The 72,089-nt window shown below is 48.6% G+C and overlaps 1 protein-coding gene across 1 annotated transcript; it reads right to left on the bottom strand.

The window, feature by feature from the left end:
- Nucleotides 1-21,878: 21,878 nt before the first annotated feature.
- On the bottom strand, nucleotides 21,879-36,753 carry LOC142503982 (pancreatic alpha-amylase-like). The gene is made up of 10 exons (XM_075617021.1): nucleotides 36,509-36,753; nucleotides 32,972-33,118; nucleotides 32,386-32,583; nucleotides 26,908-27,138; nucleotides 25,770-25,903; nucleotides 24,707-24,829; nucleotides 23,300-23,399; nucleotides 23,042-23,145; nucleotides 22,704-22,829; nucleotides 21,879-22,320 (listed from the first exon to the last, which is right to left on the bottom strand). Exons 1-10 carry the CDS (start codon nucleotides 36,674-36,676, stop codon nucleotides 22,131-22,133), a joined length of 1,521 nt encoding a protein of 506 aa, XP_075473136.1. The 5' UTR covers nucleotides 36,677-36,753; the 3' UTR covers nucleotides 21,879-22,130.
- Between the last annotated feature and the right edge of the window lie 35,336 nt (nucleotides 36,754-72,089).

Raw genomic sequence — 72,089 nt, 5'->3', positions numbered from 1 at the left:
CGTACGCATATATACATACATACCCCGCATTAACGTACGCATATATACATACATACCCCGCATTAACGTACACATATATACATACATACCCCGCATTAACGTAAGCATATATACATACCCCGCATTAACGTACGCATATATACATACATACCCCGCATTAACGTACGCATATATACATACATACCCCGCATTAACGTACGCATATATACATACATACCCCGCATTAACGTACGCATATATACATACATACCCCGCATTAACGTACGCATATATACATACATACCCCGCATTAACGTACGCATATATACATACATACCCCGCATTAACGTACGCATATATACATACATACCCCGCATTAACGTACGCATATATACATACATACCCCGCATTAACGTACGCATATATACATACATACCCCGCATTAACGTACGCATATATACATACATACCCCGCATTAACGTACGCATATATACATACATACCCCGCATTAACGTACGCATATATACATACATACCCCGCATTAACGTACGCATATATACATACATACCCCGCATTAACGTACACATATATACATACATACCCCGCATTAACGTACGCATATATACAGGCATACCCCGCATTAACATACGCATATATACATACATACCCCGCATTAACGTACGCATATATACATACATACCCCGCATTAACGTACGCATATATACATACATACCCCGCATTAACGTACACATATATACATACATACCCCGCATTAACATACGCATATATACATACATACCCCGCATTAACGTACGCATATATACATACATACCCCGCATTAACGTACACATATATACATACATACCCCGCATTAACGTAAGCATATATACATACATACCCCGCATTAACGTACGCATATATACATACATACCCTGCATTAACGTATGCATATATACATACTGTACATACCCCGCATTAACATACGCATATATACATACATACCCCGCATTAACGTACGCATATATACATACATACCCCGCATTAACGTACACATATATACATACATACCCCGCATTAACGTAAGCATATATACATACATACCCCGCATTAACGTACGCATATATACATACATACCCTGCATTAACGTATGCATATATACATACTGTACATACCCCGCATTAACGTACGCATATATACATACATACCCCGCATTAACGTACGCATATATACATACATACCCCGCATTAACGTACACATATATACATACATACCCCGCATTAACATACGCATATATACATACATACCCCGCATTAACGTACGCATATATACATACATACCCCGCATTAATGTACACATATATACATACATACCCCGCATTAACGTAAGCATATATACATACATACCCCGCATTAACGTACGCATATATACATACATACCCCGCATTAACGTACGCATATATACATACATACCCCGCATTAACGTACGCATATATATACATACATACCCCGCATTAACGTACGCATATATACATACATACCCCGCATTAACGTACGCATATATACATACCCCGCATTAACATACGCATATATACATACATACCCCGCATTAACGTACGCATATATACATACATACCCCGCATTAACGTACGCATATATACATACATACCCCGCATTAACGTACGCATATATACATACATACCCCGCATTAACGTACGCATATATACATACATACCCCGCATTAACGTACGCATATATACATACATACCCCGCATTAACGTACGCGATGGGTACAGAGCATGTATGTAAAGTGAAAATGTACTTAAAGTGAAGCACTACCTTCTCCCCACTTATCGATGCTTGGGTACAGGTAGGGAGTCGGTATTGCTGTTCAGGACGTGCTGACAGGCGCATGCGTGAGCTGCCGTTTGCCTATTGGGCGAGGGGAATCAGCACGTCGTTACTACTTTGGTCTGTAGGGCAGAATAAGTTTACGTACTCGCGAAGCGAGCGTACGGACACAGCGGTATGGGGCTACTAAAAATATGTCCTTACTCGCGAGTGTACTTACAGTGAGCGTCCTTAAACCGGGGTATGCCTGTATCATTATTTGTAAATCATGTGCAAAGGCTAAGGCTGAGGCCCCGCTGCGGTCAGCGGCGTGTGCGGCCACGGCCACCAGCTCCTTTCCTCCACTCTGGAGGTCCCCGCTTGCTCCTTCAGATGTGGCTGACTGCGTGCTGTGACGCGTCAGCCGGCCGATGCTGCAAGCGTCTGGTGATCAGAAGCGCTGACGCGTCACGTGGTGCAGCAGTCAGCCAATGAGGTGGGAAGGGAGGCGGCTACAGGGAGGGAAGGGAGGCGGCTACAGGGAGGGAAGGGAGGCGGCTACAGGGAGGGAAGGGAGGCGGCTACGGGGAGGGAGGCGGCTACGGGGAGGGAGGCAGCTACGGGGATGGAGGGAGGCAGCTACATGGATGGAGGGAGGCAGCTACATGGATGGAGGGAGGCAGCTACATGGATGGAGGGAGGCAGCTACATGGATGGAGGGAGGCAGCTACCCTCTCCCCGTGTTTGCTGAGGGAATGACGGGGCACAGATCCGCTCTCTGTCTCTCCCTGAGATGGAGGGGGGGCTGTGACATCCGCGGGGAACACACACTCTGGAGAGTGACATTAGCCCCTGTCATGGCTGCGTCCCCCCCCCCGCCCCCCCGACCATCTTGGCCACGCCCCCCCTCCAGCTCCCGCTCCCTACAGACCGCAGATAGCGGTCAAGTGCCTCTCCACGCGCCTGCAGGCGCCTGCAGTGCGGGCTGAGGCAGCGGGGCCTTAGCCTAGGATGAGAGACAAAGAGATATAATGCAGGTAAGGGCAGCAAAAATAACCCCAATGATTTTAGAATACAGTACCTATACCCATCAGTCACCTTTTTAACCAAATATATACTGTATCATCATCTTCATCCTCTCCAGCCCGTGTCTCCCCACTGCTGGATGAAGCCTCCCCAATGATCTCCCAGGTGCTGCGGTTACAGCCTCTTCTCCACGTCGCTCCCTCACATCTTCTGATGTCATCCACATACTATACACACACACAAACAGACACACAAACAGACACACATACATACACACAGAAACACACACATACATACACACAAACACACACACAGAAACACACACAGAAACACACACATACATACACACAAACACACACACACAGAAACACACACATACATACACACAAACACACACACACACACACACAGAAACACACACATACATACACACAAACACACACACAGAAACACACACATACATACACACAAACACACACACCGAAACACACACATACATACACACAAACACACACACAGAAACACACACATTTACCAAAAATGGGAATGTGTGTATGACCAAAGAAGGTCCATGTTGATAGAACTCAACAAACTCTAAATTGTATTCTTGATCCAAAAAAGTATTTATTCTACATAGCAAAGATCAACGCTTCGGCCTCAAAATGCCTTCCTCAGTGGTCTAGTACACTTGGTTACGGCCGTTTTGCCGCAATCAAATGAACGATGGCACTCTGCCCCGCCAGAAGCGTACGCCGCTGGCCACTTCACCGCTAAGGTAAGTGCCTAAACACCCTACCCTATGCCCTTACCCTAAACCCCCTACCCTAAAACCTTTAATTTAACCCCTTTCCCTAAACAGTAATAAAATGTCCCCATGTCCCATCCCACTGCGCAGATCCCGGGAAGGACTTTGCGTCTCTGGACAGTTTGAATGCGAATTCTTTGACCATTTCCCGGTGGCATTTTGACGCCGTTTCAGCCGTTCTGAAAAAAAATTTGAACATCTTGTATCGCGCATTTTGATTTCAGTTCTTTAATATTAACCCCTCGCTGCCAGGTGGGGCAACTCGAGGTTTCCCAGGAGCGGATTTAAATGCTAAGTTTAGCTGTGGACGTCATAGCGCAAACTTTCCAGAACGCATTCGCGAACTTTTTCGTTTTTTTTTTAAACCAAAATGGATCCCTGGCGATTCCAGATCGCAGAACGTCGCAGAGCAAAAAGTTTCTCGGAAATCGCGCCTTTTCCCCATTTCGGCACCGAATAGCGGCTCAGTGACCATTCGCGAGCCATTTCCTCGTCTCCAGCAAAGCCGAGACTTCCGGGTGGAAGTTTGTATTATCAACCGCACAGTATATAAGTTATGGTGGGTAAAAAAAGTGACACAAACTCTCCCCCGTACAGTGTACAGCAAATAACAACCCCACGTTGTGAGCACAGTCACACGTCTCAGCCAGGTCTGCCACCCTGCCCTTCCCCATTATCTCTTAGCATACACTGCTTCCACTGCAGCCAGGGATTCTGGGTAATGACATGCAGATGAGCACTCACATTCTGCTTCTTATCCATTGCAACACGGATGTCCTATAAGATTACGCCTGCCGCAATGAAATGTTTGGCGGATTTTCGCCCCGCTGGGACTTCAACTCTCACCGTTGCGCACCTTTTGTTTGGCGCCGAAGCAATAGGCCAATTGCGCACACGGTCGGCGAAGGCGGGCGGACGTTTCTCACAGCCCTGGTTGTGGCCGGATCCATACTTGCTCGTGACGGACACCAAGTTCTATTAAGGAAGGAGCCCAGACTTTGCCAGGCGGGGAGAATTCTCGTTAATGACTCTAGCGCGGAATGTCGGCCACTGAGCACGGCGTCCAATTACGGGAAATCTGGAACGCGGCATCCCGGTAAAAACTCTCCCAGTACAAACCTTTAATGGTATCTGTGATTAAAGTGACCGCAAATCTGGAAGGATCAATTAGAGCTGGCGATTGAAGTTGCGGGTGATTTAAAGATGGAGTTTTTAATAAGCAGCGCCGGAACATGCTTGAATGGGCAGATATTTCTCAGACGGGCTGGAAGATAAATAATTGAGTAACAGTGCTTAGTAACAGGGGCAGTAATCATTCCTTGTATTTCAATGTCTGTTTTTGTTGCGTTTTCACGTGCGATATTTTTTATTTTAAAGCGACGTTTTGGTGAGTTTAACAGTGATTTGTATGCTGTCTACAGTTAGTCTTAACCTGTTTGTGCATATTTCTATATATATATATTCTTTCATCTTATTTTGCCCCGTGTGCGTCAGCTGGGGATTTGGGGGGTCAATAGGAGGTAATAGGAGAAGATATAGGGAGAGGTTATATGGGGTAATAGGAGGAGTTATAAGGAGTAATAGGAGGAGTTATAGGGAGCGGTTATATGGGGTAATAGGAGTTATAGGGAGGGGTTATAGGGAGTAATAGGAGGAGTTATAAGGAGTAATAGGAGGAGTTATAGGGAGCGGTTATATTGGGTAATAGGAGAAGATATAGGGAGACGTTTGTGACGATAGCTTTGTAACAGGCTATTAATAATACACACCAAATATAACTGGGTTGAACTGAACGAGACTTAGATATGATAAAATGTAATTTATTCCTTGAAAAAGGTGAACACACGAGATTATACAAATAACAAACAAAATATATATAAAAATATATATTACTTAAGATGGAAATGATGAAACAGTCATAATTCTGGACTGGCAGTCCATACAGCAATCTTCAAAAATCACCAAGACACGAAAGACAATAGCCATAGGCTGTGCCTGGTTCTTGTACAATTATTTCCCATTGAACACAACCTAAACCCAGCCCCTCTCATAAATCAGTGGTGAGGTTGACAGTTTTCCACAGAGTAAAACTCCTCCCACCCAAGGACGTTTAAAAACTGCTTTTCCTATCTAAATAACTTCATAACGTCCGTTCAGTAGTACTTACTGGCACGCAAGACATATTATACATTCCGGCACGCATGACGCTCCCAATAAGGCAAAATATTACCGTGTAATATTAAAATTAAGAGAGATATTAATATCTGTCTCTTAGTACCTGCTAGACATCATGGGTCTGTAATCCTTATGTGCGAATCAGTCCCACGAATACACATATGTAGCTTTTAGCACGTTCAGCCGAGGACATCTCATAGTATTCTTATATTTAATAAGGTCACTCATTCTGATATCTCCTTGGGTAACTGCACCCCTGGCCCCCATAACCCCTGGTCAATAAATGTGTGTAGAGAACATTTGTCACAGGTGCTAGATTTCACACCCAATGCCCCAGACAAGGGCCTAGCTGTCTCTACCAGCAAGATGTGTTAACATACACCAAACCCCCTCTGTACTTTTCACATCCAACTTCAATCAAGCCTTTTGAAGCCCAGATATTTCTGAAAAGACACCACGCATCCTAATGTGTTTTCCTAAACTGCAGCTCATTAACCCTTTAAGCCCCAGTGTGTGTGTGGTGCAGACACTGGCCCATTATCAATACATTTATACAGGGGAATAAACAGTTGGATGGCTGAAGCAAGGCAAAAACACCTTACTGGACCCCAGTCCAGTTAACCCCTTGCTTCCCAGGTGAGATTAGAGGGTGGCCAAATGGGGTGTAACCCCTTTAATCCCTGGCCAAACCCTCTCAGTCATGACAAGGTTATATGGGGTAATAGGAAGAGTTATAGAGAGTTGTCATATGGGATAATAGGAGGAGTTACAGCGAGTGGTTATATGGGGTAATAGGAGCAAGCATGGATGTGATTGTATGTACATTTTATAATTGGCTGTACAAATGTATTTATTTATATATATATATATATATATATATATATATATATATATATATATATATATATACACACATACATACACACATACATATACACATACATGTAGAAGTATTATACAAGGGCTTGCAGTGTAAACCTCTCTGTTCCTTCACTGCCTCGATGCGCACTTTTGTTCCCAGGCGCGCTCATTGAATTCATTTGCGGTTTCTTCCAGTTTCCCTCATTTAACATTACTAGAATATTTATTATTTCAGGTGCACCACACAACATTACATAAATAGCCTAACAAGCCCTGACCGTCTCATCCTGTCAGTGCGAGGTGTCCTGGGTTTTTTTTTAGAGATATAAATCACCTTGTTATTTCGAGGCGATGGGGTGAAAAAAAACAAAATCCAAATGAAGACACATCTTCAGATGGGGATCTCCCTGGGAGGGGGCTGAAAGGATATTTAAATTCAGCGAGTCTGTTTGCCAGAGGTCTTTTTGAGCATTCAGATAGCGCTTCCCTTAGGACATTTAGGAGAGAGGGAGGGAAATGAGAGGGAGGCAAAGGAGAGAGGGAGAAAGGGGTAGAGGGGAGGGACGGGGAGGGGTGGAGAGAGGGAGAAAGGGGGGAGAAAGGGGAGGCAGGGAGAGGGGGGAGAGAGAGAGGGAGAAATGGGAGCTAGAGGGGAAGGGGAGAGGGATGGAGAAGTGGGATAGGGAGAGGAGAGGGAGGGAGAAAGGGGTAGAGAGGAGGGACGGAGGGAGAAAGGGGTAGAGGGGAGGTACAGAGGGGGGAAGAGGGGAGGGACGGAGGGGGAAGAGGGGAGGGACGGAGGGGGTAGAGGGGAGGGGGTAGAGGGGAAGGGGGTAGAGGGGAGGGAGGAGAGAGAGAAGGGTAGAGGGGAGGGAAGGAGAGAGGGGTAGAGGGGGGAGAGGGAGGGAGAAGTGGGATAGGGAGGGAGGGAGGGGGAGAGAGCGCTATAGGGGAGAGAGAGGGAGAAAGGGGAGAGGGGGAGAGAGAGCTGCCACGCTGTGACACTGCGCAGTGTCTCTCTGCCGCTGTCCTCTGCAGATGTCTAAAGAGTCTAAAAAGAATTTCAACCCCGCCTGGCAGAGTATATATATATATATATATATATATATATATATATATATATATACACACACACACACACACACACACATCTCCATAGGGGTCATTTGTGGAGGGGGGGGGGAGTGTGAGTAACACTCTGCTATGACTTTATAAAGTCTGGAAAAAGTGCGCTGGTACGCGATACTCTGACGCTAAGCGGGTTCATTCCGAACCCATAACCTGCGGATTTGAAGAGATGCGGAGAAGAAATACTGTCTTGGATGGATTCTCGTCTGCGTCATTATTTTGTACACACCCCGCCCTACTAAAGGGATTTGTATGGGTTTAGAAATGCGTCCTGCTCCATAACGAAGCATTTGATTTCACCCCATACAAAGGGCTGTAACCTGCATACTGATTGTGGCTGCCGTGTATTGGCGTGAAAGCCCCGGGTATTTCTGGAAGTCGGAGAATTTCTGAACATTATTGCTTTTCGTGAGAACTTTTCTCTGTCACACCATCTTTTGCACTTTCGCGCGTGTGTGTGAAGTAGTCCTGGAAGTGAGATCACTCGATTAAAATAGTCACCCTGCAGGTGACAAGTGTTCGCCAAAGCTACAGTTTTTTTTCTGCCAGCAGGCCCCAAATCCCCCTCAATTGTACTTTCTAATATAAGAAAGCAATCCTGGTTTCCTTATTTTTGTCATTCTTTTAGTGTTATAGGATTGAAGCAGGGGGTCTCCGGAGCTGAATCGTTTTATTCTGAGCTCCGGGACCCCCTGCTTCCGGAGATACTTACCCCCATAGGGGGTGCCGGTGGCAGCTCTGGGTGGGCTGTGTAACGTAGCCAAACGTACAAATTTTTTGTAATAAAACTGTGTCCGTCACCAACTTTAAAACCCTATTAAACATTCCTCTGTCATGATTACCCCGCTCATATTCGTTGCAGATATATTTTTAGGGGAACCGCCCCGTCTGTATACTGCCCCCATCCTCTCGGGCATTTTTAGTACCCCGGCTTTACAAGGCCACACTTTCGTCTCGCTCTCCGGGTCGGGAGGAATCTTCACATCAGATTCATAGCATGGACACGACTGGAAATCCCGCTGGGATCCCGTTTTATCCTAGTAATCCGGTCACGGCTGCTTTTTCTGTTCTCTCGGAGGGCCAGTGTGTGCGATAATTTAATCAACGCTGCCACCCTGTGGTAATAATTGGTGTTGTATCAACTATAAAATTCTACATTATATAGCGAGTGAAAAAAGCGATGAAGACGATCAACGGAACAGATAAGAAAAACACATGTGTGCACATTCATGTCTCAGACAGGCCTGCGACCCTGCCCTTCCCCATTATCTCTTAGCATACACTGCTTCCACTGCAGCAAGATATTCTGGGTAATGACATGGAAATGAGCACACAGTGTCACCTTTTGCTTCTTGTCCATTTTAACATGGGACCCCCATCAGCTTACGCCTGCCGCATTACACAACTTTTACAGAATAATGCACCAACTAACACCTACAGTATCTACAGAGAAGAGGAAAACTCTCCCAGGGTCGCCAGCCAGGCAAAATGTGCCCTTTATTTAAGCAGCGACCTTGGGCGTGTTCACAACTGATTCACCAAGAATTCTATATATGTGTATTTATATCATCTTCATCATCATCATCATCATCATCATCATCATCATCATCATCATCTTCAGCCCGTGTCTCCCCACTGCTGGATGAAGTCTCCCCAAATGATCTCCCAGGTGCTGCGGTTACAGCCTCTCTTCTCCACGTCGCTCCCACACATTGTCTCATCCAATCCTCCCATCTTATATTTGGGCGTCCTGGTCTTTTAATCTCTTGGAATCCAGTTGAGTTCCATCTTTGTCCAACGATGGTCATTTCTTCTTGCGATATGTCTGGCCCACCGCCATTTTAATTCTTCCCCCTTCTGATGATGTCACAGACTTTGGTTTGTGTTTGTGTGTGTGTGTGTGTATATATATATACCAGCACAGATAACATTCCAATAGACACTGTTTATAGTATACCTTTTGCTTGCTTCATTCATTGTAACATCGCCGGAAGAAGAGATCAGTGTATCTCGAAAGCTCGCACAAATAAAAGCATTTCGTTAGCCACAGAACGGTATCATCTATTTATTTTTTGATTTTATATATATATATCTTGATATGTTATTATTATGATATATTTATATATTTTCCTGTCGTGAGTGGTGCCTGTGAATTTTGGATGGGAGAGCTGCTCTAACCAATTAAATTAAGAGATATACATATATATATATAAAAACTGCTTTCCAATTATGAGCGTCATCATATTCCTTCATTGAAGAGTCCCAGTTCCACTTACCTACACACCCTGAAATCTGCATTAAAGGGAACGCCTGAGCTGCCTATCACGCTGAAAGCTTTTTCCTTGGTCCCAGATACACGGGCTGTGCTGTACGTGCCGTGTGAACCCAGGCGGAAATAACCTGCCAGTCTGAGCTTTGTAACTCTCCCTGTCTGCATGCACTGAATTTCCACTGCTCATGCACTAACCCAGGGGGCTCGACGCCCATCTCCGAGACCCCCAAACAGGTCAGGTGTTCAGGATATACCTGCTTCAGCACAGGTGGCTCAATCAGTCCCTGCTTCAGCACAGGTGTCTCAATCAGCCCCTGCTTCAGCGCAGCTGGCTCAATCCGAGGATCAGTCTTCGGCTGATTGAGCCACCTGTGCTGAAGCTGGGCCTGATTGAGCCACCTATGCTGAAGCAGGGATATCCTGAACACTTGACCTGTCGGTGGGGGGAGAGGGGAGCTTGAGGACTGGAGTTGAGCACCTCCAGCCAGCCTATCCAGCAACGAAGGGGTTACACTGAGACGCAGCCACGCCAAAGCAGTTATGTGAGGACAGGCCGGGCGTCCGTTTCCCAGCGCAGCGCTTCACAGCGCCTTGGGAAATCCGGCCTTGCGTGTCTGGCCTGCTCCCCACATCAATATTTAACCGGCGTGTAAACTCGTGTTATGATCATGCGTATGAATAAATGAGCGCACGCAGATGTGAGCTTGTATGAAAGAGCCTGCGTTCCGCAAAGCCCAGCGCCGATAAATCACGCGTCCGTGCTTTAAGCGGAGAGGCGCGCCGCTGTCCTTAGCCTGCACGAAGAGAGCCGGGTCCTGCTGTGGGACGTCCTGTAGCGTTAAGAACGTGCCCCCAGACTTTACTTTGTCACCCTGCCTGCCGGGGATCACCGCTTCTCCTGAATGGAGATGTGTGAACCTGTCCTGTTTTGCAGGTGCCTGAGCTATTGGTTGTGTTATTAAAAGAAGGATTCTCAGTTTATTTCAGTGATTTTACACGTTTCAGAAAGGGACCTGTAAAATGTCAACTGCTGGGCCTCGTAAAGATGGCGCCCTCTTCGTGTCGGGCCTTTCTTTGGAGGTTTGGGGCTTTTCCTATTAAATGGAACATTTTAATATTAAATAAGGTTGAATAAAATGTCTTGTGCCTGAGACACACTGAGAACAAAGATTTCAAATGTTCCGACACAATATGAAATCTACATACACTGTAATAGTTCTTCATAGATTAATTTATAGTGTACAGAGCATTTGAAACCTCACAGGTCTCTTCTTCATGTGTACAGAGCTTTCCAAAAATCACAGGTCTCTTCTCCACATTTACAGAGCTTTCCAAACCTCACAGGTATCTGTTTCACGTGTACAAAGCTTTGCCAACCTCACAGGTCTCTTCTTCATCTGTACAGAGCTTTCAAACCTCACAGGTCTCTTCTTCACATGTACAGAGCTTTCCAAACCTCCCAGGTCTCTTCTTCACGTGTACAGAGCTTTCCAAACCTCACAAGTCTCTTCTTCACATGTACAGAGCTTTCCAACCATCACAGGTCTCTTCTTCACATGTCCTTCACAGAACTTTTCAAACCTCACAGGTCTCCTCTTCACATGCAGAGCTTTCCAAACCTTACACATGTTTGCCTCCTCCCCCTTCTCTTAGGAATGTTTAAAGGATTCAGAACTGACTCAATCTTTAATGCATCCATCCTCAATGTAAAGACTCAAAGACAAAGAAAGAAACAGGGTACTCAGCGTGTGGAATCAGGGAGTGCACCTGGTATGTATGTATACGGAACTTGAATTTGCTTTTCAGCAGATCAGAAGGATTGGTGCTTTAGTTTCAGTATTGTAATTGGTCATCTAATGCCAACAAATTATTAGCCCCTTATATGCTGCCATGTTCTCAAAAGTCTGACAAAATTGACCACACGTAATGCTGGGTCTTCGACTGAGCCACTGATTGAGCCACCTGTGCTGAAGCAGGCTCTCAGAACTCAACTGAGCCACCTGTGCTGAAGCAGGCTCTCAGAACTCAACTGAGCCACTTGTGCTTAAGCAGGGTCATCCTGAAAACCTGACCTGTTGGGGGAGGGTCTTGAGGACTGGAGTTGAGCCCCCTGGGTTAAAGGGTTTTGCAGACCTGTGGCCTTTAACTCCGTGAATGCCAGGGATTGGCCTCTCATTGGAGCGGTGGGTTAAAGGGCCCTTCAAAGACCTCAGTGTATCAGAGAGAACAAGTCCAATATTTCATACCTTGTTGAATTTTCACTCCACGACAATTGGGTCGCCATGATTTATGAATGTTCAAATATATAATATTAGCTGACGCTATCTGAACAAGCCAGTCTCTGCCCTGCCAAAAGGTAATTTGAAAGGTTATATTTAGTATAATTGAATGTATTCTCGGCAGAACTGCAAATCTCTGGAAGTGGTTAGGGAAGCCAGATGGGCTGCGGGCGAGGGCGGCCCGCTAAGCATACAAATGAAATCCCTGCGCCCCCCTATCTATTTCAATTTCCAAAGCTTGCAGACCTCTCAGATAGCAGGAACACGGGCAGATCGGAGACGCGCCCGCAGACTGCCGCACTGAGCTGACACGGACGCACGGAAACACGCTGGTGAAATTAATTGAGGACGTTGGCCCAGAACAAACAGGACAAAGAAATGTCAGAGGGAAAGCTGATACAGGATGTTAGAATGGTATCTTTGAGTGTATGTGTATGTGTGAGTGTATGTGTATGTGTGAGTGTATGTATATGTGTGAGTGTATGTGTGAGTGTATGTGTATGTGTGAGTGTATGTGTGAGTGTATGTGTGTGAGTGTATGTGTGAGTGTATGTGTGAGTGTATGTGTATGTGTGAGTGTATGTTTGAGTGTATGTGTGAGTGTGTGAGTGTATGTGTATGTGTGTGAGTGTATGTGTATGTGTGTGAGTGTATGTGTATGTGTGTGAGTGTATGTGTGAGTGTATGTGTATGTGTGAGTATGTGTGAGTGTATGTGTGTGAGTGTATGTATGTGAGTGTATGTGTGAGTGTAAGTTTATGTGTGTGAGTGTATGTGTATGTGTGAGTATGTGTGAGTATATGTGCATGTGTGAGTGTATGTGCATGTGTGAGTGTATGTGTATGTGTGTGAGTGTATGTGTATGTGTGTGAGTGTATGTGTGTGAGTGTATGTGTGTGAGTGTATGTGTATGTGTGTGACTGTGTGTGTGTGTATGTGTATGTGTGAGTGTATGTGTATGTGTGTGAGTGTATGTGTATGTGTGTGAGTGTATGTGTATGTGTGTGAGTGTATGTGTGTGAGTGTATGTGTGTGAGTGTATGTGTATGTGTGTGACTGTGTGTGTGTGTATGTGTATGTGTGAGTGTATGTGTATGTGTATGTGTGAGTGTATATATATTATATATATACAGTATATATATATATATATATATATATATATATATATATATATATATATATATATATATATATATATATATATATACAGTATATATAATCAAAAAATAAATAGATGATACCGTTCTGTGGCTAACGAAATGCTTTTATTTGTGCGAGCTTTCGAGATACACTGATCTCTTCTTCCGGCGATGTTACAATGAATGAAGCAAGCAAAAGGTATACTTAAAAACAGTGTCTATTGGAATGTTATCTGTGCTAGTCCTTCCCCCGGTGTGGATGTGTTTTACACATAGTCACTTAGGTGACTTTGACATGACTTTGACTGGGTCTGGGTGACTTTGACTTGACTTTGACTGGGTTGACTTTGACTTGGGTGGGTGACTTTGGGTTGACTTTGACTGGGTGGGTGGGTTGACTTTGACTGGGTGGGTGGGTGACTTTGACTTGACTTTGACTGGGTGGGTGGGTGGGTGACTTTGACTGGGTGGGTGGGTGACTTTGACTGGGTTGACTTTGACTGGGTGGGTGGGTGGTTGACTTTGACACTTGGATGGGTTGACTTTGACTCTGACTTTGACTTTGACTGGGTGGGATTTGACTTTGACTGTGTTGGGTGACTTTGACTGGGTGGGTGGGTGACTTTGACTGGGGTGGTTGACTTTGACTGGGTCTGGGTGACTTTGACTGGGTGGGTGGGTGGGTGACTTTGACTGGGTTGACTTTGACTTGGGTGGGTGACTTTGTGTGGGTGGGTGACTTGGGTGACTTTGACTGGGTGACTTTGACTTGACTTTGACTGGGTGGGTGGGTGACTTTGACTTGACTTTGACTGGGTGGGTGGGTGACTTTGACTGGGTTGACTTTGACTGGGTGGGTGGGTGACTTTGACTGGGTGGGTGGGTGGATGGGTTGACTTTGACTCTGACTTTGACTTTGACTGTGTTGGGTGACTTTGACTGGGTGGGTGACTTTGACTGGGTCTGGGTGACTTTGACTGGGTGGGTGGGTGGGTGACTTTGACTGGGTTGACTTTGACTTGGGTGGGTGACTTTGTGTGGGTGGGTGACTTGGGTGACTTTGACTGGGTGGGTGGGTTGACTTTGACTGGGTGGGTGGGTGACTTTGACTTGACTTTGACTGGGTGGGTGACTTTGACTGGGTTGACTTTGACTGGGTGGGTGGGTGACTTTGACTGGGTGGGTGGGTGGATGGGTTGACTTTGACTCTGACTTTGACTTTGACTGTGTTGGGTGACTTTGACTGGGTGGGTGACTTTGACTGGGTGGGTGACTTTGACTGGGTGGGTGGGTGGGTGACTTTGACTTGACTTTGACTGGGTGGGTGGGTGACTTTGACTGGGTGGGTGGGTGACTTTGACTGGGTGGGTGGGTGACTTTGACTGGGTGGGTGGGTGGGTGACTTTGACTTGACTTTGACAGGGTGGGTGGGTGACTTTGACTTGACTTTGACTGGGTGGGTGGGTAGGTGACTGGGTGGGTGGGTGACTGACTGCCTGTGAGCATTCAGCCCCCCCCCCCCCAGTCTCTCTCTCAGTCCTCTCCCTACTCCAACCTGTCTCTCTCTCTGCTCTCTCCCCAGTCCAGCCTGTCTCCCCCTTGCATCTCTGTTCCCCCCCACTCCGTTCACCCCCCACCCACCTCTGTTCACCCCCCACCCACCTCTGTTCACCGCCCCCCCTTACCTCTGTTCACTCTCCCTGCACGTCGACCGCCCCGCGGGGCCTAAACGGGAGGCCGCAGCAAGAGCGGAGCGAGGCGCCTGCTGCAGGGGGGAATAGATCTGGGACCCGGCAGCCCGACATGGCGCTGGCGGCGCCGGGTTCGGTCCACCGCAGCCTCCCGCTCCGGCTCTGCAGTGGGTAGTGTGGGTAGTGTGAGCCCCACCCCCGGTACCTGCTCGGGCCCGGCCCACTGCAGCCTCCCGGAATAGCGGCCCCAGCTCTGCAGGGGATGGTGTGAGTGTGCGTGAGCGTCCCCCCTTCCCCCGGTACCTGATCAGACCCGGCACACCGCAGCCTCCCGCGGAATTGCAGCCCCAGCTCACTAACACACACACACACACACACACACACTACAAGGAACGGAACGAACACACACACACACACTACAAGGAACGGAACGAACACACACACACACACACACTACAAGGAACGGAACGAACACACACACACACACACACACACACACACACTACAAGGAACAGAACGAACACACACACACACACACTACAAGGAACAGAACGAACACACACACACTACAAGGAACGGAACGAACACACACACACTACAAGGAACGGAACAAACAAACACACACACGCACTACAAGGAACGGAACGAACACACACACACAAACACACACACTACAAGGAACTGAACAAACAAACACACACACGCACTACAAGGAACGGAACGAACACACACACACACACAAACACACACACTACAAGGAACGGAACAAACAAACACACACACGCACTACAAGGAACGGAACGAACACACACACACTACAAGGAACGGAACGAACACACACACACTACAAGGAACGGAACAAAAACACACACGCACTACAAGGAACGGAACGAACACACACACACACACTACAAGGAACGGAACGAACACACACACTACAAGGAACGGAACGAACACACACACACTACAAGGAATGGAACAAACAAACACACACACGCACTACAAGGAACGGAACGAACACACACACACACACACACACACACACACACACACTACAAGGAACGGAACAAACAAACAAACACACACACACACACTACAAGGAACGGAACGAACAAACACACACACACACTACAAGGAACGAAACAAACACACACACACACACACTACAAGGAACGGAACAAACACACACACACTACAAGGAACGGAACAAACAAACACACACACACACACTACAAGGAACGGAACGAACACACACACACACACACACACACACTACAAGGAACGGAACGAACACACACACACACACACTACAAGGAACGGAACGAACACACACACACACACACACTACAAGGAACGGAACAAACACACACACGCACTACAAGGAACGGAACGAACACACACACACACACTACAAGGAACGGAACGAACACACACACTACAAGGAACGGAACGAACACACACACACTACAAGGAATGGAACAAACAAACACACACACGCACTACAAGGAACGGAACGAACACACACACACACACACACACACACACACACACACTACAAGGAACGGAACAAACAAACACACACACACACACTACAAGGAACGGAACAAACAAACACACACACACACTACAAGGAACGAAACAAACACACACACACTACAAGGAACGGAACAAACACACACACACTACAAGGAACGGAACAAACAAACACACACACACACTACAAGGAACGGAACGAACACACACACACACACACACACACACACTACAAGGAACGGAACGAACACACACACACACACACTACAAGGAACGGAACGAACACACACACACACACACACACACTACAAGGAACGGAACAAACAAACACACACACACACTACAAGGAACGGAACAAACAAACACACACACACACACACACACTAAAAGGAACGGAACAAACAAACACACACACACACACACACACACTACAAGGAACGGAACGAACACACACACACACACACACACTACAAGGAACGGAACGAACACACACACACATACAAACACACACACTACAAGGAACGGAACAAACAAACACACACACACACACACACTACAAGGAACGGAACGAACACACACACACACAGACACTACAAGGAACGGAACGAACACACACACACACTACAAGAAACAGAGCCAGGAGTCCCACTCACCAGAGGTAGGTGGGTATCTGGGGCCTGCGGGCGACATCGAGGTCTGCGGATGACATTGGGGGGCCCGCGGGGAACATCGGGGGGCCTGCGGGGGCATTGGGGGGGAAATTGAGTATGTGGGGGCATGCGGGGGACATCCTCCCCGATGGGAAACATGGCCGGACGGGGATGCGCTGGATCCAGCAGCTAACTTTGCTAGCGCACGCGCCCCCAGCCCACCGGCTGCATCCATGGGGACGGAAGTCAGAGCCCCTGGCAGCAAGCGGGGATCGGGGACAGGGGAGGGGGGAGAGAGAGGCTGACCCAGAGCTGCCAGCCGGCCCTCTTCCCCGCGTCAGACCAATCAGGGAGAGGAATTATTTATTTATTTATTTAAAAAATAAAAATTGACAATTTTGGCGCGAGCAGGGGAATTGATAGAGCTGCAGCACAGCTCGCCAGCGGCCTAAATCCACTCGCCATGGGCAAGTGGTTATTGTTATTTGTCGAGCACTGCATATATACACACACAGTGGTGTGAAAAAGAAAGTACACCCTCTTTGAATTCTATGGTTTTACATATTAGGACATAATAACAATCATCTGTTCCTTAGCAGGTCTTAAAATAAGGTAAATACAACCGCAGATGAACAACAACACATGACATATTACACTGTGTCATGATTTATTTAACAAAAATAAAGCCAAAATGGAGAAGCTATGTGTGAAAAACTAAGTATACCTTATGATTCAATAGCTTGTAGAACCACCTTTAGCAGCAATAACTTGAAATAATCGTTTTCTGTATGATTTTATCAGTCTCTCACATCGTTGTGGAGGAGTTTTGGCCCACTCTTCTTTACAACGTTGCTTCAGTTCTTTGAGGTTTGTGGGCATTTGTTTATGCACAGCTCTCTTAAGGTCCAGCCACGGCATTTCAATCGGATTGAGGTCTGGACTTTGACTGGGCCATTGCAACACCTTGATTCTTTTCTTTTTCAGCTATTCTGTTCTAGATTTGCTGGTGTGCTTGGGATCATTGTCCTTGCATGACCCAATTTCGGCCAAGCTTTAGCTGTCAGACAGATGGCCTCACATTTGACTCTACAATACTTTGGTATACAGAGGAGTTCATGGTCGACTCAATGACTGCAAGGTTCCCAGGTCCTGTGGCTGCAAAAACAAGCCCAAATCATCACCTCTCTACCACCATGCTTGGCAGCTGGTATGAGGTGTTTGTGCTGATATGCTGTGTTTGGTTTTAGCCAAACGTGGCGCTGTGCATTATGGCCAAACATCTCCACTTTGGTCTCATCTGTCCAAAGGACATTGTTCCAGAAGTCTTTTAGTTTGTTCAGATGCCATTTTGCAAACCTAAGCCGTGCTGCCATGTTCTTTTTAGAGAGAAGAGGCTTTCTCCTGGCAACCCTTCCAAACAAACCATACTTGTTCAGTCTTTTTCTAATTGTACTGTCATGAACTTTAACATTTAACATGCTAACTGAGGCCTGTAGAGTCTGAGATGTAACTCTTGGGTATTTTGCCATTTCTCTTTGCATTGCATGGTCTGACCTTGTGGTGAATTTGCTGGGACGTCCTCTCCTGGGAAGATTGGCAATTGTCTTGAATGTTTTCCACTTTTGAATAATCTTTCTCACTGTAGAATGATGGACTTTAAATTGTTTGTAAATGGCCTTATAATCCTTCCCAGATTGATGGGCAGCAACAATTGCTTCTCTAAGATCATTGCTGATGTCTTTCCTCCATGGCATTGTGTTAACACACACCTGAATGCTCCAGACCAGCAAACAGCTAAAACTTCGGCTTTTATAGAGGTGGCCACACTTGCTGATGATCAGTTAATCAAGGGCATTTGATTAGCAGCAACTGTCTGCTACATAGCATCTTAATTCCTATGGAAGCAGTAAGAGTGTACTTAGTTTTTCACACATAGCTTCTTCATTTTGGCTTTATTTGTGTTAAATAAATCATGACACAGTGTAATATGTCATGTGTTGTTGTCCATCTGAGGTTGTATTTACTTAATTTTTAGACCTGCTAAGGAACAGATGATTGTTATTATGTCCCGATATGTAAAACCATAGAATTCAAAGAGGGTGTACTTTCTTTTTCACACCACTGTGTGTGACACATACACATACACACACACACAAACTTATAATTATCTTTCTATGGGGACAGACTGTTTCTTGTAGAGGGTTCCCATGAAAGTCTATGGAAAAGAATGCCTATAAAAGCGAGACCTGTTCCCAGCTGAATATCCTGTCCCCTGCTGACAGGTCTGTGCAGTTTCCCTGCACCCCCTGGGAAAGTCCTCGTTCTGTACACAGAGATTAGCAATCAGCGTCCTCAGACACCCAAGGACAGAGCACACACATGCAATGTGTTCTGTTTCCCACTAGACTGTACCTCACATCACAGGCATATCTTCCTCTGTTGCCCGATGTGCTGATGTTCCTAACACCGCGAAGCCTTTGTCCCCGGTGGCTTCTGCTGCGTGCGCGGCACACATAAGGTACGGACCTCTATGGAACAGGCGCCAGTAGCCGCCGGCGCGCCCCGATACGATGTGCGACCACCTGTGCTATAAGACAAGATTTTTGTCTCTTTGGCGCGGGGCGGCTGAGCATTGGACACGTCACGGCGGCGCTACAGCCAATGAGGGTGAACCAGCCACATGAGGTCACGGCCGCGCCCCCCGCCGCACCCCCAGTCGCGAGTGATCTGAAGTCCATCAGATCGCTCGGCTGGAGGGGGAGAGCGCCGGGAGGCGCCCCGTCGCCTGCGCACCGGCTCCGTAGTCCTATACTGTATCCCACACACTTACATTAACCCATTGATCGCCGGAGCTGAGCAATGCGTCGCTGTCCCCTCCAGCGCTCACGGGGTTAAGCAGCGCTGTAACTGGTAATGTTTCCTCTACTAATGGCACTGCGGATTTAACCCATTCACTGCCTGGTTACTGGTAATGGTCCCGACCTCTATATGGGAATCATTGGGCAAATCAGTTTATGTCCCCTGACAGATAATAGTAAACATTGTATTATAGGCTCAGAGCAGCCCCAGCAATGTCCCACGTGTGGGCTTTTAATACATCCGTTCTGTATTATTAGATAATACTTACAACCTTTATTTATCTTTTTATTCAACTCGTAATGCCATTTTTAATGGGTGTTAATACACTGAGCATCCTCTGATTTCCATCGCAGGCTTTATCCCACCTCCCCAGCAGTGCAAGATCTTTGCAACACTGGAGGGGGGGTAGAGAGAATGGGGAGGTGAAGGGCGGAAGAGACTGGTTGGGAGGGAGAGAATTGAAGAGAGTGACTGGTAGGGGGGGAGGGTAGAGAGAGGCTGGTTGTGGGGAGTAGGGAAGAGAGAGAATGGTTGGGGGGAGGGAAGAGAGAAGCAGGTTGGGGGGAGGAGGGAAGAGAGAGGCTGGTTGTGGGGGAATAGGGAGGAGAGACTGGTTGGGGGGAGGAGGGAAAAGAAAGGTTAGTTCCGGGGGAGGAGAGAAGAGAGAGAAGTGCTGGGGGAGGAGGAAAGAGAGAGACTGGTTGGGGGAGGTAGGAGGGAAGAGCGAGAATGGTTGGGAGGGGAGGGGGGGAAGAGAAAATGGTTGGGTGGAGGAGAGAAGAGAGAATGGTTGGGTTGGAGTAGGGAATAGAGAGACTGGTTGGGGGTTTGGAGGGAAGAGAGATAGAGATGTAGGAGTGAGAAGGAAGGAGGAGAGAATGTGGGGGGAGGAGGGGGATAGAGAATGTTGGGGGAGGAGGAGGGGGAAGAGAATGTGGGGGGGGAGAGAATGTGGGGGAGGGAGAAGAGGGGAGATAATGTGGGAGGAGGAGGGGGAGAATGTGGGGGGAGGAGGAGAGGGAAGAGCATGTGGGAAGGAGGAGAGGGAAGAGAATGTGGGGGGAGGAGGAGTGGGGGGAGAGAATGTGGGGGGAGGAGGAGGAGAGGGAAGAGAATGTGGTGGGAGGAGGAGTGGGGAGAGAGAATGTGGGGGGAGGAGAGGGAAGAGAATGTGGGCGGAGGAGGAGAGGGAAGAGAATGTGGGGGGAGGAGGAGTGGGGAGAGAGAATGTGGGGGGAGGAGTGGAGGAGAGAATGTGGGGGGAGGAGGAGGAGTGGGGAGAGAGAATGTGGGGGGAGGAGGAGGAGAGGGAAGAGAATGTGGGGGGAGGAGGAGTGGGGAGAGAGAATGTGGGGGGAGGAGGAGGAGAGGGAAGAGAATGTGTGGGGAGGAGGAGAGGGAAGAGAATGTGGGGGGAGGAGGAGTGGGGAGAGAGAATGTGGTGTGGGGAAATCCTTCATGAAAAATGGGACTTTCCCCAAAAAATTGCAGTTGGTGGAACTTGCCCTGGGCACAAAAATACCTAGTACCTCCTATGTATCAACAGACCCTGCCCTAAAGGTGGTACTCTTCTTTTAGTGAAATTTCCCATGTAAGGAGTGCACCGGTGATTGGTAAAACCAGTGGTCATTAAAGCAATTCAAGTTTAGACCCGCTCACTTTCCAATGCATCATTTTATTGCGCACCAATCGGATGAATGACAAGGCAACGAGAAGGTGAGGGAAGGTGAGGGAAAGAGAGGTCTTCTATTCAGTATGGTGGGAGGCTGCTTCCCGACGCTGGAGAAGAGATCATCTCTATTCCAATGATTGGGACTGAAATGTTCTCTAGCGTGGAGAAGCGGTTCAACAACACATTGAAAAGGAGGCCCGAGAGGGAAGGATTACATGACTCCATGTATCGGTGCTCATAACCTGGCGTCGACGTGTATAGCGACAAACGGGTCTTCGTCGTTATTGCTGATCTGGAAGCGAGCGGAGCCGTCGCTGCCCACGCCGATCTGTTTGCCGGTGCAGCGGCTTCCCTCTTTCTGTCCGGAGATGACATCACAGTAGGTACCGGCTGGGAGGCCGGTGTTCACAGTGACGTCCAAGTTCCTGAATAAATATTAAATAAGGTCATGAAGTGTTAGTGTTCCCCATAACTTCTCAAGTCATGAACATTACATGTGTTTAGTACTTTTATTGGGATTTTTCCAGGGACTTGTGTACTTAGAATGGACATTCTCAGTGTGTTGATATTAACTTCACAGGTCTAGAGATCTTTCCAAACTCACAGGTCTCTTCTTCACATGTACAAAATGTTCCAAACCTTACAGGTCTCTTCTTCACGTGTACAGAGCTTTAGAAGCCTCACAGTCTCTTTTTCACATGTGCAGAGCATCCCAAATCTCACTGATCTCCCTTCTCTTGCTGGCCCAGTACAATTGCTCACATCTTGAAACAAATCTTCATCTAAAGACACAAACTGATACACTCACCAGTCATCATTGTTTAAGATAATGAAGCCTCTATTTCCACGACCGAACGCCACCTGGTTGCTCCCGTTATCCCACCAGTTTGTGAAGGCCTGACCATCAACCACATTACGGAAGCTGACCATGTTCCTGCAAACACAGCAAAGGATTGTAATGAGCAGAGATGTCAACAACATCCCCATGAGTTTGTCGGATACCAAATATTAAATGAGAAAGACGTCCCACGTGCCTCAGTGTTGTGCAGAAGCTCAGATCGTGCGACAAACATATGCAGTATCTCCAGCAATAGACCAACAGGGGTTTGAGGAACCTAATGTTGACAACTTTCGTGTCCCACTCACTTTATCTGACGCCATCTGTGCTCACAGACCCAACCATTGCCACATGTTCCATCGCCGTTGATACTGACAGAGGAACTCGAAGGCCCCATCCAGTCATTGACATCCTAAATAAAAGAGAGTGTCCAGTGTCAAATTCTCTGGTAACTTTTGAACCAATCATTTTGCTGGTAAGAACTGGGAAGAGGGGGAGAGGTTCATTGACTTTATGTTGAACCCAGTTTCCTACTGATAGGTGGAAGAATGAAGGCACATAGTTACCCTCCCGTTCACAATGTTCCTTGGCCAACTGAAGCTTGACATGACGCGTGTGAAGCCGTAAGGGTGCGCCAACATGAATCCAACTCCCATCTTGTACAGACTGCAGAGAGAGGACAAGTTAGTTTATTAAGCATGGCGGGAAGGCAAGCATAGCATGGTTCTTTCCATATTGTCTTTCACTTAACTATTCAAATATTGTACAAAAGAATCAAGTCATTGGGGGGTTACTCGTTATTTGATGGGACATCGGGGTCAGTGGGAGTCTCTGTGTGGTAGTGCCCCATCGTCACGACCGCACTTTAATGGCTACTATCTGTTTAGAGCCAGTCACATCCTACGGCTGGAATCTTCCAAAGAAGCATGATTAATATATAATTGTGTGTTTCTTTGTCTCTGTCTACTGTAAATATGTGTGAATTATTCATGGAACCAATTGTGAATAAAGTAAATATATCAGTCTTCTTCTAAATGCCCTGAAATGTAGCCTGTACGATGCAGTGACTGGCAATTAAATTGGCATTGTATTGAGTTTGCCTGGCAAAGCCCCATCACCATCGTCATCATCAGAAATGCAGTCGGCCCAATTCCAAGAATAGAGAAACATGGATTTTTCCCTTACTGGGGAATAGAAACTGCTACTGTATTGTCCCACTGAAGACCCTTAAAGCAGGGGGTGTCAACTCCAGTCCTTAAGACCCCCCAACAGGTCAGGTTTTCAGGATATCCCTGCTTCAGCACAAGTGGCTCAATCAGTCCCTCATTCTCTGACTGAGCCAGTGATTTAGCCACCTGCGCTGAAGCTGGGGTATCCTTACAACCTGACCTCTTGGGGGGTCTTGAAAAACGGAGTGGAGACCTCTTGCCTTAAAGTTTCTCTGTGGGAGACGAATCTTTTGTCTGCGAGGTTCCTTCTTCATGGACGTTTCTTTGTGAATGAGTTTGTAGACCGTCTAGCTGTTCATGGGTCTGACGTTCACCTCTCAGGTATCTTGATCTGCATAGCTGCTTCCTGAGCTCTTTCACTGGCCATCATGGGCGGAAGGGACAAGCGTTGGGGTAAGTGCACTGCCTTTGTATTGGGTAACCCCAGATTGAATGCCAGTGTCAGCTCCTTGTGATCTCGGGAAAGTCACTTTATCTCCCTGTGTCTCAGGCACTAAGATTAAAGTGTAAGCTCAGCAGGTCTGGGCTCCCTGCACTCGTAAAATTCCACATACAGCGCTGCACTCACTGTCGGCACTATGTGAGGAAATATTATGGTATTAGTTTATATATATTAGTAGTATATTATAGTATTAAATCTCATTACAGAGTTCGCATACACGATCCATCAGCTTTGGTCAGAAACATCTATGTATCTTACACTCTCAATGCAGAAACCAATAATGGAAAAATACTCCACATTACCGAGCATCAAAGAAGGTCAGGATGGAGGATCCGCCAGCGCCGTGGCCTCTCTGGTTGTCGTGATTGTCTATAAACACCAAGGCCCTGTTGCTGGGCATGAACCCCCAGCCTTCTCCCCAGTTCCTAGAGAGAGAAGACAGCAGTAAGATCCAGGTTGTCTTGTCCTCTGTGGTGGGTTATGACAGGATAGGGTGTGTTATCGGAGGCGACAATATCAAGTGCTACATCTTCATTCGAAAGAGAAGAGAGCAACTCAAGAACATGTTCAATGGAAGTTTGGGACATTCAGAACATTCATACACACATATAACACGTTACCAGCTGCACACAGAATTAATTGAGGGAGCATTCTACCTACCTCCCTCCACCCCCAATTTTGTATATGAAGCATTTAACCACATTAACATTAGCTCCGGACACCTTCCGAGATACATACCGTGGAAATCAAATGGAAGTTCTAAATCGCCATGAAGAGCCGGTGGTACCTAAGTATCTCAGGGAGCAGAGGGTCCCCGGAGCAGACATTAACGCGGTTCATCTCCCGAGACCCCCTGCTCCATAAACATATAAAAATGGGGTGGATGTAAGTTGGGATGAACTGCTCATTTAAAGGGATCCATTGTCTATGGGCAGAAACAAAAGGCGTCTACTAGTACATCAGATTTTGGGGGGTTATTCGTTAAACTGCGATAGTGCCGATCGGGGCACTATGGCATGGAGACTACCATTGATGTCAGTGGGAGATTGTGTGCAATAGTGCTAATATCAGCACTATCGCAGTTTACTGAATAAGACCCTTCGAAAGTGTTCTAGAAGTTCTTACGTAATCCGCGCCTGAGAGGCCAAAACTCAACGCTAACTCAACTTTCAGACCCATTAGTGAGATTGGATATTTGCCACTTTTAATGTACATGTTGTTTGATAAAAAAAAAATGTTTAGCTGCATTCAAATAATAGCAGAATTATACGAAACGTATAATATAAAAAAAGTGTAAGCACTCTTAATTCTGCCGTTTGTTCTAATACTCCCGCGAGTTTGACATCCCCCCGTTTCGTGTCTTACTTCAGATAAGACAACTTTTCTCCGTTCCACTTGCGGATGGCTGTTCCAAGCTTAGCGCCGTATTTAAATTCAGTTACTCGTCCGACGCCAAAGTATTCGTTGACAGAAATGGATTCGCCTCCGAGATCAATGACCTTGAAATGGGACAATCCTGATCGGTTATTGTCAGTGTAAGGAAGGTGTTAAGCTCCAGTCAATGCACAGAACGGCTTGGTGGAACACTCAAGGAACTCATCTCCAGCTACATCAACCAAGATAATCCCCACTGGTCTCAATGGGAATGTCTTTCCGTAATACATCTCGGACAGTTGTTCTTCACCCAGTTTTAAATCTCCCCCCCACCCCACCCCTATGTGTTAATTGTTAAATCCCCTCCTCTATACATCAATGCCGGCGACAAATGAGAGGTCTGGTATCTCCAGAATGCAAAAGTGTGTCCAAAATCTTGTCTTTCCCCATTTTGAGATGTTTTTATACCAGCGATCCCCCAATACTAGATCTAAACATGGATGCATGAACATATGTGAAATAAACTTATATCCATAATACTTAGGGGTGACCAACTCCAGTCCTCAATGTCTGCTTACAGGTCCAGTTTTCTGGATATCCCTGCTTCAGCACAGGTGGCTCAATCAGTCCCAGCTTCAGCACAGGTCGCTCAATCAGTCCCTGCTTCAGTTCAGGTGGCTCAAACAGTCCCTGCTTCAGCACAGGTGGCTCAATCAGTGGCTCAGTCATTGAGCCACCTGTGCTGAAGCAGGGATAGCCTTTAAACCTGACCCGGTGGTGGCCCTGGAGGACTGCAGTTGGCCACCCCTTGCTCTCGGTGTTGCCCTTGTGTATTCCATTAGATGGTCATTTGAATATGTCAGAACCAACACTGGACTCTTAGTGAAAATAATAACGCTGCCCCCTGTTGTTGGTACGCTGGGTTATTCCGTGTTCTCACACCATTGACTCCTCAGGAAACTTGATGATGTCCTGCGTTATAACGCGATATATTGGGTTATCACTGGGGGACAATGTCGCTGCTACATCTGTCATATCAACATCTGAAATATGTACGTATTGTGCACTAGATACAATAGACACGGTTATAGACACGGTTCTTGTTTTGTCTCGTATGGAAGAGGATTACCTCCTGGAAGATGAAAGGCCGGGTGCCTCCTGGGAACCATTTGGTATTCAGGTTGGCGAGTCTGTCCGTAATGGCCTTGATGTCTCCGGGCCACATGTGCTTCGCCGCGTCCAGTCTGAAGCCGGCCACGCCGATGCTGATCAGGTTGTTCAAATAGTCGGCGACCTTCCCGCGCACGTAGTCCTTCTCCAGTGCCAGGTCCAGGAGGCCCACGAGCTGGCAATTTCGGACCTGCGGGGACAAAAAAAACAACGATCCTTTTCCCATTTGATGTCACTGTGACGGTAAGGGTAAATATGGCCGCTGTTAATAAAGGTTAAGTCTGCCATTACCCCTATGTGTCAGTAATACATTGTATTGTATTAAATGTTATGTGTATGTCTTTGCTTGGTTCCAGCACCTCAGGAATCAGGGGTTAATATGTTTGCAGGAGAATTGTTGCAACTTGGTCTGTGACCTTTCCCTGTATCCTTGTTATGCTGCAAATGTTATGTTGCAGTTCTACCCACCAATCAGGGCCGGGCATGTAGACAGCACCTGGCCCTGAGTGTTCCAATATTATGTTTTAAGTGAATAAAAATGTGAGGAGGGAGAACCCTAGGAGACAGGGAGGGAGACCCCTAGCAGACAGAGCCTGCAGAGAGTTACAGAGGTGTTGTTGTGACAGGGAGAAGCTGCAGTGTCCACTCCAGTGCTGGTCTCAGGTCCGAAAACCAGTCCTGTAGGCACAGGGCAAGAAGAGAGAACAAGGGAAATGTCTGCAAGGAGGTCCCTGCAACTAGATATGCAGGGTATCCCCCAGTTGGGTATGTGTGATGTTTGTGTTTGTGTGTTTTGTATAGTTGTGGATATACCTTTTCAATAAATACATTTGATAAAATCGTGTTCTGTCTGGCGATATTGATCCCTGGTATTAGTCCTGGTCTCCCGTGACACAGCGCACAGTTTTTACACTTAGTGCATGCGATCCCGCTGGCAGGGAATCAGGGAGTTACCCGTACGAGAGCCAGGCTGACCCAGAGTTTCTACTGGCCGGGGGTATCACAGGAGGCATTGGCGTTCTGCCACACCTGTGATGGCTCCCAGCGAGTGGGGAGGCAAGGCGATCGGGTGAAGGTCCCCCTGAAGCCACTACCAGTGATAGGGGAACCATTTCAGCGGGTAGCGGTAGATATCTGGCCTCTGATGATCCCCAGTAGGTAAAGGAAAATATATATTTTAACGGTCGTGGACTTTGTGACCAGGTACCCGGAGGCGGTGGCTCTTTCCTCCATTGACACCCGGAAGGTAGTCGAGGCGCTGATAAATATTTTTACTAGGGTAGGTTTTCCAAGTGAGATCCTGACTGACCAGGGAGCACAGTTCATGAGTGAGCTGCTCCAAAGTCTCTGGGCTGCACGCGGGGTGAACCATCTCTGCACAGCCCCCTATCACCCTCAAACCAACGGACTGTGTGAGCGGTTAAATGGCACCCTGAAGCAGATGCTGCAGGCATTTGTGGAGGCCAAAGGAAAGGACTGGGAAGCACACCTGCAGCACCTACTGTTCGCATACAGGCAGGTGCCACAGGAGTCTATTAGTTTCTCACCCTTTGAGCTTCTATATGGGCGCCGGGTCCATGGACCGCTTGACCTGTTCTGGGAGTGATGGGAGTGGGAGACCCCCGCAACGGAGGCGAAGGTGCTCTAGAATGTGGTGGAGCTCAGAGATCGGTTGGCAGATCTGATGGACTTAGCGCAGGCTAACTTCAAGGGAGCTCAGACCAGGCAGAAGCGCTGGTATGATAGAAATGCCCATAGTATAGAGTTCATCCCAAGGCAGCAGGTGCTTGTTCTGAAGCCAACTCGCCAGAACAATCTCCTAGCTGCCTGGTCCGGCCCGTATCCGGTATTCCGGCGGGGGAACAAGTCAAATTACATGGTAGCTCTGGATCAGGAGTAACGCCACGCTTATAGGGCTGGCGACCGGAAAAATGCATTGTCGCCGCCGCGTGCGCTTATAGTAAGAGCGACAAAGCGAAGTGGCGACGTGATTTTTGGTAGCCGTAATTTTTTATTTTTCAGGGGCTGTGACCTCATGTGACAGTCCCTGAACCAAGCAGGAGCCTGGTCGCCCGCGCCGCCGCCGCAAAGCGAAATACAACTTTCGCTTCGCGGCGACTGGTGATGTCTCGCGTCGCCGTAACTATAGGCGCGGCCTTAGGTAGACATCGGAGCTACCACATCAACATGTTAAAAGAATATCATGTGAGAGGACCGGTGGTGATGGCGGTGTGTAGCCCACTATCGGGAGATGCGGCAAGCAGAGCTCTGCCTGTTCTCCTGGGGGAGGCTAAGCAGGGAGGCTCTGTAGAGGACGTGGGGATAGGGTCCCAGCTCACGGCTTCCCAACGGAAGCAGGCGCGAGAGTTGTTAGGAAGGTATGGGAGTCTGTTCACGGACAAGCCAAAACGGACTCACCTCACTGATCATCCGGTCAGCACTGGTGGTCAGAAGCCCCTTCATAAGTTCTCCTACCAAGTGTCTGTGGAGGTAAAGTGGATCATGGAGAAGGAGATTGAGGAGATGTTGGAGATGGGTGTGATCTCCAGGTCACAGAGTCCCTGGGCCTCACCAGTGGTCCTTTTTCCCAAAAAGGATTTAACCACCCAGTTCTGCTTAGACTACCGGCAGTTAAATACCCAGACAGTGTCTTATGCCTGTCCTATGCCACCGATAGATGAGCTGTTAGACGAGCTCACAAGAACAAGGTATCTGACCACCATGGATCTGAGCCGGGGATACTGGCAGATGCCATTGACCCAGGAGGCGCGGGAGAAGTTGGCCTTCATCACCCCAAGTGGCTTGTATAAGTTTTCCATCATGCCATTTGGGATGAAAATGCACCGGCTACCTTCCAGCGTCTGCTCAACGGCCTGCTAGACAGAATGCAGGGGTATGCTAGGGTGTACTTAGATGACCCGGCGGTCTTTAGTAATTCCTAGGCTGACCATCTTACTCATGTAGCGGCAGTCTTAGCCCACATTCAGGAGGCCGGCCTAACGTTAAAGTGCCAGATAGGGATAGCAGAGGTCGCATTTCTCAGGTACAGGGTAGGCAGGAGGCATCTCAAACCTGAGCCCGCCAAGGTGGAATCCATTGTTGGGTGATGGTTCCCAGAACTAAGAAGCAGGTGCTAGCCTTTTTGGGGACCACAGGGTATTACCGTAAATTTGTACCCAATTACAGTGCTGTGGCCAAACCCTTGACTGACCTGACTAAAAAGAGGCTCCCTCTCACGGTAACCTGGTCACCGGAGTATGAGAGTGCCTTCTCGGCTCTCAAGGCTGCCCTGGCAAGTGCATCCAATCATAGTGGTTCCTGATTCAAACTTTGACATTGGTGCAGTGTTGAGTCAGGTCGGTGCCGATGGAGTTGAACACCCAATCGTGTACCTGAGCCGCAAATTATTAGATCGGGAGGCTACTTATGCTACGGTTGAGAGAGTGCCTGGCTATAGTATGGGCCCTCAGGAAGCTTCAACCATATGTGAATTATCACCCATTTCTGACCATTTCTGACCATAATCCCCTGAGCTGGATGCAGTGGGTGTCAGGGATAACACCAAGCTGCTGCGGTGAAGTCTGACCCTCCAAGAATATGACTTTACCGTACAGCACAAAAAAGGGAGTGAGCGCAGCAATGCCAATGGACTTTCCCGGCAGGACGATCCCGGGCCAGCTTAGCTCTGACCTTCAGGTGTCACACTTGGGGATGAACTCGTTGGGGTCGCTACCCCAGAGCTCTCCGCTTAAGACGGGAGGTGTGACCGTAGGGGGAAATATGGCTGCTGTTAGTAAAGGCTAAGTCTGCCATTACCCCTACCTGTCAGTAATACATTGGTATTGTATTATATGTTATGTGTATACACTACCGACACAGTTTATTGCACTGCGGCCAGTTCCGCAAGCCGGGAGATTTCCCGGCTTGCTAGTGGCCGCCCAGTGACGCGCGGTCACGCGTCTTCGGGAGCCTGCGCCCCCTGCACGCGCGTCCAGGGCTCCCCGAGGGAGCCCTGGTGTCCCGCGATGTGGGGGACGGCGGCAGAGGGTTCCGGGGGACCCGGCGGACCCGGCAGCGGGAGGGAGAGCGCCCCGATCGGAGGGCGCTCTTCCGCTGCTTCGGCGCGCGCCCGGCACCCTCCGGCGCGCGCCAGTTTACTGCTGCGGCCGAGAACGGGCAAATGCTCGAATAAACTCGGCCGCAGCAGTATCTATGTCTTTGCTTGGTTCCAGCACCTCAGGAATCAGGGGTTAATATGTTTGTAGGAGAATTGATGCAACTTGCGTCAGTGACCTCTCCCAATATCCTTGTTATGTTGCAAATATTATTTTGCAGTTTTACCCACCAATCAGGGCCTGGGCATGTAGGCAGCACCTTCCTACCCACCAATCAGGGCCTGGGCATGTAGGCAGCACCTTCCTACCCACCAATCAGGGCCTGGGCATGTAGGTAGCACCTGGCCCTGAGTGTTGCAATATTATGTTTTAAGTATATAAAAAGGTGGGGAGGGAGACCCCTAGAGACAGAGCCTGCAGAGAGTTACAGAGGTGTTGCTGTGACAGGGAGAAACTGCAGTGTCCACTCCAGTGCTGGTCTCAGGTCTGAAAACCTGTAATGTAGGCACTGGGCAATAAGAGAGAATAGGGGAAATCTCTGCAAGGAGGTCCCTGCAACTAGGTATGCAGGGTATCCCCCAGTTTCCCCAGTTGGGTATGTGTGATGTTTGTGTTGTATAGTTGTGGATATACTTTTCCAATAAATTAATTTTTATAAACTCTCGTGTTCTGCCTGGTGATATTGATCCCTGGCATTAGTCCTGGTCTCCCGTGACAGTCACTCCTTGGGGCTCCAGAGAAGCGACTGTACGTGTATTACTATAAGAACTCCATTAATCTTGGTAAAAAGCTTCACTTAGTGCTAATGTCTCTCCTTCTTCAGGCAATAGTGGGCTGGCAATGTGTTGATGTCTCTTCTTATTTCAACTTCTTTTAGAAATTGCAATTTTGGGAAAAAGCAGAGTCCCATAAATGATGTAACATACATTAGGTATCTGAATCTCAGAGAAGTATCTAGGATATATATTTATATATATATACCTTATATACGAGTCATATGAGCTCTACACAGTCCTATACAATTCTGTATGGTCCTATGACATTCAAATGTGCTCCACAGAGTTCTTTATAATTGTTCAGGTCTCCTCATAGATTCTCAAGAATTGGGTAGGATCTTACAGATTTGTTTTGATTCCCATGGTTTTGTGTTAAATTTGTATGGTTCCCACACCGTTTATCAAAGTCAAGGGGGCTCCGTATAGAACCATGTACATATTTTGTGCATACAACTGAATCGTCAAAGAATGGGGAGCAGTCAGAAGGCCAGTGACCCAAACCACGGATCTCATGACCTGGTCCATTGATGCCATTGATACACGCACCTGATTAGCATCCCCATAGTTTTCTATCTCCCCGCTCCCGGTCCTGCACTTGCCATCGTTGAAATCCAAGCTGGAGTATGGGACAGCCGGGAAGTCTCTGGATCCAGCGTTGAAAGAACTCCCACAGGTTGAGTGGGTACCGCTTCCGCCGCCTGAGCCACACATGTGGTTAATGATAGTATCCACGTAAATATATACCTGGGCAGAAGAGAGAGAGGAGTGAGGAGAGAAGGAGGGTAAGACAGAATAAATTAAAGAAAAGGGGGAGAGGAATTTACAGAGGAGAAAGAAAGGGGAGGATAGAGAGAGAGGTCCAACAGACCGTACAGAACAGTTATTGCATCCCATGATGAGCTCCCATGGCATGATTGCCCCACCCCCTTCTCACTCGCGGCTGATCCCAAACAATGGCCGCTTCGTCCACTGGGTGTTTGTCCCATGCAGCGCGCCACGGGTCCCAATACCATTGTTTACATCTGTATGAGCGGTCATATAATCTCCAATATCATTCACAAGGAACTGTGCACGGAGGCGACTCATTTACCTATTGTTTTAAGCGTCCCAAATAAAGGGGAACGACACGTACCCCGACATTGTTGCACCGCGTCACCATGTCACGGAACTGCTGCTCGTTACCGGAACGGGTGCAGAGCTTGTAGCTGACTGGCTGGTACCTCTCGTACCACGGTCTGTTGGGATTGGTCACAATGATGTTCTCATTTGGTGGGGAAATCTGTAAAAGATATATACATATATTGTACAAGCAAAGAAGGGTGGGGAGGAGCTGTGTTCGTCCTTTCTTCCATGCAGTAACAGAGGAGAGAGAGAGAGAGTAGGGATTATGATACTTTATATTGGACCAACAAGTAGTTGATATGTTACAAGCTTTCCAATATATAGGATATTGGCCCGAATATAGTACGGACTCGCACATAATACGATCCTAATGTTTTGAAGGTGTTCTACATGCAAAATAAAAGGTGTTAGGCTGCAAATATAATACGAGTACAGTTTTCAGCTGGACATTTTTAGGAAAAAAACATAGCACTATACTCAGGCCAATACAGTATATATATAACATCGCCGGAAGAAGAGATCAGTGTATCTCGAAAGCTCGCACAAATAAAAGCATTTCGTTAACCACAGAACGGTATCCTCTATTTATTTTTTGATTATTGAAGCTCGGCTAACACGGTACTGATACCTCTACATGTATATATATATATATATATATATATATATATATATATATACATACTTCACCAAATTCAAATGACCAGAGAAGGAGATGCAGCAATATAGGTAGATGGAAAAAAGGGTATTTAATCCATATCCAAAGGTATACAACGTTTCATCTGAGCCATCGCAGGGCCCCTTAATCAGGGAGGTGCATCCCCTTTTATTCATCGTCCTGCAGTGCTGCGTCTCCTTCCCTGGTCATTTGATTTGGGTGTAGTATCATTTTTTATACTATTTATGATGCACTTGCCAATTGTGAGCTCATTGTTTTGCATATAGGGTGTGCTTTCTGTCCCGATTTTTATGTATGTATACATACTGTATATACACTGTGTTAAGGAAAAAAGGAACCACTTCTCGTTTTTCATCACATCTTATATATCTCTCGCTCAATCCCCATGGGAATGTGCACAGTTGTAGGTCTGTTGTGTAGATTAACACTATATAAGAAGCACAATGTACACCATCAACTGAGGTTCATGTTCATTAAACGAGAAATAGGAGTTTTTCCTTCGTAGCTCGTAAATGTGTTAAACTGAAACCCTGAGATTACTATACAGTTTGAGGTAAAAGTGTGTGTTGATAATCCCCTCCTCCTGCAGTAACTCCCGAAGACGAGAACGCCGCGGTCTGATTGTATAACCGAAAACTCGCTGACCCAGCGTCTCCCACTCCTGAACAATACTCTTTTTTACGGGTGAGGTTTTTCCGTCCCCCTAGCGACCGTCCTTCATCAGGAGTCATTATATGGAAGTGTTTTGGACCCTAATTCTTGCTCTGTCTCAAGCCCCTTATAAGGCGCTTATCTTCTGCGCTAAACACCATTGTGTAACTATGCCCTTTATGAATATTTATTAGATTATCAAATAATTATTACTGTAAACGTAATAATCTTCTGTGACAGACCTCTAATTGCTCACATTTTCATGAAAACGTGATTTTTCTGCAAGGTATGACGTAAAATGAAAAAAGGGTCCTGTTTTGTCTGAAGAAACTCGGGTATGAACCGAGTAGAGCCGTGAAAAATAGGGCTGGGGGCTAGTTGAAGTAAAAAGTTTTATTGAAGATGCATAATAGCAAAAATAGGTAGCAGGATCTCTGACGCGTTTCCCGCCTGGTAGGCACTTTATCAATATTTATTCATATTTATCAATATTTGATAAAGTGCCTACCATGCGGGAAACGCGTCAGAGACCCTGCTACCTCTTTTTGCTATTATGTATCTTCAATAAAACTTTTTACATCAACTAGCCTGCAGCGCTATTTTTCACTGCTGTGCTCGGTGCATACCCAAGTTTCTTCTAGTGCTCAACTGGACTGAGGCACGCGACTCCTGGAACCTGCACATACCACATGAATCGTGAGGGTTGATCTTTTACTCCTACGGATTCCCTTCCTCATGAGCTAGTGGGTGTTTTTTCATGTTTAATGATGCTCCAGCCGCGCACAGACCGACAGGGCTCTTGTGAGAGGGTGAGTTTCATTCATACGGAGCTCATTCCTCCAGCTGCTCAGTCAATGCTGCTTTTAAAGTCGATCTGCTTTATTGTGTTTTTTTTATTGTTGAGCTACTATATTTACACCCACACAAATTGTGCATGTCGGAAGGATCATTTTGTATCAGCTTATGGTTCCAGTTTCTTGACTACATTCTCATTACTCTACATTTGATATTAGAAGCACCAATCAGGCATTTGTTTCCCACATCCCAACTGTTTTGTCTGAACACCATGTACAGAATACATTGTCTGAGCTTGGAATTCCTGCCCCGCAGAGCTTACAATCTAAACACAGTAGTCGAAGAAACATAAGAAGCAGGGGATTCGGCTGAATCTCATTCCATGTCAGGACACAAAATGTAAATCATAAGGAAATTAATCTCTGTCCCACGGAGCTAGCGATCATACAATCTTAACGGTAAGCCCGTAGTACATAGAGGGCGGGGTGGGGGGTTGGGACTTGAAAGTAGTTCAAGAGTGAGCTTGATGGACATCAGTGGGAAAGTGGTTAAAAAGCTAAACAACAATAGTAGACACAAGTGGGGCAGAAAGGAGACAGTACAGAGCGAGAACAAGATTTGGGGTGGTTATTAGTGAGAAAGTGAGGGTGAGATACATGTAGGTTTATGTAGCAGCCATTCTGCGCTCACAATCCTCTCCAATTGATAGCGGGTCCACTCATTTATCAGCCTTTTATAATACAATCAATATATTTAGTGAAAAGCTTATTTTACTTGCATTCGTTTCTGATATATCCCGCAACATAAAGGAATTCTGGGGCATATCTATCAAGGCAAAAGTGGTACAATTTGGGGGCAAAAAAATATTCTCCAGATATATTAAAGTTAAAAAACCCTATTCATTTAATGTTTTTTTTTTCTTTTACTAGAACAGTGAAAATAATTGCACAACTTTAGGGGCTTATTCTGTAAGATCCATTAGCGCAGTACCGCGCGATCTGCACGGAAATACCCATTGACTTGAATGGGACTTTCCATGCAGAACGCACGGTAAAGCGCTAGCGGAGCTTACAGAATAAGCCCCTTAGTCTTCATACATAAAGCCCCATGTGGCTGGCTACACACTTCCAACTTCTTCTGCTTAGACAAGGGAGACGAATGTATAACCCTGGAATACTTACAGTTAATTATTGCAATTAATGCTCTCTCCCCATTAAACAGCAGAGAGGTGCTGGGGAACGTCTCTTCTGTCACTGGTTTCTTAATTTGGGTCTATACTTCACAGTTACATACATTGATAGGTTCTCTACAGAAAAGGAACTATGAGGAGTTGAAGGATTATGAATATACTCATAATCCCTATATAACGCAGAATGTTTGTTCTTTCCACCCCGGCCCCTCATCATTGGTGCTTAATATACAGACCTGCACCCCTCCAAATCCATTGGGCGCCAAGTACCGCTCACACTCTGCTGCAATGTCCCCCCAATTCCACTCAAACAGGTGGACGATAGATGTCCGTCCGGCTTTAGTGTTGGGATTGTACTGAGCTGAGCAAAGCCCGACAGCCACAAGGAGGAGAAGTAGCTTCATCCTGTCCACTTAGGTGACCAGCTCCTCTCTCTCAGCCCTTTTAAATCCTAGGGGTTGGGTAACACTTTGTGATCCCAAAGCAGTGACCACCTGTGACTTGTTTATTTTGAGAGGAGGACAGGTGAAGATATGGTAGTAATTCCCACCACTAAAATACACTCCCACCGGCCCCCACCACTTGCTGCTGGAGTTAGCTGGATACCTAGAAGGGGTCTGTCCAGATTAACATTACCTTGATGCTTCTTTTTATAGCCCAGTTTTCCTTATCAAATGAACCTGACACACAAAACATGAAAGCAGCCAGTGCACAGTGGAGGCATGTTATACAAGTATAACATTCATTCTTATTATACACCGTCCTGACGAGTCTAACCAATTTATGATTGAGTGCCACTTATCTGAAGATCATCTCACTCTCTGGAAAGCAGTCTCACTCACGGGAAGGCCTTCTCACTCTCTGGAAGGCCATCTCAGAAATGGCAAGGCTGGGGGAGACTAATTCCTCTAGCAGCCAGGGGAATAGTTCCTCCAGCACAGAGGGGACTCAGGATGCTCAGATACAAAGAAAGATTGTGGTGGTAGGGGACTCCATTATTAGGAAGGTAGATAGGGCAATCTGTTGCCGGGACCGCATGAACCGAACCGTTTGTTGTCTCCTGGGTGCTCGGGTTCGGCACATTGCGGATCGGGTAGACAGATTGTTGGGCGGGGCTGGGATTGACCCGGCGGTCTTGGTACACGTTGGCACTAATGACAAAGTTAGAGAAAGATGGAGGGTCCTAAAAAATGATTACAGGGATCTAGGCCAAAAGCTTAAGGCAAGGACCTCCAAGGTAGTATTTTCTGAAATACTACCAGTGCCATGCACTACCGCAGGGAGACAGTCAGAGATCAGGGAGGTTAATGCATGGCTAAGAAAGTGGTGCAGGAAGGAGGGTTTTGGGTTTTTAGAGCACTGGGACTCCTTTTCTGAGAGGTGCCATCTAAATTCTAGGGACGGATTGCACCTCAATGAAGAGGGATCTTCTGTGCTAGGGGGGAGAATGCTAAAAAGGTTGGAGGAGATTTTAAACTAGGATGGAGGGGGGAGGGGAATGAAACAGATAATGAACTAAATGGAATAGAGGAGGATACAAGGTGGTATGGAGGAAGAATGAGGGCAAGTGCAAGTTTGACAAGCAGTGAGACACCCATAGTAAATACAGATAATACTAGAAAACTTCTAAAGACTAAACCAAGTGGGCGCAGAAAGGAAGGAGCAGATAAGATAATAGTACAGGCTGAAAAAAACCTTAAATGCCTGCTTACTAATTCAAGAAGCCTGACAGATAAAATGGGGGAGCTTGAATTAATAGCTGCAAGGGAGCAGTATGATATCATAGGCATTACTGAAACATGGTGGGATGAAACTCATGATTGGACAGTTAATTTAGAGGGTTATTCCCTTTTTCGGAAGGATCGAACAAATAGAAGGGGAGGTGGAGTATGTTTATATGTTAAACCGGATCTAAAACCTATTATAAGGGATGATGTTTATGAAGGGAATGGAATTATGAAAATGTAGAGACTTTGTGGATAGAAATTAGCAGTGGAGGTGAAAGTATTAAGAAAATGTTTGTGGGAATATGCTATAAACTACCAAATATCTGTGAGATTGAGGAAGCTAAAATACTTTTGCAAATGGAAAAGGCATCAAAACTGGGTCATGTTTGCATAATGGAGGATTTTAATTATCCAGACATAGACTGGGGCAATGAGATTAGCGTTAAAACAAAAGGAAACAGGTTTTTGGGGGTGCTTAAAGACAATTATATGACCCAAATTATTGAGGAACCAACCAGGAGAGGGGCAATACTGGATTTGGTCATATCAATTAATGTAGAAGTAATAACAAATATTCCAGTCCTGGAACATTTGGGTAACAGTGATCATAACATGGTCTCATTTGAAATAAATGATTAAAAAATAGATTTATTGGGTTCAACAAAGACTTTAAACTTTAGAAAGGCAGATTTTAATAAACTGATGTCTAATCTAGTAGTAATACACTGGGATGAGGTTTTTGCAGGGAAAAATATAGAAGATAAATGGGCAGTCTTTAAAACATTGTTAGAAAAGCACACTTATCAGTGTATACCCTTGGGTAATAAGTATAAAAGAAATAAGTCAAAACCAATGTGGCTAAATAAACAGGTAGGGGAGGAAATGGACAAGAAGAGGAAGGCGTTTAGATTCTTTAAGTCAGAAGGGACAGAGACATCGTATCAGAATTATAAGGAATGTAGCAAAAATTGCAAAAGGGCAATTGTGACAGGGTAAATAACAGCCACCAGTTATATGCCTGGAAAACCTATGTCTAGTCTGCAGTGCAGCACTGACTAGGTTAACTTCAGCTGGGAACCTCAGGACAATTAGTTGGATCCCAGCTGCCTAATCAAGGTGTGTTAAAACCCAGGTTGTACACACATTAAGCTGGCTGTTGATGAGAGAGGAGTAAACTGCTGCTAAAGAGATTTCCTGATACAAGGTCTGATAAACAAAGTAGCTGAATTGTGAACTGTCTGTGCCCTGCTTAGAAAAGGGCAACTTTATACACTGTCTGCTAAAGTGAAACTGTTTTTGTCTGTTTGCTGAAGCAAGCCATTTTCCTTTTGTTGCTGATAAGAAAGTTATTTTTGTTTTGTGTGTTGTACATATTACAAGGCTAAATAAATAAGCCTTGTCAAGAAACCCACGTGTGTAGTTGCATATACCCTGCAACATATGGTATCAAGAATTGGGAAGGTTTTTTTCAAAAGGCTCCTGCAGTTAAAGGGCCACACACACACACACAAGAATGGAAGAATTTTTTAAAGAGTTTTTGTGCGAGCAGGCCCGTCTGCAAGCAGAGAGAGATGAAAGACTTTGGCAGCAGCAAACCCAGCTCGTAGCCCAGCAGCAGGCAGCACAGGAGGAGCGAATGGCCAAGCTGCTGACCCAATTCCAGGGGTCTGCCAGTACAGAACTTGCAAGCAAACCCCCGATACTCCTGAGGAAAATGGCTCCGAACGAGGATCCAGAGGCTTTTTTACTGACTTTTGAAAGAGTTGCCGAAGCTCAGGGCTGGGCTACAGATCGCTGGGCAACTGCTTTGGCCCCGCTCCTCATAGGAGAAGCCCAGGCCTCATATCAGGGTCTCCCAGCAGATCAGGCAATGGACTACCGACAAGTAAAAGCCGCCATATTGGATCGCTTAGTGCTGACACCAGAGACCTACCGGCAGCAGTTCCGGAACATGAAGTACACCGCTAAGATGAGACCCCGGGTCCTCGCTCAGCGATTATTGGACTTATGTACACGCTGGATACAACCCGAGGAGTGCACCAAGGAGGCAATTCTTGAGCAGGTGGTTTTGGAACAATTTCTACAAATAATAACCCCTTCCGCACGCTCGTGGGTAAAACGCCACGCTGCTGAAACCCTAGCTTTGGCGGTCCGACTCGTGGAGAACTTCCTTGGGGCTGAGCAGCAGGCGAGTGTCCTGGACCCGACTCCACCGGCACTTGCGGATGCCCAAAGAGGGAGGTCGGATCAATGGGGAACCTACGGCCCGTCACGGGACCGCCAAGTGCAACGGAAGGAGCAGTCGTTCCAGCAAGGACGGAGTCCAAATGCTGGTCCCCGCAGAGACCCTCATCTCCTTCCGGATATCGGCTCGTCGCAAAGTGAGAGGAACTTCCGAGGACGTCGCCCACAGGACCCACCAGATGCCTGGTCTCCAGTAACCGGTCCAGCGGAGCGCTATCCACAGCCCCCTCCTGCGAGGGAACCTTCTCCATGTTCCGCCTGCGGAGAACAAGGCCACCGGTATGTGGACTGTCCACTGATGGATTGTTCCTTCAGCAGAACCGTCGCCTCGGCTTTTACTGGGGAAAATTACAAGCCCTGGCTACTTCCAGCCCTGATTGGGGGAAAAACCGTCCAGGCCCTTGTAGATTCGGGCTCTGGGAAAACTCTGGTGCTCCAGGAACTGTTACCGCCCAACGTGTGTTCTTTTGACTCCCCATGGAGCATAGAATGTATACACGGCGATGTAAACCGCTATCCGACAGCCAAAATCCGGCTACAGATAAAAGGTCAGGAGGCTTACCTCAAAGTAGGAGTCGCTCCTTGGCTCCCTGCCCCCGTTGTGCTCGGTCGGGACTGGCCTTTCTTTTCGGACCTTATGGCCCCAGTCTTTCACGAGGAGCCTCCTTCTAGGGCTCAGGAGAACCCTGGCAAACTGTTCCTCTTCTCGGCAGACCTTTTTCCCAGTAGACACCGAGTTCAAAAGACTCGGAAGCAAAGACGCTTGGACAAATAGGACTGGTTGCAGAAATCTGGGTCTCAAGGTGACCAGTCTAGTAGTCAGAGGTCAAAAGTGATGGCTGGGGATGGCCAAAGAGAGGGGGATATGGGCCCTGGAGATTTACCAGACCTATACCTCCCTGACTTTCGCCAGAAGCAAAGGGAAGACCCAGTCCTTGCTAGACAGTATGACAAGGTGGTGAAAATTGATGAACAGATTTTAGATGCACAGGGGGTGATAGTATTCCCCCATTTTGAGCTATCAAAGGATATCCTATATAGGGTGAATAGGCAGACACAAACAGGGGAGGTCACCCGACAGATATTGGTTCCCAAGGCGTTTGTTAAATCTGTGTTCACTCTAGCCCATACTGTCCCTTGGGGTGGTCACCTCGGCAGGGATAAAACATTGGACCGTATTTCATCCCGATTCTATTGGCCAGGGATGCATAGTGATATTGCTAAGCTATGTGCAGCATGTCCAGAGTGCCAGCTAACTAGTCCAAAAGGACAAAAACCAGCCCCTTTGGTTCCTCTACCCTTGGTGTCAGTTCCCTTTGAGAGGATTGGGGTAGACTTGGTAGGACCTCTAGAACCTTCTGCGAAAGGACACAGGTCTATCCTTGTAATAGTTGATTATGCGACAAGATATCCTGAGGCGTTCCCCCTGAGAACAGCAACGGCAAAGCAAGTAGCCAACAAGTTGTTGGAACTGTTCTCACGGGTTGGACTTCCCCAGGTTATGTTGACAGACCAAGGTACAAATTTCATGGCTAAACTGATGCAGAATGTCTTAAAGTTACTAGAGGTCAAGTCTGTTCGGACATCGGTCTACCGTCCACAGACTGACGGATTGGTGGAAAGATTCAACCGAACTCTAAAAGGGATGCAGAGGAAATTTGTAGATTCAGAGAAGTGAGCCTGGGATGAACTTCTCCCTTTTCTGCTGTTTGCAGTGCGGGAAGTTCCCCAGGCCTCCACGGGATTCTCTCCATTTGAATTGCTCTATGGCCGCCAACCCCGGGGTATCCTAGACCTCCTAAAGGAGTCCTGGGAGGAACAGCAGTCCCCTTCTAAGAATACCCTGCAATATGTACTAGACCTTAGGAAGCGCCTAGATGTGGTCGGCCATTTTGCCAGGGAGAATCTTAGATCAGCCCAGGACAGTCAGGAGAGACATTACAATCAGAATGCTCGCATGAGAGTGTTTCACCCAGGAGACCAGGTGATGTTATTGTTACCCAGTTGCGAGAGTAAACTCCTGGCCAAATGGCAGGGCCCATTCGAAGTACTCCGCCGTACGGGTGATGTGGATTACGAGATCGCTCAACCAGGGTCCAGGAAGGGTAAACAAATTTACCATGTGAACTTGCTGAAACCCTGGAAGATGCAGCGGTCTCTATTCATCCACCCAGTGGAGGAGGAAACGGACTTGGGTCCTCAGCCTCCACGGGAGAACATCATGAGTGACGATAAAATCCCAATGGGTAAACAGTTGTCCTCTGAACAAAAAGGGGACTTGTTAGCAATAATTACACAATTCCAGGATGTTTTTTCTGACTTACCAGGACAAACTAACTTAATTTCCCATGCAATCGAGACAGCACCTGGGGTAAAAGTACATACCCGTCCTTATAGGTTGCCTAAAAGTCGTAGGGCTCTGGTAGAGAAGGAGGTACAAGAAATGTTACACTTAGGAGTGATTGAGGAATCATGCAGTGAGTGGTGTAGTCCAATAATTATGCGATAGGAAGGTAAGATTTTGTGTGGACCTCCGAAAGGTCAATGCGGTATCCAAGTTTGACGCATATCCGATGCCAAGGGTGGACGAATTAATTGACGCCCTTGGTAACGCGGAATATATATCTACGTTGGACTTGACAAAAGGATACTGGCAAATACCCTTAGAGGAAAAGTCCAAATGCAAAACAGCCTTTGCCACTCCCATGGGTTTATACCAGTTTGTGACAATGCCATTTGGACTGCATGGAGCCCCAGCCACATTTCAGAGACTCATGGATAAGGTACTGAGGCCCCATAGGACTTATGCCGCAGCCTACCTAGATGACATTGTCATTTATAGTAAACACTGGCGGGCCCATCTAAATAGGCTGAAAGCGGTCCTCAAATCTCTGAGAGGCAGGGCTCACAGCCAACCCTAAGAAATGTGCCTTGGGTAAAGCGGAAACCAAATACTTAGGGTATGCAGTGGGAGGTGGAAAATTAAGACCACTAGCCGACAAGGTAGCTGCCCTGAAAGAAGTTCCGAACCCCCAAACAAAAACACAGGTACGCTCTCTGCTGGGTTTAGCAGGGTACTACCGGCGGTTCATCCCCAACTATTCGGAAGTGGCAGCCCCTTTAACGGACCTCACAAAAAAAGTGTGCCCCTACACAAGTGGTGTGGTCAAGGGATTGTCAGAGAGCCTTTGAGGACATAAAAAGGTGTCTATCAGAGGGTCCCATCCTTAGAAGCCCAGACTTCAACAGCCCTTTTATAGTGCAAACAGATGCATCAGAGATAGGGCTAGGGGCAGTGTTGTCACAACAGTTTGAGGGAGTCGAACATCCTATCCTTTTCCTGACTAGGAAATTGTTCCCAAGGGAAAAAAACTACTCAGTGATTGAGAAAGAGTGCCTCGCAGTAAAGTGGGCAATTGAGGCTTTGAGGCATTACCTGGCAGGAGTCCATTTTACTTTGGTGACGGATCATGCTCCACTGAAGTGGTTAAATAGCATGAAAGATTTCAATTCTAGATTGACTAGGTGGTATATGGCCCTCCAACCCTTCTCATTTGAGATTCAGCATAGGCCGGGAAAAGAGAACGCAAATGCTGACTTCTTTTCTAGAGAAGGGGTGGATGGTCGGGCTTCAGCCGTGCGTAGCCCCAGCCACACACTAACAGGGGAGGAATGTGACAGGGTAAATAACAGCCACCAGTTATATGCCTGGAAAACCTATGTCTAGTCTGCAGTGCAGCACTGACTAGGTTAACTTCAGCTGGGAACCTCAGGACAATTAGTTGGATCCCAGCTGCCTAATCAAGGCAGCATTAAAACCCAGGTTGTACACACATTAAGCTGGCTGTTGATGAGAGAGGAGTAAGCTGCTGCTAAAGAGATTTCCTGATACAAGGTCTGATAAACAAAGTAGCTGAATTGTGAACTGTATGTGCCCTGCATAGAAAAGGGCAACTTTATACACTGTCTGCTAAAGTGAAACTGTTTTGTCTGTTTGCTGAAGCAAGCCATTTTCCTTTTGTTGCTGATAAGAAAGTTATTTTTGTTTTGTGTGTTGTACATATTACAAGGCTAAATAAATAAGCCTTGTCAAGAAACCCGCGTGTGTAGTTGCATATACCCTGCAACAGCAATCAAATTAGCAAAAATGGATAATGAAAAAAGGATTGCAATAGAAAGTAAGGTCAACCATAAAAAGTTCTTTAAGTACCTTAATAACAAAAAAATGAGAAAAGAAAATATAGGACCCTTTCAGTGTGAGATGGGTAGGCAGATTATTGGAGATAAGGAAAAAGCAGAGGTATTAAACAAATTCTTTGCCTCTGTGTTTACCAGGGAAGAATCAAGTTCAATAGTAGTGCCGCAGGAGGAAGCCACAACCTCCATATTAATGAACAATTGGTTAACTGAGGAACAAGTTCATAAGCTACTTGAAAAAATTAAAGTTAATAAGGCACCTGGCCCCGATGGCATACATCCAAGAGTTCTCAAGGAGTTAAGCTCAGTAATAGCAAAACCATTATATTTAATATTCAAGGACTCCATTTACACAGGCTCAGTTCCACAAAATTGGCGTAAAGCAGATGTGGTGCCTATATTTAAAAAGGGAGCTACTGTAGGTCACAACCGGGGAATTACAGACCTGTAAGCCTGACTTCAATAGTAGGGAAACTACTTGAAGGTTTAATACGGGATAATATTCAGGAATACCTAATGGAAAACAAAATTATTAGTAATAGTCAGCATGGATTTATGAAGGATAGATCTTGCCAAACTAACCTTATTTGTTTCTTTGAGGAGGTAAGTGGGAATTTAGACCAGGGTAATGCAGTTGATGTGGTCTACTTAGATTTTACAAAAGCTTTTTTTTTTTTTTATATAACTTAAATTTTTATTGAGTCACAACAGCATAAAATACATTATTGAATACTTTTTTTGCCTTATATGTAAACAATATTTAAATAAGTGAGTTAGTAGTAAGTAAATCCTACTGTACTTCAGGATCCGACCTTCCGAGTGAATCGGTCTGAGTCATTTGTATCAGGTCGTCTGGCCTGAAGAGGACAATCATATATTTGTAAACCAACTTAAAGGGGGAGACAAGACAGACTCACAAAAAAAAATAATTATATATATATATATATATAGAGGGGAAAGGAAAGGTTTGGACGGGGTAGACCAGGGGGGGGGGGGAAGCAGGTGTAGGGAATGAGGTAGAGGCTGTGATGTGGTTGGGGGTGCCCCTCTGGGTCCGGAACCGATTGTTGCGTGCGTCTGTGGGCTGAGTCACATCTCTGACAGCTGCTTCTTTTTTTTAGGGGTTGGTAACTAGGGCTTTGGGCAGTTAGGGTACTGCGAGTGAACTCCTCCCAAAGAGAACGCACCTATAGCTATCATAGCCAGATTGAGGCCCTCTCAATCCCCGGGATACCTGTCTGAGCCAACCAGGGCGTCCAGACTTTTAGAAAATTGTCGCCAGTGTCGTTAACTAAACTCGTTAACTTCTCCACCTGGCAAATGAACCACAATCTATTACGAATTTTTGGGATGGTTGGGATCTCGGATTGTTTCCATAATGCTGCGATCTCGCACCGTGTTGCAATTGCAAAATGGGCAATTAGTTTGTTGTGAGCTTTGGTAATGCCCGCCAATGGCCTGTGTAGGAGAAACAGCCACCGGTCCGGGGGTATGGTGAGATCAAACAGTCTCTGAATCCAAAGTCTAATCATTTCCCATAGTGGGGAGATCCGCGGGCAGGACCACAGCATATGTAACAGGTCGGCCGATCACCGGCAAGGGCACAGTGGGGAGGATTCCGGCACAAACCTTGATAATTTCAGTGGGGTGAGGTACCATAGCATTAGGACCTTATATGCGTTCTCCTTAAGAGTAGTGCATATGGAGCTCTTAGCAGTGGCCAGGAATATGGCGCTCCATTCGTCCTCCTCCAGGTTTTCTCCTAGATCTGTTTCCCATTGAGAGCGGAATGAGGGTACATTCTGACCTTGTGCCCCAGAATTGATCACTTCCCTGTACAGCTGCGATGTGAGTCCCTTCGTGTCGGTCTCTGCCAGACAGAGCTTTTCAAAAGATGTTAATAAGGGGTATGGGGCGAATTTGTTATAGAATGCCCCGATCTGGAGGTACCTAAAGAATTCTGAGTGGGGGATCTCTTTTTCAAGCCTGATATGGTCAAACGTTTTGATTTTCCTATCGTGGCCCTCCAGATCCTTAATCCGATTGTAGCCCTTCTTCCTCCAAATTGAAAGATTACCGACCGACCGACCTGGAACGAATTCAGGGTTGTTCCAAATGGGTGTCATCATAGTATGTTTTGTCGTAAGGGAATGTTTGATTTTCGTAGCCTCCCAGATTGATATTGAGTTAGTCATTGAGGAGAGCGGCGTGTTAGCAAACTTTCGCGCAGTTTTAGGTAACCAGATTAGGCTTCTTAATTCTAGAGGTGCACATGCAGCGCTTTCTATTTCCACCCACCTCTTCAATTTCGGGCTTGATTGCCATTGTATAATTTGGCTTAATTGTGCCGCTTTGTAATATGATACCAGACAGGGTACTGCTAAGCCACCAGCTAACACAGGCCTTTTCATGTTCAATTTACTTACTCTCGGTTTTTTACCTCCCCATATAAACTTGGAGATTTCAGATTGAAGTGAGAGTAGGTCCTTCAATCTGAGTGGCACTGGAAGAGTCTGGAAGAGATATAATATACGGGGGAGTAGGTTCATTTTGACACTATGGATGCATCCTATCCAGGATATCCTTTTGGATGTCCACTTCTGTAAATCTGATTTTAGGGTCCGAATCAGGTTGGGGTAATTTGCATTGTACACGTCTGTGACATTCTTGGGGATGTGGACACCCAGGTATTTTATATGTTTTTGTTGCCAGCTAAATTTGAAATTCAATTTTAATAACTTCTCCGTGTGTCTGGGGAGATTGATATTGAGGGCCTCTGACTTGGATTGATTAATTTTGTAGCCGGAGATCATAGAGAAACGACTTAGTAGGTTGAATAGGTTTGGCAGGGAAGTAAGGGGTTTTGTGATAATTAAGAGGATGTCATCTGCGTATAGGGCCGCCTTATGGGTTTGGGAGTATGCGTTTAACCCGGAGATGTTAGGATTTCCTCTAATTTGTGCCGCCAGTGGTTCGATGCATAGGGCAAAGAGAAGAGGGGATAATGGGCAACCCTGTCTCGTGCCACTCTTAATTTGAAATGGCAGGGAGGGGAGCCTTGATGAACGACCCTGGCTGTGGGGTTAGAGTACAGCGATAAAATCGCTTCACTCACCCGATCTCCAAAGCCAAATGCTGCAAGCGTCTCTTTCAGGTATGGCCAGTCTATCCTATCGAAAGCCTTTTCTGCATCCAGACTTAACAGCATACTTTGAGTAGGTTTATTGTTTGCCAAATCTAACAGATCAATAAATCGCGGGTATTATCCGCTGCTTGTCGACCCTTGATAAATCCGACTTGATCTGGGTGTATAAGTCTGGGTAGGATGAGACTAAGTCTATTTAGCATATAATTTGATATCGGTGTTAATTAAAGATATAGGCCGGTAACTTTTGCAGTCCAGCGGGTCTTTCCCAGTTTTATGGATTAGCGATATCGACGCCTGCAACATCTCCTTGGGGATGGGGGCTCCCGCTAAGATTGCGTTAAACATGTGGAGCAACCGATGCGCATGCGCGGCTGGTTGGTGATGGTTGCATAGTCACACAGCTCCACCAACCGCCGGCACTATATAGAGAATAATCGATATCAAAACCGGCAATTTTGAAATTAAAAACAGAGCTACAGACGTCTAAACCCTTCCCAGTCAATCAAATAAGCCCCAAAAAAGGATGGCTGCAACGAGACAGAAGACTCGACGCAAATCAGATGTCAGGGCCTACTTTACCGGCCAAAGCAAGGCAGGAGCTGCGGAGCTGTCGGCAGTCTCTGACTCAGATTCAGCCCAAGATGCGGAGGGCTCTAGAGCGGCAGCGGAGCATACAAAAGTTATTAAAAAAGAAATCTCACGCTTATTAATTGATCTAAAATCTTTCTTCAGAGGAGAGGTGGAGGGGCTCAGGCACGACCTCTTAAAATAGGGACAAGAACCAACGAACTCGAGGAGCGCATGGAAGCTAGCTCCAACACCCACAAAGAGACAAACTCCCGGGTGCAGGCACTGGAGCAGAGAGTCGCTGAGCTAGAAGCCAGACAAGAGGACGGGGAGAATAGAGATAGAAGAAACAACTTAAGAGTCCGGGGGATCCCAGAGGAAATTCTGGACCCAGAGGCACTGCTGTCCTGCTGGATGGCCTCTATACTACCAGGCAGTCCGGAATCAGACTTTAGAATGGACAGATGCCATAGGGCCTTACGCTCCAGACCAGTGCCTTCTAACCCCCCTAGGGACGTGATCCTCCGGCTCCACTACTTCTCCGTCAAAGAAGAGGTCAGCAGAATTGCCCGTGCCACCCCTCACATTACTTTCGAGGGGATTACCCTTCTGATCTTCCAGGATCTGTCCCCCCTAACGTTGGCCAGACGGAGAGCGGTAGGACATATTACCAAGGCTCTAAGGGACAGCGAGGTGAGATATCGGTGGGCATTTCCATTCGCCCTCGTGGCCATCAAAAACGGCAGACCACAGGTGCTCAAGCACCCCTCAGAAGGTGCAGCCTTCCTAAAAAAGCTAGGGGTGCGGGGGCTACAGGACAATGGTGCGGAGGGAGCCCAGCAGGGGAAGAGGACGGACTCCCCGCCAGGGAAGCAGGGTCCCTCACCCACGACGGAGAGGAGACCGAGCAAGGAAGGGGGAAGCGGGAAAAGCCCATAAATGCTGGACAGAATAAGGTTCGCGAGCTGCAGTTGCGCCCGTTGCGCGGTTTAAACAAACCCTGACACACCGGCTAAGGCAGAAATCCCCCCTACCGTAAGACTTTCGAGGCGCTGGAGTCGTCCCGTTGCTGCAGATGGATGCGCCCTAAGAAGATGGCCACAGCACATGTGTCCCCAAAATGGCGTCTATTTACCTACCGGAGAGGAAGGAGGACAGAAGGGCGCGAGATCTCCCATGGCGGCGGGGGTTTCGGCGGGAAGGTCTGCTCTGTCGGCTGGACCCGCCCAGGGAGCCTCCCCCGATGCAGCCTTCTCGCCTTGGCAGCCCGCCTCTGAATGAGCACAACACGCCCACACCGGTGACGTGGTGGGTCCCGATCTCGCGAGAGCTGGAGGGGAAGTGCGGCTAGAAGACCCGGCAGACGGCAGGATGACGTCAGGGGAGAGGCGACATTCAGGAAGTGAAGCGGTCCCCTCTGGCGGGGGCGCGCGAGCTCCGCCGCCGGGGAAGCGATCGTGGGGCATACTGAACTCCACAGGAAGGACTCGAGATAGCGGTGCAGAAGGAGGCTGCCTGGCCGCTCGGGGGGGGGGGTAACTCTGGACAGAGTGGGGGAAGCAGGGGGGTGGGGGGAGGGATGAGAAGGCCCCGCAAGTATCGTGAGGCAAATACTATAGTATGGTATATGTATGTATAGATGGTATATATATAGTATATTATATTAGTATAGTATGGTATATAGTGTATATATAGTATGTATAGTTTATAGGGCAAAGGGGACATGAGAAAGGTCGGAGCGTTGCAAGCAGGGGGCACAATACAGGGATAACAGGTATGCGGCGGCGAGTGGTTAGGTATGACCCCAGAGGGAGGGGGAAAGGGAGAGGTCGCCCGAGCCAGGGAGTAGAGGGGAGTAGATAAGGAGGGGAAGAAGTAGTTAGCGGTAGTAAGGGCAGGAGTAGCGTAGGGTTTGTAGTTTTAGATAAGAAATAAGAGCTCATGAGAAGAATTCAAGGTAGTCAAAAGGTTAAGCATAGGTTAATAAGAGTTAAAAAAAAAAAATAGAAGTGAAGTTGTTAGGTTTTGAAACGCACATAGTTGCCGGCGGGGGGGGGGGGTGCAGCCACCACTCTGCCTGCAGGCATGTGCGTCTTCACCAGGAGGGGGGTCGTGTCCCACCTACCTGGCATCGACCCGGAGATCCGTGGCGGGTTATGGAAGCCACAGAGATGGACCAGGGGGGAGGGGGGTCCAGGGAGAAAATATCTCCACCGGGCATTGAACCCGAGGTCTCTCAGGACCAATACGGTTCTCATGATGTTTATATGTGTTATATGTTTGTATTCCTCCCTCATGTTATCGCCCTTTCCTTCGCCAGTCCCAACCGGCGGGCGGTTGGTTGAATAGGCGCTTCTGGAGTCTGCAATACGAATTCCACGTACAGAACATGTCCAGGGTCTGGGGTAAGATCAGATCGGCTTACATATTAGGACCACACAGACACTGCTGCATAAAATGGAGGTAATTTTTATCTCGCAAAACGCCAAAGGGCTCAACAGTCCCCACAAGCGAAGAGTCGCTTTCACTGAGTTCAAGAGGAGAAGGGCTGATGTGGTCTTCCTCCAGGAGACTCCCTTCAGCTCGCGCAATAACCCGAAATTCCTCGATTCTAACTTCCGAAAGTTTTTCCTAGCATCAGGGGAGGAGAAAAAGAAAGGTGTAGCTATTCTGTTTCAAAATAACACCCCCTTCCAGGTTGAAAAGGTTAAAAGGGACCCGAAGGGGAGGTAACTAGTACTGATCGGGCTCCTTAAGCAGGTCAGAATGGCTTTAGCGTGTATATATGCGCCAAATGAAGGTCAACCAGACTTTTACAACGCATTTTTTCAGAAGCTTCAGTTATGGGCCGAGGGACAAATAGTTCTGGGCGGCGACTTTAACACAGTCATGAACGCGAGTGTAGATAGATCCACGTCCCAGAAAACCAATAAGAGAGAGGGGAATATCTCACTACTGAAAGGCCTCAAACAGATTAGCCTGGTGGACATCTGGAGAGAGCAGCACCAGGGAGACCGCAGTTATTCTTTCTACTCCCACCCACATGACAGCTACAGTAGGATTGACCACTTCTTTGTATCGAGCAGAATGGTCCCACAAATTTCCGATACAAGCATACATGATATTAATTGGTCAGACCATGCATCAGTAGAGCTGAGATGCATTCAATTGGGTAGTGCCAGCCCAGGAGCAAACTGGAAGCTAAATGAATCAATAATTAAAATCCCGGATATACAAAACAAAGTGAAGTCTGAAATATCAGATTATTTCCGGATAAATAGTGGCAGTGTGGAGTCCCAATCACTATTATGGGAGGCTCATAAGGCCACGATTCGGGGGGTACTAATCGGTATAGCTGCAAATAGGAAAAAGAAAAAGGAAGCCAAATTATCCCAGCTTTATCACAGGTTACATGAGCTCTCTATTCTACATAACCGGACAGGTAGAGATGATGCTCTGAAGGAGTTGAAGGATGTTAGAATTCAGCTAAACCTCCTCCTTACCTCCCGGGCGGAGAAAGACATGAGTTGGACGCAGAGGAAGTTCTATGAGAAAGCTAATAAACCAGACACTATGCTAGCCACCAGACTCCGTAATCGGAAACCAAATTTTAACATTCAATCTATTAAGACAGTCGGAGGCCAGAGTTCCTCAAACCCTAAAGTCATAGTAGGGGAGTTCGTGAAATTCTACGCACAGCTATATAATGGAGAGAAGGTAGTTCACAATGCTAGGACAAGTAGTAATCTACAGAAATTCCTAGCGGACGCAGCCTTGCCACAAGTGAACAGAAGGGAGCGAGAGGCTCTTCAACGAGACTTCACAAGGGAAGAACTAGAGGCGGTAGTAAAAAACTTAAAAGCATCAAAAGCCCCAGGCTTCCCAGTTCTCCAACCTGTACTATAAAAAATTTATCGGAGTTTTGGCTCCGCACATGCTCCAGCTGTTTAATGGAGTATTAGCAGGAGAGCCCTTCCCGGGACAGATGCTCCAGGCGTCGATTTCAGTAATCCATAAAGAGGACAAAGATCCCACTAGCTGCCAAAGTTACCAGCCAATATCATTAATTAACACAGATGTAAAAATCTACTCTAAATTACTGGCCAATAGATTAAATGTAATCCTGCCAGGGCTCATCCACCCGGATCAAGTTGGCTTCATTAGAGGTAGACAAGCGGCCGACAACACTAGGAGAATTGTGGATATAATAGACTTTATGGGAGCCAACAAGATTCGGGGTATAGCCCTAAGCTTAGATGCGGAAAAGGCCTTTGACAGGATTGATTGGCCATACTTGGAGTCCACGCTTGGCGCATTTGGGTTTGGAGGCATATTCCAACAGGCTGTTAAGGCATTATACACGGCACCATCAGCCAGGGTGGTTCACCAGGGATTCCCCTCGGAACTATTCCCAATTAAAAGTGGTACGAGACAGGGATGTCCGCTTTCGCCCCTGCTATTCGCCTTATGCATCGAACCACTCGCAGCACAAATTCGGAGTAACGCTGATATCTCTGGGGTACAGATCCATTCGCAGGAGCACAAAGTGGCCCTGTACGCGGATGATATTATTCTAACCCTTGCCAAGCCGCTCATCTCTCCAATCTGTTCGAGCTTCTAGAGCGTTTTGCCCAGATCTCTGTTCCGAGCGTCATATCCTACTACAAAGCGGCACAATTGTGCCAAATCACGCAGTGGCATGGGGACCCGGGGCTCAGGAGGTGGGTGGCACTGGAGAAGGAGGTGTGCACCCCGATTGAGCTCAGGGACCTGATCTGGTACCCGAGGACACGGGTGAAGGATGTACTCATTCCTCTGTCCTCTGTGCTCAACTCACTCTCGGTCTGGGAGGCTTCTAAAAGTAGCTGCTCTCTGACCTCCAAACACACACTGATGGCTCCTTTATATGGCAACCCGGACTTTGCTCCTGGACTGGCAGAAAAATGCTTCCCGCGCTGGCGGCAATTAGGGATTAGTCGATTGAAGGACCTGGAGGTTAAAGGCAAGATCAAATCTTTTGAACTATTACAGTCAGAAACGGACTTACCTAACACTGATTTTATGAGGTACCTCCAGGTCCGGGCATTCTATAACGCACACCCGGTGAGACCACCGCTGACTAAATTCGAACAGCCCTGCGTGCGCGGAGCGGACACGCGGGGACTGATCTCTGCCTTGTACAGAGAGGTGGTGAATACTGACTCAGACAGGACAGTCAAACCCCGTTTCATGGCACAATGGGAAGAGGATCTCCAGGCTCAACTAGAGGACGAGGACTGGGCCGCGGTGTTCAAAGCTGCGGCCTCGAGCTCCATATGCACGACATTGAAGGAGAACTCATATAAGGTATTATTAAGGTGGTATCTCACCCCAATCAGATAGCTAAATTTGTCCGGGGTGCTTCCCCGCTCTGCCCCAGGCAGTGCGGGGAACAGGGGGATCTGGTGCACATGCTGTGGTCTTGCCCGAGATTAGTGCCGGTCTGGACCCAGATCCGAGATTGGCTGCAGAGGATCTTTTTAGGGCTCAAAATCCAGCTGGACCCGTGGCTATTTTTATTGGGTAAACCTACAAACGAGGTATCTAGATCGGGTAACAAGCTGATAGCACATTTTGCTACCGCTATGAGGTGCGAGACCACAGCACTGTGGAATCAGAATGCGATTCCTTCTATTGATAAAATCAGAAACAGAATTTGGTTCATTTGCAGAATGGAGAAGTTAACGAGTTTAGTTAACGACTCAGCCGACAAATTTGAAAAAGTATGGTCATTATGGCTTGCTCAGACTGATATTCAGGGGATGAATGAGGCCACAATATGGCTTTGATAGAGATAGGTGGGTTCTCCTTGGATGTTGGGTTGGGAGCGGGACTGGACGATCTGATGGTAGGGCTCCCCCCGAGGTATAGCGGTGGACCGACTCAATGATCAACGAAAAACTGATGTGAACCGGGTTTAGGCTCCTCTGAGAGGTGGACTGGAGCAGAGCAACGGCAGTGGTGGTGCAGGACTCCTGAGAAACGAGGGAACAGCGATTCTCTCAGGCCGCTCCCCCATCCCTACCCCCCCCCTCCCCGCCACCCTCCCCCTTTTGCCCTGTCCCTAGATGTTGTCAGTCTGTCTTTGTCCTGTCCTGTGGTCCCCCCAATGTCCGTCCGTTCTTCGTAAATTGTTCCTGTAAGTTTGGTGTATACCTGAAACACTTGACAATATTCTGTACTCTATGATGTGTATGCACAAAAAACTAATAAAAACAAAGTTGAAAAAAAAAAAAAACATGTGGAGCAACCTTGGGGCAAGTGGCTTTATAAATTTCTTATAATATAGCCCTGAGAAGCCATTGGGTCCAGGGGCTTTTGATGGTTTCAGTTCTTTAATGGCCTGTGTCAGTTCCTCGATAGAGAAATCGGCATTTAAGGCTTCTCTATCTGTTCCCGTCAATCTACCCAGGTTTGAGCCGGCTAAGAAATCTCTTAGGGCACCGCTCGTTTTAGTGTTATGTACAACTTTCTCTCCATTATAAAGTGTCTATAGAAGGAACCAAATTCATCTATGATCTTCTGAGGGTTAGAGGTAGGGGCGCCAGATTTTAAGCGTATAGCTTGGATGTTGTACTTAGATTGCCTATCCTTTAGCATGCGGGCTAGCATTGTATCCGGCCTGTTCGCTTTCTCGTAAAATTTCCTCTTTGACCAACTCAGTGAATTATCAGCCCTGGAGGCTAGTAGCATATTAAGTTCAATTTTGGCATCCTTTACCTCCTGTAAGGTTTTGGGGTCTAAATTCTTTTTATGGTTAGAGGAGAAAGTCTGTAATTTGTTTTGGAGATTAATAATTTTGTACTCTCTTTCTCTCTTTCGTCGGGCTGTGATATTTATTAACGTGCCGCGTAACGTTGCTTTATGGGCTTCCCATAGGACAAGCTGCGAGTCAACAGAGCCCGTATTGATCTTGAAGAATTGATCTATCGCGTTGCCAATAACATCACATATTTCGGGGATTTTTAAGATTGATTCATTAAGTTTGCAATTCGTTCCAGGTCTATCCGTTCGGATATTATTGCACCTTAGCTCTATTGGTGCATGGTCCGACCATGAAATATCATGGATCCCTGCTCGGAGGGGGAGGGGAGGGAGGGCGGGGGTGAGGGAGGGGAGGGGGTAGGCGGGGAAGGGTGGGGAGGGAAAGACCACACTAAGGTGGGAACATGAGGGATAAAACCAAAAACGGGAAATAAAAAAACCGCCAACACACAAATGACAACATACAATAGAAAGACAAGAGTCCATCCTGGGAGCCCCCAGGTATGTCTCTTGCGCCCATGGGGTTGGTCTCTTGGCCCAGACTTATAGAGGGATCTCCCCTGCATGCTGGGACCTGACCCCCCTGGGACTTGTTTGCGATCCCTTCTTCTCCGGGACCGTATCTGGATACGCATGCACGCCGACACGAGGGTCTCCGCCTGCGCGCTTCTATAACATAGATAATATTTTCAACTCAACAGAACATCATAACGTTATTAACTGTAGCAAAACCTGCAAAAGGTAAATGTAAACGTAATCATAATGGGAGACTTAACCTTGCGGCTATCTTTAGCTGCCTTCTCTAACCCCCTTCCCTAACTTAGAACTCTAACTTAGATCTCAAACTCTACCCTACAATCCGCTCATCGGACCCATTCCCAATAGCCCCTCTGAGGGAGCTAGCTACTCAACCTGTGACCCTATGCGCTCCTGACTGTGTCCTCCCTATTTACCTGTGAAACCCTGTCAAGTATTTGGAATTTTAAATAGATTGCCCGAATTACCCCACCCCCTATGCGATTCCCCGCTCGTCAACATAAATAAGATACCTTTCCCTTGTCAGTCTATTAATATGTTAGTAGTTTGGGTGCAGAGATCTCCCTACTGTGATGGGGTTAGTGCTTATGTGTGGGTCTCGCGTGTGTCTCCTACTGAGATCCTTTCTACAGGTGTGAGTCCATCCACTTAGGGGTGCTTATTTGCCCCTAGGTGCCAATCTGATGTTTATTCGCCCCCAGATGCCATTCCGTAGACTGAGCTGATCTCCCCTATGTTATAGACGTCATAGCTATGAGCTCCGCTTTTTGAGGACACCCTCTCCCCACTAGTGTGAATGAAAGTCTAGGAGCCCGTAGTTTTTTGGGGAGTAATAATGATGTCCGGATCTCCTGCGGGGTGTCCTGGTTCCCGCCCCTGCCATGCACCGTCCAGAATGGCCGCTCTTCATGATGGTACAGGGAGTCTCAGTCATCTCGCTGGTCTGCCGCTATCATGGTTGGCGTCTGCGTCATCCCCGGGCACCTCTGCGTCCAAATCCCGCTGCGCATGCGTCAGATACCAAATCTCGCGATGAGACGGCGCTGATGGTGACGTCACTGGGCAAGCCCGCGAAGATCAGTGTTGTTCCCGCGTACCTCGTGGATGGAGCGAAGCAAGATGGTCGCGGGTCAAAAAACGTGAGTAGAGCTCTCCGTCTTGCAGGATCCTGTGGTCGAGTCCTGTGGACTGGTGGGGGTTGTGGGAGAAGTCTAGTTCGAGTGAAAGGAGCTTGAGTGCTTTATTGGGTCTGGTCGAGGCTGGGTCCTACGGTGTTACGCCGGTGCTGCCCGCAGACCAGACCCGTCCCCTGAGCTGAAGGGGGAAGTGGTAATACACGCACCCGCAGCAAAGGGAGCGTGTCCGGAGTGTGGTATGAAGCGTTGCCAGGCCAGGTGTAGTAAGGTAGACAATACTTGCCGGTACCGGTTGTAGAGATAGAGTGATGAATGCCTTGCCGAGGTCAGGGAGTGGAGAGTGGAGATAGGTCGTAGTCCAAGCCGTGTTCAAGGGGTTACCAGAGTGAGCATTGTCCAAGGAGTGCCGAGATCGAGAGCCAGAGGGGGTAGTCGTACAAGCCGCGTCAGAACCTGTGAAAACACTGAGAGAATCCAGAAGTACTTCCATACAGAGACTATGTCGAGCAAAGACTGAGGGCAGAGAGGAGCTAGATAAAGCAGGAAGGTCCAATTAGGAACGGAGGCGGGACAGGAAGAGCTACAGGGAGACACTGCAGATTGGTGCAGGCATAACAGGCCAGGTGAGTCTTGTTGGTAACCTGAGTATGCTCGTGCAGTGTGCGGGGGTGGAGCCTGAGGTCCGGGGGACGGGAATAAGAGTGTGCAGACTGAGCGTGCTCCGTAACTCGTGTACGCGCGTGAACGGAGCCAGTGGATGGTGCAGGTGTGCGTGCAGGAGGGCGTGGGAGCGCGTGGCGCTGTACAGAGTAATCGCCAAGGGGAGTGATCCCGCGACGGCGGCAGGGGCGGGGAGCTGTGGAGGCCGGTAAGGCAGGATTGTTTTGTGTGTCCAGGGGCTCCCTGCAGGGAGGGAGTGCTCTGTGTGAGGAGCGTGGAGAACGCCGATTCCTGACAGAACCCCCCCTCTTCAGGAACGGCCTCAGGACGGTCCAAGAACGGTTTCTCTGGAAAAAATTTCCTGAAGGACTTAAGAAGAGCCGGGGCATGAATGTCCTTTGAAGGAACCCAGGATCTCTCTTCAGGGCCATAGCCCTTCCACTGCACCAAGAACTGGAGCTGACCCCTGGATAGGCGAGAATCCAAAAGAGAGTGAACCTCGTATTCCTCGTTATTTTGTACAGTAATGGGATCCGGTTTACGAGTCTGATCCGGAAAGAAGTGACTGGAGATAAATGGTTTTAAGAGGGACACGTGAAAGACAATGGGAATCTTCATACTGGGTGGTAGTTGGAGCCGGAATGCCACGGGATTGATTTGTTCACAAATAGGGAAGGGACCCAGGAACTTGGGTGCCAGTTTAGGAGATGGTACCTTGAGGTGGATATTCTTAGAGGAGAGCCATACCAAATCCCCTGGTTTGTAATTGGGCGCCGAACGACGACGACAATCGGCCTGTAGTTTCGACCTGCGGGAGGAGTTGAGAAGGGTAGACTGAATCCTGGACCATGCGGTTTGGAGGGAAGAAATGCGTTCATCGACGGCTGGTACTCCAGAAGGAATGTTGGGGATGGGAAGACAGGGAGGGTGGAACCCATAATTTATAAAGAAGAGCGACTCCCGGGTGGACTCGTTTTTGGCAGAATTGATGGCATACTCTGCCCAAGAGAGGAGTTGAGCCCAATCATCCTGGAAATCGGATATGAACCATCTCAGGTACTTCTCCAGGGATTGATTGATTCTCTCCGTTTGTCCATTGGACTGAGGATGATAGGCGGAAGAGAAAGAAGAAGAGATGCCCAATCTCTTCGTGAAAGCTCTCCAAAATTTGGATACGAACTGAGAACCTCTGTCAGAAACAATGGACGAAGGGATCCCATGAATCCCGAAAATCTGCTCCGTAAAGATATCAGCAAGGGCGGGGGAGGTGGGTAATCCTTTAAGTGGAATGAAATGGGACATCTTTGAGAACCTGTCCACGACCACCAAGATAGTGTTCATTCCTCTGGACCTGGGCAAGTCCACTATGAAGTCCATCGAAATGTGGGACCAGGGGCGGTCGGGAACTGGAAGGGGTAACAGAAAACCCTGAGGCTTTTGACGGAGAGTCTTGCTTTGAGCGCACGTGGGACAGGCGCGGGTAAATTCCAGAATATCTTGACACATCCTTCGCCACCAGAAATTCCGACGAATGAGATCAGTAGTCTTCTTAAAACCTGGATGACCTGCAGATTTAGAGTAGTGACCCCAAGACAGGACCTCTGGAACAAATTTGGAAGGTACAAAGAGTTTGTTGTCGGGAACGACCAAGTCCTTGGGAATGCGTCTCTGGGAGTGCAAAATCTTGTCAAGATTCTTAAAAGAAGACGTGGCGAGAATCCTCTCATGCGGAACGATAGTCTCCAAAGATTCCTCTGGCCTCTCTTCAGAAGAATGTATTCGGGAGAGTGCGTCTGCCTTAACGTTCTTGGTCCCGGGGATATAGGAAAGGTGAAAATCGAATCGGGGGAAAAAAAGGGCCCAACGAGCCTGTCGTGGACCAAGGCGTCGAGCGTTCTCTATGTAAAGAAGGTTCTTGTGGTCCGTGAGAATAATAAATGGCTCTTTCGACCCCTCCAGCAGGTGTCTCCACTCTTGAAGAGCCATCTTCATGGCCAGAAGTTCCCTGTTACCCACGTCATAGTTCCTCTCGGCAGACGAGAATTTCTTGGAAAAATATGCACTGGGATGTAACTTATCTTGGGGCGTGGGTCTCTGAGAAAGAACGGCACCAGCGCCGCAATCAGAAGCGTCAACCTCCAGGACGAAGGGAAGTTCAATTTCAGGATGACGGAGAATAGGTGTAGATATAAAGGCTTCTTTGAGTGTCTCGAAGGCGGAGATGGCTTCGGATGACCAAGCAGAAGGATCAGCTCTTTTTTGGTGAGCGCAGTGAGGGGTGCCACAATGGTGGAAAAACTCCATATAAACTTACGATAATAATTAGCGAACCCTAAAAAACGTTGTATGGCCTTGAGAGAGTTGGGTCTTGGCCATTCAGTGACTGCTTGAAGTTTACCGGAGTCCATCATAAACCCCTCATCGGAAATTATGTACCCCAGGAACAGAGTAGAGGTCTGATGAAAGGTGCACTTCTCCAGTTTGGCGTACAAATGGTGTTCCCGGAAATGGGAAAGGACGTAGGAGGTGTGGCGTATGTGGTACTGGAGATCTTTGGAAAAAAACAGGATATCATCCAAGTATGAAATATACTGGACACCTAACAAGCTCCTATTGGTTAATAAAGGCTTCAATCAGACTTAGAACTTTGCAACTAATATTGACAGATTTACTATAAATCATTCTTCCTGTTATTACACAGGTTATTAAGAATTTATATTAGCGTTAGGGACCCCTGAATTGTGGTCTGCCGTGAAGTTGGCTCAGGGGCTTACAACAATTTTGGCCAAAAATGTCAAACTAAAAGACCATTTTACTTAATAGATATTTATACATATATATTTAGGCACTGTACCGTGTATGAATTTCACTGGATGTGCTAAAACTGAGCTTTGTCTGTGTTTTATGTTCTGTCTTTGGTTTTAAATATCATCCAAGTATACAATAACAAAAATATTGAGTACCTTACGAAAGACGTCGTTGATGAAATCCTGGAAGACAGTGGGAGCATTACATAAGCCGAAAGGCATTACCAGATATTCGTAGTGTCCACTACGCGTGTTGAAGGCCGTCTTCCATTCATCCCCCTTCCTGATGCGCACCAGGTTATAGGCACCACATAGATCCAACTTGGAAAAAATCTTGGCCCCTGTAATTTATCGAACAGTTCGGTAATAAGGGGAAGGGGGTAACGATTTTTAATACTGTAGTTATCTGGTTTAAACCCCTGTATTGATGCAAGGCCTCAACGACCCGTCCTTTTTCTTGACGAAGAAAAACCCAGCCCCTGCTGGGGAATTGGAGTGACGAATAAAGCCTTTCTTGAGATTCTCCTGGATATATTCATCCATAGCGTGAGATTCTGGTAACGACAAGGGGTAGGTCTTGGACTTGGGTAGGGAGTAACCAGGAACTAGATCGATTGGACAATCGTAAGTCCTGTGTGGCGGCAAGAGGTCTGACTGTACCTTATTGAAAACGTCCCGGAATTGATGGTAAATGGAAGGTAGAATAACTTCGGGAACAGAGGTATTGGCCAGCAGTTGATGAGTCTCGCCTGACCTCGGCCTCCAGGAAATGGGAGCGGAGGAAGTCCAGTCAATGAGAGGATTGTTAAGCTGTAGCCAAGGAAGACCAAGGGTGATGGGTATCACAGGAGCGTGAATGGCATCGAGAACTAAGGTCTCCTTGTGCAGATGTGAAGACAGATGCAAGGGAGCCGTCTCTAAGGAGATGTGGGCCGGGGTAAGAGGACGTCCATCGATACCGACGAGTGCGATGGGAACCTTCTTTCTCACTAGTGGTATGCGGTTTACCCTGGTGAATTCAAGATCCACAAAGTTTCCTCCAGCTCCTGAGTCAATGAAAGCGGCGGTAGAAGTCTTGAACTTATCGCCTGAAAGGAAGACTGGAAATGTAAGTTTCTTAGGGAGTTCATTTTTATTGAAGGGGACGTGGAGACATTACACCCAGAGAGAGCCCCTCTGTACTCACTGGGTGTTCCCGTTTCCCGGACACAGTGGACACTCCCGAACCAGATGTTCCATGGATCCGCAGTAGAAACACAATCCCCCGGCGTGGCGGAACTGCCGTATCGGTGTGCGGATGCGTTGTACCCCCAATTGCATTGGCTCTGGCAACTCCAGTGCAGGACGAAGAGGTGTGGTAGCACTTGGGGGAGCAGGAGTGCTGCTGAGAGTACTGGAGAACGAAACTTGAAAGTTATGGAAGCGAGTGCGCTGACGCTCTGAGCGGCGTACCTGGATGCGTTGATCCACTCGGACGGCCAAATCAATCAGGACCTCCAGTTGATCCGACCTGGATTGGCGAGAGAGTTCGTCCTTGATGGGATCTGCCAGGCCTTGCCAGAATACGGAGACGAGAGCCTCTTGTCCCCAGTTAGTCTCGGCTGCTAGAGTCCGGAATTCCACAGCATACTGTGTCACCATTCGCCGTCCCTGAGTGATCTGGAGGAGAGAAACAGATGCTATCTCCCGACGAGCGGGGGAATCGAATACCCGTTGAAACTCGGCTTTAAATGCCGGGTAATCTTGGGTAAGGTCAGAACGTCGCTCCCAAACCGGGGAAGCCCAAGCCAGGGCGCTGCCAGTGAGGAGGTTATAAATGTAGGCTACCTTCTTGCGATCAGTATTGTAGAGATGGGGGGCCATTTCAAACTGCACCTCACACTGGTTTAGGAAACCCCTACAATCTTGCGGTTCACCTGCATAAGGCTTGGGGGGAGGAATCCTTACATCTGAGCTGCTAACTGCGCTTGCGGAGTGGGGGCTTACATCTGGCGGGGTCGCGGTCGGTACCCTGTCTGAGAGTACTGCGACCTGGCGTGTAAGTGCCACAATTTGATCCACCATGGCCTGGTTTTGCTGAAGCAGATTAGAGATGCTGTAGTTCGGTCTGGTCTGCATCTTGTGGGCTCGACATAATGTTACTCCAGTGCTGCCCGCAGACCAGACCCGTCCTCTGAGCTGGGAGAAGTCTAGTTCGAGTGAAAGGAGCTTGAGTGCTTTATTGGGTCTGGTCGAGGCTGGGTCCTACGGTGTTACGCCGGTGCTGCCCGCAGACCAGACCCGTCCCCTGAGCTGAAGGGGGAAGTGGTAATACACGCACCTGCAGCAAAGGGAGCGTGTCCGGAGTGTGGTATGAAGCGTTGCCAGGCCAGGTGTAGTAAGGTAGACAATACTTGCCGGTACCGGTTGTAGAGATAGAGTGATGAATGCCTTGCCGAGGTCAAGGAGTGGAGAGTGGAGATAGGTCGTAGTCCAAGCCGTGTTCAAGGGGTTACCAGAGTGAGCGTTTTCCAAGGAGTGCCGAGATCGAGAGCCAGAGGGGGTAGTCGTACAAGCCGCGTCAGAACCTGTGAAAACACTGAGAGAATCCAGAAGTACTTCCATACAGAGACTATGTCGAGCAAAGACTGAGAGCAGAGAGGAGCTAGATAAAGCAGGAAGGTCCAATTAGGAACGGAGGCGGGACAGGAAGAGCTACAGGGAGACACTGCAGATTGGTGCAGGCATAACAGGCCAGGTGAGTCTTGTTGGTAACCTGAGTATGCTCGTGCAGTGTGCGGGGGCGGAGCCTGAGGTCCAGGGGACGGGAAGAAGAGTGTGCAGACTGAGCGTGCTCCGTAACTCGTGTACGCGCGTGAACTGAGCCAGTGGATGGTGCAAGTGTGCGTGCAGGAGGGCGTGGGCGCGCGCGGCGCTGTACAGAGGAATCGCTGAGGGGAGTGATCCCGCGACGGCGGCAGTGGCGGGGAGCCGTGGAGGCCGGTAAGGCAGGATTGTTTTGTGTGTCCAGGGGCTCCCTGCGGGGAGGGAGTGCTCTGTGTGAGGAGCGTGGAGAACGCCGATTCCTGACATACGGTAGGGGTGGGCAGAGGAGGGTTTCTTATGTGGGGCTCGGCGACTCTGCTGCGGGTCGTGTCTTTGGTTTGCCGCTCTCTACCTTATTTCATGAGGTCGCGGGTGCGCCATCTTTGGCCGCCACATGGAGAGGGGAGCTTTGCGTGGATCCTAGTACCCGCCGCAGGAATCCCTCAGCATCCTCCACATTTTTAAGAATATGTGCCACTCCGTTTTTGAGGACCATTAGGGCACATGGAAATAGCCAGCAGTATCGTATCTCCTGGTCTCAGAGTGTCTTGGTAACGGTGGCCACTGAGGAAGCTGAGTGCCTGAGGAAGCTAAGTAGCTGAGTGCCTGAGGAAGCCGAGTAGCTGAGTTTATTTTATTTTTTTATTTATAAAATATTTTACGAGGAAGTAATACATTGAGAGTTACCTCTCGTTTTCAAGTATGTCCTGGGCACAGAGTTAAGACAAATAATACATGGTTACAAATACAGTTACATTAGTGAGCAGGTTATCTATATCTATAAGTCTCAAATAATATTTGTGTGTGTATGTCTTCCCCCTGTGTGATTGGCCCTGTGTTCCCCCTGTGTCATTGGCCACGACGCACACCCCACCACCCCCCTCCCCCCACCCCTCACATTGCAAGAAACATCACACTTGCAGTTGGAATCTAAGGAGAACAACTTGGCAAACCCACACTCCTCACCCCCCACACACCTCCGCCGCTCCTCGGCGCAGGCCTCACCTCTCCCCCACCACCAACCCCCCACCCTCCGGTCACTCCCACCCGCCGCTCCTCAGCGCCGTCCTCACCTCTCCCCCACCAACCCCCCTTCCTCCGGTCACGCCGCTCCCACCCATCGCTCCCACTCGGCGGTGGCTCGCACTCACAGGTGCAGAGAGGGGGAGCATGCACAGCGCTCCCTGGACGGGAGGAGGGAGAGCAGAGAAGGGCAAGGCGCGCGACAATTGGAGGAGCGGTGCTGTGAGTCCTGGCAGAAGGGAGGGGGCTTTGTGTGTGTGTGTGGGTGGGGGAGGGGGGACACAGTGTGTGCATGTGTGGGGGGAGGGGTGGACACAGTGTGTGTGGGGGAGGGAGGGGGGGACACTGTGTGTGTGTGTATGTGTGTGTGTGTGTGTGTGTGTGTGTGTGTGGTGGGAAGGACGACAGTGTGTGTGTGTGGGACAGTGTGTGTGGGGGACCCTGTGTGTGTGTGTAGAACACTGTAGGGGGGGGAACGGAGCTGCGCAGGGGGGGGAACACAAACAGAGAGGGGGGAACGGAGAAACAGACAGGGGGAGTGGAGAGAGAGGGGGGAGCGGGAAATTGTACTCCCGGGCAACGCCGGGTCTCTCAGCTAGTACATTATATACAAGACATTGCATGCACAGTTAAAGATAATAAATATTATAGGCGTATGAAACCGTTACAGACCAGATTAAAATGTGAGACAGCCTTAGATTTGAAAGAACTTAAACTGGTGGCGGCTGTGAGAGTCTCTGGTAGGTTGTTCCAGTTTTGGGGTGCACGGTAAGAGAAGGAGGAGCGGCCGGATACTTTGTTGAGCCTTGGGACCATGAACAGTCTTTTGGAGTCAGATCTCAGGTGATAAGTGCTGCATGTGGTAGGGGTGAGGAGCTTGTTCAGATAGTTGGGTAGCTTGCCCATAAAGAATTTTTAGGCAAGACAGGAAAGGTGAACTTTGCGCCTAGACTCTAGTGATGACCAATCTAGTTCTTTGAGCATTTTGCAGTGATGTGTATTGTAGTTGCATTGGAGAACAAAACGACAAATTGAATTGTAGAGGGTGTCAAGTTTGCTAAGGTGGGTTTGAGGTGCCGAGCCATATACTATGTCTCCATAGCCAATAATTGGCATTAACATCTGCTGTGCGATACGCTTTCTGACCAGGAGACTTAGGGAGGATTTGTTCCTGTAATGTACCCCTAGTTTGGCATAGGTCTTGGTTGTCAGGGTATCAATGTGCATCCCGAATGTTAAGTGAGAGTCAAACATCATGCCCAGGTATTTAAAACTAGTGACAGGGGTTAGGGTGGTGTTAGTGTTGGTTCTAATCTGGAGCTCAGTCGCTGGAAGCTTTACAAATTTAGTCTTGGTCCCAAATACCATTGTTACAGTCTTGTCAGTGTTTAAAAACAGTTTGTTTTGGGAAATCCAGTTTTCGAGTCTCAAAAAGTCAGACTGAAGTATGTGTTGAAGGTCAGAGAGGCTATGGCTGTGTGCATATAAGATTGTGTCATCTGCATACATGTGTATTGAAGCTTCCTTACAACCTGTAGGAAGATAATTGATGAACACTGAGAAGAGTAGGGGCCCCAGAACAGAGCCTTGCGGGACGCCACAGGTGATATCCAGGGGGTTGGAGTTAGAGCCTGAGATGGACACATGTTGGGATCTACCTGATAGGTAGGACTGAAACCAGTTTAAAGCATGCTTTCCTATTCCAGAGCTCTAGAGTTTGTTAAGCAGGATAGCATGATCAACAGTATCAAAAGCCTTTGCAAAATCTAGGAATATTGCACCAGTGAGTTGACCACGTTCCATTCCACACTGGATTTCATTGCAACCTTTTAGCAGGGTAGTTACGGTAGAGTGTTTGAGGCGAAAGCCAGATTGGAATTGGCTAGGGAAATTTGTCTTGGTATAGTAATAGCTTAGTTGGGAGTGGACACATTTTTCCATGACTGAGGAAGCTGAGTAGCTGAGTGCCTGAGGAAGCCGAGTACCCGAGGAAACCAAGTAGCTGAGTGTCTGAGGAAGCTGAGTGCCTGAGGAAACAGAGTACCCAAGAAAGCTGAGTAGCTGAGTACATGAGAAAGCTGAGTACCTGAGAAAGCTGAGTAGCTGAGTACCTGAGGAAGCTGAGTAGCGTTTATATGGGGTAATAGGAAATGTTATAGGGAGCGGTTATATGGGGCAATAGGAGGAGTTATAGAGAGGTTATATGGGGTAATAGGGAGGGGTTATATGGTGCAATAGGAGGAGTTATAGGGAGCGGTTAATTAGAGCAATAGGAGGAGTTATAGGGAGCGGTTATATGGGGTAATAGGAGGAGTTATAGGGAGCGGTTATATGGGGTAATAGGACCAGTTATAGGGAGTGATTATATGGGGTAATAAGAGGAGTTATAGGGAGCGGTTATATGGGGAAATAGGAGGAGTTATAGGGAGCGTTTATATGGGGTAATTGGAGGAGTTATAGGGAGCGGTTATATGGGGTAATAGGAGTGTCACGGTGACACCAACTTTTATCAACACATTTATATTTCTGTGTATTTGATTGAACAGGACAAGTTGCAAAATAAATTGTGATTTATTTCCTTAATAGACAAACACACGACATCTGCAGAATACACTTAAAACCACACTCACTGGGATAAGGGAACAAAATAAATTGTCCTTGGAACGAAATAAATTGTCCTTTGCTTGCCAGTGCAAGAAATGCAGCCTTGGTTTTAAAAGTCCTGTGGTTTTGTTGTTGTTAACCCCTTCACTCCTGGACTGGTTGCTGCTGTGCTGGAACAAAGTCTTGCATCTTTACATCATGGATCAAAATTCAGGAATCACACTGGGGATACCTGGGGAGCCACCGTTATAGACTGCCCAAAGCTATCTTTAACATGTGGATCCAATTCCCTCGTGGGAACAAAAAAAACCACGAATAGCCAAGTTACCCACAGTTCATAAGACCGGTCAAAAGGGCTGTCCGGTGGGCAGGGCGAATGGGTCAGGTTTACGCCCATGCCACTTAGCATACCTGGGCTACACCCATAACTTGGGACCACTGTGTCTGATTTCTGACTCAGAGGTGTCACTAGCCTGACATCTGCTGTGCATCAGTATGCCAGTATTGTATACATTATGGGTGTAGAGGGAGAGGGGGTTGGCCCGGTATTAAAGGGGTTGCATCCCATATGGCCACCCCCAGACCTCACCAGGGAGGCAAGGGGTTAACTGGACTGCGGTCCAGGAATGTGGTTTACACCTTGTCATGTCATGAAAATGTATGTTCCCCTGTTCCCATGTTTCATTATAATCCTGTATTTTAAAGATGTTTTAAAGTGCATTTCTGTATCTCCAGTTCTGGAGGTCGCAGAGAGTTGATATTTGGCCAATATGTGGAGTCACTGTAGGCATTAAAAACTGGCAAATTTCAACCCACTGAGCCCACTAGAATGGAACTTATTAATATGTGTAGATATTAAAGTGTATATGTATGGTATTTTGGATCTGTTCTGAAAATGCAGACGCCATCTGCTAGGCTAATAGGTCATGAAGGGCAGCCGGCTGATTGAGCCTAAGCACTGTGATCAAAAAGTTAACTGCCCTGATTGTTCACCCAAAGTCTAGGAACTAAGTATTGGTCAAACGACTCTGCCACTCTAATTGTTACCTGAGGGCGGAGGAACATCAAACTGGAGTGGTTTGTAAGTGTTATGTCTACACCTACAAACAATGAAGCTCCTGCCAGCTACTTCATTTTGTAGACTGGTCGTCGCCCCTGATTTAATTATGGGGCTACAGAAATAAGACCCTCAAAGTCCCAGTACACATGGGCTAATTTGCTGGGGGGCATGGGTTAATCTGTGTCTCCACGTTAGGGATTGGATACAGATAATTGTTCAGCAATAGTCTGTATTCAATGTTAAGAATAGGGTTACACAGGTATATAAACTGTGTCAACCCTACAGTTTTTAGTTCTTCTTCTGATACCATCTTGAATGTCACCGGATTGCTGGAGAATTGCTAGCTGATACTTCTCCATCACCCAACCCTAAGTAAGTGTTATTTTCTTCTCTGTTAATTGTACTATATTGCTGTGTTCACCTTTTTTAAGGAATAAATATATTTTCCTAGCTGATATACCCGGCGTTGCCCGGGTGTGGAAGGGCAGGGGGCATGGAGTGAAAGGGCGGGGGGGGAGGGGTGTGGGGGGGGGCCAAGGGGCGTGGAAGGGCGGGGAGGGCAAAGGGAAGGGGGGCAAAGGGCAGGGAGGGGCGGGGGGGCAAAGGGCAGGGAGGGGCGGGGGGGGCAAAGGGCAGAGAGGGGCAGGGGGGAAAGGGCAGGGAGGGGCGGGGGGCAAAGGGCAGGGAGGGGCAGGGGGGAGCAAAGGGCAGGGAGTGGCGGGGGGGGCAAAGAGCAGGGAGGGGCAGGGGGGCGGGGGGGCGAGGGGCGAGGGGCGGGGGGGGGGGCAAAGGGCAGGGAGGGGTCGGGGGGGCAAAGGGAGGGGCGGGCAAAGGGCAGGGAGGGGCGGGGGGGCAAAGGGCAGGGAGGGGCGGGGGGGCAAAGGGCAGGGAGGGGCGGGGGGGGAAAAGGGCAGGGAGGGGCGGGGGGCAAAGGGCAGGGAGGGGCGGGGGGGGGCCAAAGGGCAGGGAGGGGTGGGGGGGCCAAAGGGCAGGGAGGGGTGGGGGGGCCAAAGGGCAGGGAGGGGCTGGGGGGCTAAGGTCAGGGAGGGGCAAGATGGCAGGGAGGGCAGGGGGGCAAGAGGGCAGGGGGGCAAGAGGGCAGGGGGGCAAGAGGGCAGGGAGGGAGGGGGGCAGGGAGGGAGGGAGGGGGGCAGGGAGGGAGGGGGGCAAAGGGCAGGGGGGACAAGAGGGCAGGGAGGGAGGGGGACAAGAGTGCAGGGAGGGAGGGGGTCAAAGGGCAGGGGGGGCAAGAGGGCAGGGAGGGAGGGGGGCAAGAGGGCAGGGGGGGCAAGAGGGCAGGGAGGGAGGGGGAAAGAGGGCAGGGGGCAAGAGGCCAAAGGGCAGGGGGGCAAAGGGCAGGGTGGCAAAGGGCAGGGGGGCAAAGGGGAAAAGGGCAGGGGGAGGGAGGGCAGGGGGGAAAAGGGCAGGGGGATGGAGGGCAACTGGAGGGAAGGCAGGGGGCAAAGGGCAGGGGGAGGGAGGGCAAAGGGAGGGAGGGCAGGGGGCAAGGGCAGGGGGAGGGAGGGCAGGGGGCAAAGGGCAGGGGGAGGGAGGGCAGGGGGCAAAGGGCAGCGGGAGGGAGGGCAGGGGGCAAAGGGCAGGGGGAGGGAGGGAGGGCAGGGGGCAAAGGGCAGGGGGATGGAGGGCAAAGGGCAGGGAGGGGCAGGGGGGGCAAAGGGCATGGAGGGGCGGGGTGGGGGGCAAAGGGTAGGGAGGGGTGGGGGGGTCAAAGGGCAGGGAGGGGCAGGGGGGCTAAGGTCAGGGAGGGGCAAGATGGCAGGGAGGGCAGTGGGGCAAGAGGGCAGGGAGGGCAGGGGGGCAAGAGGGCAGGGGGGCAAGAGGGCAGGGAGGGAGGGGGTCAGGAAGGGAGGGGGGCAAAGGGCAGGGGGGACAAGAGGGCAGGGAGAGAGGGGTCAAAGGGCAGGGGGGGACAAGAGGGCAGGGAGGGAGGGGGTCAAAGGGCAGGGGGGGGCAAGAGGGCAGGGAGGGAGGGGGGCAAGAGGGCAGGGGGGCAAGAGGGCAGGGAGGGAGAGGGGCAAGAGGGCAGGGGGGGCAAGAGGGCAGGGAGGGAGGGGGGAAAGAGGGCAGGGGGCAAGAGGCCAAAGGGCAGGGGGCAAAGGGCAGAGTGGCAAAGGGCAGGGGGGCAAAGGGGAAAAGGGCAGGGGGAGGGAGGGCAGGGGGGAAAAGGGCAGGGGGATGGAGGGCAGGGGGAGGGAAGGCAGGGGGCAAAGTGCAGGGGGAGGGAGGGCAAAGGGAGGGAGGGCAAAGGACAGGGGGAAAGGGCAGGGGGAGGGAGGGCAGGGGGCAAAGGGCAGGGGGAGGGAGGGCAGGGGGTAAAGGGCAGCGGGAGGGAGGGCAGGGGGCAAAGGGCAGGGGGAGGGAGGGAGGGCAGGGGGCAAAGGGCATTGGGAGGGAGGGCAGGGGGGACAAAGGGCATTGGAAGGGAGGGAAGGGAGGAAAAGGGCATTGGGAGGGAGGGCAGGGGGGCAAAGGGCAGGGGGAGGGAGGGCAGGGGGGCAAAGGGCCAGGGGAGGGAGGGCAGGGGGAGGGAGGGCAGGGGGGCAAAGGGCAGGGGGAGGGAGGCCAGGGGGGGCAAAGGGCAGGGGTGGCAAATGGCAGGGGGAGGGAGGGGGGGGCAAAGGGCAGGGGGAGGGAGGGCAGGGGGGGCAAAGGGCATGGGGGGCAAAGGGCAGGGGGGCAAAGGGCAGGGGGAGGGAGGGCAGGGGGGGCAAAGGGCAGGGGGGGCAAAGGGCATGAGGGCAGGGGGACAGGGAGGGTAGGGGGGGCAAAGGGCAGGGGGAGTCAGGGACGCGTTAAATAACCCATTCCCCTGCATTTCCTCACCTTGAGCGGGGGGTGGGGGGGAGAGCGCTGGGTGAGGGGAGAGCCGCTCAGTGCTCTGTATTTGTGGGTGGGGTGAGTGGGGGGGGTGAGTGGGGGGGGGGGGGGGAGTGCCGGGTGAGGGGAGAGCCGCTCAGTGCTCTGTGTGTGTGGGTGGGGGGGAGTGAGCGGGGGGGGGGGAGCACCGGGTGAGGGGAGAGCCGCTCAGTGCTCTGTGTGTGTGGGTGGGGGGGGAGTGAGCAGGGGGGGGGAGCGCCGGGTGAGGGGAGAGCCGCTCAGTGCTCTGTGTGTGTGTGGGGGGGGGGGGGAGGTGGTGAGCGGGGGGGTGGGAGAGTGCCGGGTGAGGGAGTGGCCTATGTGTGGTGAGAGCCGTGGTGAGGTGAGAGTCCCCCGCTGTGTCCCGGGCCAATGAGAGGTGTACGGGGGCGGGCGGGCCAAGGGAGCAATCTCATTGGCCTGGCCCAAGGTCCAATGTGATTGCCGCTAGGGACACAGGGAGGGAAACAGGGAGACACATACAGACATAGACACATAGGACGCTTTCAGAAATATATAGTAGATTATATCTAAGCCTCGTTCAGTTCAACCTAGGTATTGTGTTCATTATATCTTGTCATAAGCTACCGTGACAAGCTCTATAATTAACTTGTGGCAGCGGCGGTATTGAACTGAACCTATATTACAGTGTTTTGCGAGAGTAATTGCGAGTTCCTGGGACTAAAGATATTGAACACACAGTAGTGCAACAGTTAACACAAGTTGTAACACCACCTCACTGCTGCGACCGTGAGCCATGAGCGAGGCTGAAGGCTCATCCAACATGAGGACTCGAGCTCAGCTGAAGGACAAGTGCCATGAATATGGACTGCCCTATGAGAACCAGGAGTTCGCAGACATGGTTGACGCAATCGGTGACTACTTGCAGAGATATGGCTCAGCTTGCCCTTTTATAGCCACCGGAAGATCAGGGAAGGAATCAAGTGCCGGGGCGGCGGAATCTCGGGGAGGGAACGAGTGCACCTCCCGGGAGCAGTGCAACAGGAGGGGTACTGGTTGCTGCGGCTACCAGTCCGTTCACCCCTGAAATGTTGGCACTGATTACTGCATGGGGAGACAGAGGGACACCGGAGGAGCGGCTGCAGTTTATCACTATGGCAGTGAACATACCCGCTTATTGCCCCCCTGTCCAACCCAACAACGATGAACTTAAACTGGATCAGCACAGTCTCACCAAGTTCATGGAAGGTACTGATCAGATCGACAGTTTTCTAAAGAACTTTGAGACACAGTGTCGGCGGTACAAAGTGCTTCCCCAGCATAGGGTTGCACGTTTGGACCCCTTATTGTCCGGCTTGGCTAAGCAGACGATGATGGCGCTTCCAGATGAGTATGCTGATGACTATGACCACCTGAAAGAACTTTTATTATTTCAGTACGGTTTTACCCCTGAAGCCTACCGGGGTAAATTCCGGCAGGAAGAGAGGCAGCCCCTGGAGTCCTATGTCACCTACGTGACCCGCATGGCTTTGTACGGGATACGCTGGGTGGAGGGCTATGAGGCACAAACTTATCAACGCCTGCTGGACCTCATCTTTCAGGAGCAGCTCATGGTGCAGTGCCCACCGGCGGTGAGGGCTTGGGTGTACGACAAGAAGCC

The sequence above is a fragment of the Ascaphus truei genome, chromosome 10 (genome assembly GCF_040206685.1).
Source record: "Ascaphus truei isolate aAscTru1 chromosome 10, aAscTru1.hap1, whole genome shotgun sequence".
Classification (NCBI taxonomy): Eukaryota; Metazoa; Chordata; class Amphibia; order Anura; family Ascaphidae; genus Ascaphus; species Ascaphus truei.
Note: the sequence above shows the minus strand (reverse complement) of the source record. Positions and strands in the feature narration are given on the sequence as shown.

Bases quoted from the DNA above. Each gene is read 5' to 3' on its own strand.
- LOC142503982 (XM_075617021.1), bottom strand. From the start codon at position 36,676: ATGAAGCTACTTCTCCTCCTTGTGGCTGTCGGGCTTTGCTCAGCTCAG. The intron at 22,830-23,041 runs GTGAGTGGGACA...CTGTGTTTGCAG, and splicing joins CACAGATGGCGTCAGATAAA to GAACATGGTCAGCTTCCGTA. The intron at 22,321-22,703 runs GTGAGTGTATCA...ATATTTATTCAG, and splicing joins ATCTTAAACAATGATGACTG to GAACTTGGACGTCACTGTGA.